At 70.2% G+C, this 52,215-nt stretch overlaps 1 protein-coding gene across 1 annotated transcript; it reads left to right on the forward strand.

The window, feature by feature from the left end:
* The first annotated feature begins 11,192 nt into the window (after positions 1-11,192).
* PLEC (plectin) lies at positions 11,193-48,285 on the forward strand. Its single transcript, XM_063327700.1, is given in 33 exon segments — positions 11,193-11,414; positions 13,875-13,936; positions 15,246-15,335; positions 17,006-17,083; positions 17,178-17,270; positions 17,498-17,664; positions 18,763-18,878; positions 18,974-19,080; positions 19,173-19,292; positions 20,306-20,401; positions 21,058-21,185; positions 22,567-22,660; positions 22,755-22,909; positions 23,695-24,016; positions 24,144-24,221; positions 25,109-25,270; positions 26,238-26,342; positions 27,329-27,424; positions 27,522-27,644; positions 28,709-28,735; positions 28,737-28,862; positions 29,676-29,830; positions 29,904-30,030; positions 30,134-30,317; positions 31,077-31,234; positions 31,439-31,617; positions 33,272-33,410; positions 33,498-33,854; positions 34,726-34,809; positions 34,931-35,035; positions 35,197-35,295; positions 36,731-40,111; positions 40,717-48,285. Coding segments are annotated over 33 exon segments (13,812 nt in total). The 5' UTR covers positions 11,193-11,245; the 3' UTR covers positions 47,047-48,285.
* The last annotated feature ends 3,930 nt before the right edge of the window (positions 48,286-52,215 follow it).

The following is a 52,215-nucleotide window of genomic DNA, read 5'->3' on the forward strand; positions in this document are numbered from 1 at the left end:
CCCGATCCTGCGCGGCGCCGCGGGAGGGGTTAAAGGCGGAGCGGGCGTTTGTTTGTTGTTGTTGTTGGGGGGGGGGGAATATTAAAGGGGGGGGGGGCGGGGGCTGCAGCGTGCCTGCCCCCGCCCTGCCGAGCCCTGCCCCCCCCCCCCCCCCCCCCCCCCCAAACATCGGTGTCCCCTGGCGTGTCCCCCATGGAGGACGCGGGGTCCCTCTTCCCCTCGCTGGTGGCCGCCGGGCACGCAGCCTCGCTCGCCCTCGTCTGGTACTGGAGGGGGCGGCGGGACGAGCCGGGGGGCGCAGGTGAGTTTGCCCCCCCCCCCCCTCCCCAAAATCCCACCCCCCCCCCCCAAAAAACCCCGCCCCATCCCTGGAGGTGGGGGGGGGGAGGGACCTGCTGCCGCCATGGGGGGGGCTCTAGGGGGGGACCCGTTGTTGGGGGGGGGGGGGGGTGCAGAGCATCCTGGTACCCGCCGTGACTCAGCGTCCCCCCCCCCCCCCCCCCCCCAAAAAAATTAAAAGGTGGGGGGTGTCGCAGGATGCTTTGCCCCCCCCCCCCAGCCCCCTCCCCGTCATTTTTTGGGTACCCGGCGGGTGTCTGTCCCCAGGCGTGAAAGTGACACCTTATTTTTGGGGACGGGCGTCTGGTGACAGGGGGAGGGGGCGGGCGGGGGGGGGACACCGGGGGGGGGTGGGGGTGGGTTTGAAACGCGTCCCTCTTGGCGTGGTGGCCTCGATGATGTGGTTGTCGCCGGGGGCTCGTCACCGTCCCCGCGGGCAGAAATGGGTCTGGGGGGGTCCCGGGAGACCCCTCGCGCCGGGAACGGGTGCTGCCGCCGCCGCCGTGTGTGTGTCCCCCCCCCGTCGTGCCCTGGTGACAGCCGTGTCCACCGTGGTCGTCACCGGGGGGCTTCTGATGGGGGTGTCACCGTCCCCATGGGAAAAACCGGGTCTGGGGGGGTCCCAGGAGACCCCTCGCACCCGCAGCCGGTGCCGCCGCTGCCAGGTGCGTCCCCCCCCAACTCCCCCCCCCGTCTTGCCACGGCCACATCCGTGTCTGTCGTGCCACGGCAGCCGGTGCCGGCACTTTCCAGGGCGTTGGCTGCGGTTTCCGTCGATCCCTGCGCGGCACTGGCACGCGGCACGCTGCCTGCACCCCTGCCTGCACCCCTGCCTGCCCCCCCCCGCCTGCCCCCCCCCGGCCTGCACCCTCTGCCCGCACCGGCCACGGCCACCACCGTCCCGGCCATGGCCACCGCCGCTCGGCCGCGTCCCCCGCTGACGGCAGCCGGGGGTGCCGGGGGGCTGCGCCGCTGCCTGCAGGCAGATAAGGCGGGCAGGGCACCCCGGGGGGGCCGGGGGGGCCCCCACCGTCGCTGGCGCCTGCCCAGGGCCCTGCGAAGGGCACCCCCAAGGTCACACCTGACGGGCCCCGTCAGCCGCGCCATCCTGTGCCGCGCTGTCCTGTGCCGCGCCGTTGTGTGCCGCGCCATCCTGTGCCGCACTGTCCTGTGCCACACTGTCCTGTGCCGCGCCATCCTGTGCTGTGCCATCCTGTGCCATGCCATCCTGTGCCATGCCATCCTGTGCCGTGCCATCCTGTGCCGCGCCATTGTGTGCCACACTGTCCTGTGCCATGCCATCCTGTGCCGCGCCGTCCTGTGCCGCACTGTCCTGTGCCGCGCCATTGTGTGCCACACCATCCTGCGCCGTGCCATCCTGTGCCGCGCTATCCTGTGCTGTGCCATCATGCTCCGTGCCATCATGCACCACACCATCCTGTGCCGCGCCATCCTGTGCTGTGCCATCCTGTGCCGCACCATCATGCGCCATGCCATCATATGCCTTGCCATCCTGTGCCGCGCCATCCTGTGCCATGCCATTGTGCGCCGTGCCATCATCCTGTGCCGCGCCATCCTGTGCCGCTGTGCCGGGCTGGGGGTCCCGGGGGGGCCATGGCGGTGCTGGCCCGGTTCTGCACCCCCTGGGCTCGGGGGGGGGTTCTGCCCATGGCCCCTGTGTCCTGGTGGCACGGCGGCATTGTGGCTTGGTGGCTCAGTGGCATGGTGGCCCGGGGGCATGGCTCATGGTGGCGCGGTGGCTCGGTGTCCGGGTGTGCCGGTGGATGGCGGTGACGCGGGGCGGCGAGAGGGGTTAATTTTTGAGCGTTTTCCCAGAAATCCGCCCTGGGGGGGTCGGTGCCCCCGGGGGCTGCTGGGCCCCCTGTGGCGGTGCCGGTGCCGGGGGTGCTCACCATGGGCACCGCCGCCAGTGTCCCCGTCCCCGTCCCAGGCCGTGCCAGGGGGGACACGGGACACGACGCACCGTCCCTGTCCCGCAGCCACCGCCGCCCCGGGGGGGGGGTCGAGGGTCCCGGGGGGCTCCCGGTGGTCGGGGGGTGTCACCACCGCGGTGCCGCCGGCTCCCCAGGCCACGGGCAGGGACGGTGTGAGGGGGGGGACCCCGGTCTGTCCCGCGGCAGGGCCAGACCCCCCCGTTGGGGACGGGGACGGGCGACGGAGGGGTTGGGGACACTGGGGGAGGGGCGGTGGTGGCAGCGGTGGTGGCAGCGGTGGTGGCGGTGGCCGGGTTTGGCAGCGGGCCGGTGCCGCGCTGTTTGTTTGGTTTCCAGGGCTGCCAGAAGCGGGGCCGGAGACGTGGCGCAGGGCGGGGGGGGGCCCCTGAGGGTTGGGAACCCCCCCCCGACCCCCCCTTTTGGGGAAAAACTCAGATTTTCCGCCGCGCCGGCGGTGCCAGGCCGGGGGGGCCGGGGGTGCGGATGCCGCAGTTTGGCCGGTGACTCACCGGGAAGTGGCCAAGGCCGGGGCTTGGCAGCAGCTGGGCCCCCCCCGGCACGGCACGGCCCCCCCGGCCTGGCACGGCACGGCACGGCATGGGGGGAACCCCGAACCGCTGCCGCCCCACGGCCCCCACATTCCTGCCCGTGGGGCGGGGGGTTCCCTGGGCCGGCCAGCGAGCGTGGCGGGGCGGTGGCGGGGCCGTGGCGGGGCGGTGGCAAACATGGCGGGGCGGTGGCACGCGTGGCAGGAGCGGCACACGCATCCCGCCGGAGCCGCGTCCCGGTTCCCCGCGGTTAATCGCCCCGTCCCAGCCCCCCCCACGGCCCCCCCCCGGGCCCCTTATCTCTGCGGCGCAGACGGTGCCGTGGGGCAGCGCCGTGGGGCAGCGCCGTGGGGCAGAGCCGTGGGGTGGCGTCACGCTGTGCCGGAACCAGCTCCACGGCCCCGGCGCTGGCTGTGCCCCAGGGGGGGTTGGCACCGGACCCCCCCACGCCACGGCGGGCGCGGGCAGAGCGGGGGGTGCCAGGCCCCGGGCGGTGGCACTCAGCGAGTCCCCCGGCTTCTCCCGGCCCGCGGGCCCTGCCGTCGCCGCGCCCGTGCCATCACCATGCCTGTGCCATCGCCGTGCCCATCCCATGCCATTGCCCTGCCTGGGCCATTGCCACGCTATCGCCGCGCCTGTGCCATCACCATGCCTGTGCCCATGCCCGTGCCATTGCCATGCCCATGGTGTGCCATCGCCGTGCCCGTGCCATCGCCATGCCCATGCCATCACCATGCCTGCACCCATGCCCGTGCCATTGCCATGCCCATGGCATGCCATCACCCTGCCCGTGCCATCGCCATGCCCATGCCATCACCATGCCCATGCCATCACCATGCCTGCACCCATGCCCGTGCCATTGCCATGCCCATGGTGTGCCATCGCCGTGCCCGTGCCATCGCCATGCCCATGCCATCACCATGCCTGTGCCCATGCCCGTGCCATCACCGAGCCCATGCCCGTGTTGTGCCCATGCCATCGCTGTGCCATCACCCTGCCGGTGCCATCACCGTGGCCATGCCATTGCTGTCCCTATGCCATTGCTGTGCCTGTGCCATCGCCATGCCATCGCCACGCTTGTGCCATTGCTGTGCCCATGCCTGTGCCATCGCCATGCCTGTGCCATCTCCATGCCGATGCCATTGTCATGCCTGTGCCATCTCCGTGTCCATGGGTATGCCATCTCCGTGCCATCTCCGTGCCCATGTGTATGCCGTCGCCATGCCATCTCCGTGCCCATGCCCGTGCCATTGCCATGCCCGTGCCATCTCCATGCCCGTGCCCGTGCCATCGCCATGCGATCTCTGTGCCTGTGCCTGTGCCATCGCCATGCCCACGCCATCTCCGTGCCATCTCCGTGCCCGTGCCCGTGCCATCGCCATGCGATCTCCGTGCCCGCGCCATCGCCGTGCCCCTGCCTCGCGCTGGCCGTGCCCGTGCCTGTGCCCATTCCGTGCCCATTCCGTGCCCATTCCGTGCCTGTGCCCATTCCGTGCCCATTCTGTGTCCATTCCGTGCCCGTGTCCATTCCGTGCCCGTGTCCATTCCGTGTCCATTCCGTGGCCGTGCCCATTCCGTGCCCATTCCGTGCCCATTCCGTGTCCATTCCGTGTCCATTCCGTGCCCGTGTCCATTCCGTGCCCATTCCGTGCCCATTCTGTGTCCATTCCGTGCCCATTCCATGGCCGTGCCCATTCCGTGTCCATTCCGTGTCCATTCTGTGTCCATTCCATGCCCATTCCATGCCCATTCCGTGCCCATTCCGTGCCCATTCCGTGGCCGTGCCCATTCCGTGCCCGCTGGCCCTGGCCGGGCCCCACTCTCAGCCCGCTGCGTCCCGGGGCGAGGGCGGGGGGTCCCGGCGTTTGCCCCCGGGTGGGCGGGCGGGGGCGGGCGGGCGCCGGGACGGCGGGGCCTGGCGGCGGCGGCGGCCGCTCTGAGTCACCGGCCGCGGCACGTGTCCCCGCCGGGGGCGGCCCGGGCCCCGCCGTCGGGTGGGCGCCGCGGCCGGGGCGATGCCGCTGCGGTGGGAGCTGCGGTGCTGCTGCTGCTGCGGGCGAGCAGGCAGGTCCCCCCCCCCGACACCCCCCCCCCCACCGCGGCACCCCCGGGACCACCGGCCCCGCCGGACTCTGCGGGGCCGGGGGGGGGGGGGGCTGTCGGCGGTGGGGGGGGGTCGGGAGGCGGGTGCGGGAGGTGTCGGGGTGCCCGGGGGGCTGCTGGCGGGGCGCGGGGGGTGCGGGGGTCCCGGGGACCCTCCCGGGGGGGGGTGTGAGGGGGGTCCCCGGGAGCCCCCGGGGGTGGGGGGGGGTGTTTGGGGTCGGGGGGGGTCGGGGGTCCCTGAGACCCCGGGGCGCAGCGGGTAGGGGGGGTGCGGGGTTCCTCTGTGTCCCCCCCCGGGGGTTACGGGGGTCTCTGGGACCCCCCCGGGGGCGGGGATGGGGTTTGGGGTCGGGCGGGTCCCGTCGGGGCGGCGCCGCTCGGGGGGGGCGGGGGTCCCTGTGTTCCCCAGGGGGGGTGCGGGGGTCTCCGGGACCCGCCCGGGGGGTGTGGGGATGCCCGGAGCCCAGGGTGCGGGGGGTGCGGGGGTCCCTCTGTCCCCCCCGGGGGTGCGGGGGGGTTTGGGGTCGGGCGGGTCCCGTCGGGGCGGCGCCGCGCGGGGGGGGGCGGGGGTCCCTGTGTCCCCCGGGGGGGGGGGGGTGCGGGGGGAGTCCTTGCGTCCCCCCCCCGGCGGGTACGGAGGTCCCTGGGACCCCCCCGGGGGTGCGGGAGGGTTTGGGATCGGGCGGGTCCCGTCGGGGCGGCGCCTCTCGGGGGGGGGCGGGGGTCCCTGTGTCCCCCCCTCCGTGGGGTGCGGGTGTCTCCGGGACCCCGGGGTGGTGGTGGGGGGGTGGGGGGGGGTGCGGGGGTGTCTGTGTCTGCCCCGGGGGGCGCGGGGGTCTCCGGGACCCGCCTGGGTGGGGGGGGGGGGTGTTGAGGGGGGTCCCCGTGTCCCCCCCGGGGGTGGGGGGGGTGTTTGGGGGCGGGCGGGTCCCGTCGGGGCGGTGCCTCCCGGGGGCGGGGCGGTGTCGCGGGGCGGGTCCCGTCCCCGTCCCCGTCCCCGTCCCCGTCCCGTCCGATCCCGTCCCGTCCGATCCCGTCCCGTCCGTCCGCGCGGCGCCGCCGGTCTCCCCCCCCCCCCCCCCGGCCCCCCCAGCGACCCCGGGCGGTGATGGCGGGCAGCCCCGCCGCCCCCCCCGCCGCGCCCCCCCCCGCCGGGGCCTGGCTCAGCGGCGGCTCCGAGCCCGAGCGGCGGCGGATCCTCAGCGCCCGCCTCTGCTGCGCCGGTGCGTGGGGACCGGGGGGGGGGCACACCGAGGGGGGGGACACCGAGGTGGGGGGGAACACGGCAGCGGGGGGCCCGGGGGGTCCGGTTGGCGGGGGGGGGGGGGGGCACCGCGGGGCGGGAGTCGCCGCCGGGGGGGGCCCCGGGGCCGGGGGGGGGGGGGGGGGGGGCGGGGGGGCGGGGTCAGCCCTGAGAGCCCCGCCCCCGGCGCGGGGAGGGGCGGGGGGGGTGAAATGGGGCTGAATTTGGGCTGAAATGGGCTGAACTGGGGCTAAACTGGGTCGAGCCGGGCGGAACTGGGTGAATTGGGCTGGACTGAGCCTATACTGGGCTGAACTGGGCCGAGTTGGGCTGAATTAACCTGGGGTGGGCTGGACTGGGACTGAACTGGGCTGAGTTGGGCCTAAACTGGGGCTAAACTGGGCTGAACTGGGGCTAAACTGGGATGAATTGGGCCCAGCTGGGCCTGAGCTGGGGCAGAACTGGGCCGAGCTGAGCTGAACTGGGGCTAAACTGGTCCTGAACTGGGCAGAACTGGGGCTGAGCTGGGGCAGAACTGAGCCGAGCTGAGCTGAACTGGGCCGAGTTGGGCTGAACTGGGACTAAACTGGTCCTGAACTGGGCAGAACTGCGGCTGAACTGGGCAGAACTGGGGCTGGACTGGAGCTAAACTGGGACGAATTGGGCTGAGCTGGGGCAGAACTGGGACTGAGCTGAGCTGAACTGGGGCTGAACTGGTCTGAGCTGCGACTTAACTGGGCTGAATTGGGCACAACTGGGCTGAACTGGGGTGAACTAGGCTGGACTGGGGCTGAGCTGGGTCTGAACTGGTCCAAACTGAGGCTAAACTGGGATGAGCTGGGCTGAATTGGGACTGAACTGGGCTGAGTTGGGGCTAAACTGGGCCAAGCTGGGCTGGACTGGGGCTAAACTGGGCTGAATTGGGCTGAGCTGAACTGGGGCTAAACTGGGCCGAGCTGTCCTGAGCTGGGCAGAACTGGGGCTGGACTGGAGCTAAACTGGGATGAATTGGGCTGAACTGGTCCTGAGCTGGGCTGAACCGTGACTGAACTGGGCTGAGTTGGGGCTAAACTGGGCCAAGCTGTGCTGGACTGGGCCTATACTGGGCTGAACTGGTCTGAGCTGCGACTTAACTGGGGTGAACTGGGCTGAACTAGGCTGGACTGGGGCTGAGCTCAGTCTGAACTGGTCTGGACTGAGGCTAAACTGAGCTGAACTGGTCCTGAGCTGGGCTGAACTGGGACTGAACTGGTCTGAGTTAGGGCTAAACTGGGCCAAGCTGGGCTGGACTGGGGCTAAACTGGGATGAATTGGGCTGAGCTGGGGCAGAACTGGGACTGAGCTGGGCTGAACTGGAGCTAAACTGGGCTGAGCTGGGGCAGAACTGGGACTGAGCTGAGCCGAACTGGGCTGAGCTGGGGCTAAACTGGTCCTGAGCTGTGCTGAACTGGGACTGAACTGGGCAGAACTGGGGCAGGACTGGGGCTAAACTGGGACGAATTGAGTTGAGCTGGGGCAGAACTGGGGCTAAACTGGGGCTGAACTGGTCTGAGCTGGGCTGAACTGGGGCTGAACTGGTCCTAAGATGCGACTTAACTGGGCTGAATTGGGCCCAGCTGGGCCTGAGCTGGGCTGGACTGGGACTGAGCTGGGGCTGAACTGGTCTTAGTTGGGGCTGAACTGGGACTGAACTGGGCTGAGTTGCGGCTAAACTGGGCTGAACTGGGCGAATTGGGCTGAACTGGGGCTAAACTGGTCTGAGTTGGGGCTGAACTGGGACTGAACTGGGCTGAGTTGCGGCTAAACTGGGCTGAACTGGGCGAATTGGGCTGAACTGGGGCTAAACTGGTCTGAGCTGTGACTTAACTGGTCTGAACTGGGGCTGAGCTGGGGCTAAACTGGTCTGAGTTGGGGCTGAACTGGGACTGAACTGGGCTGAGTTGCGGCTAAACTGGGCCAAGCTGGGCCGGACTGGGGCTAAACTGGGATGAATTGGGCTGAGCTGGGCCTGAGCTGGGCTGAACTGGGGTTGAACTGGGACTGAACTGGGCTGAGTTTGGGCTAAACTGGGCTGAACTGGGTGAATTGGGCTGGACTGAGCCTATACTGGGCTGAACTGGGGCTAAACTGGTCTGAGCTGTGACTTAACTGGTCTGAACTGGGACTGAGCTAGGTCTAAACTGAGGCTAAACTGGGCCGAGCTGGGCCGGACTGGGACCAAACTGGGTGGAGTTGGGGCTGAACTGGGCCAAGCTGGGCTGGACTGGGACTAAACTGGGATGAATTGGGGCCGAACTGTGTCTGAACTGGGCTGAGTTGGGCTGAACTGGGCTGAATTGGCCTGAGGTGGGGCTGAACTGGGACTGAACTGGGCTGAGCTGAGCTGAAGTGGGGCTAAACTGGGCCAAGCTGGGCTGGATTGGGGTTAACTGGTCTGAACTGGGCTGAATTAGACTGGACTGGGACTGAGCTGGGTCTGAACTGGGGCTAAACTGGTCCTGAACTGGGATGGAACTGGGGCTGGACTGGGCTGAATTGGCCTGAGCTGGGCTGGACTGGGACTAAACTGGTCCTGAGCTGCGCTGAACTGGGACTGAATTGGGTAGAACTGGGGCTGGACTGGAGCTAAACTGGGGCAGAACTGGGGCAGAACTGGGACTGAACTGGGGCAGAACTGGGACTGAACTGGGCTGAACTGGGCCAAGCTGGGCTGGACTGGGGCTAAACTGGTCCTGAGCTGCGCTGAACTGGAGCTAAACTGGGGCAGAACTGGGGCAGGACTGGGGCAGAACTGGGGCAGAACTGGGGCAGAACTGGGGCAGAACTGGGACTGAACTGGGGCAGAACTGGGACTGAACTGGGCTGAACTGGGACTGAACTGGGCCAAGCTGGGCTGGACTGGGGCTAAACTGGGCTGAACGGGGCCAAGCTGGGCTGAACTGGGGGCAGAACTGGGACTGAGTTGGGGCTGAACTGGGACTGAACTGGGCTGAGTTGGGGCTAAACTGGGCCAAGCTGGGCCAGACTGGGGCTAAACTGGGATGAATTGGGCTGAGCTGGGCTGGACTGGGTCTAAACTGGTCCTGAGCTGCGCTGAACTGGGACTGAACTGGGCTGAACTGGGCCAAGCTGGGCTGGACTGGGGCAGAACTGGGCCGAGTTGGAGCTGAACTGGGCCAAGCTGGGCCGGACTGGGGCTAAACTGGGCTGAACTGGGCCAAGCTGGGCTGAGTTGGGGCTGAACTGGGCCAAGCTGGGCTGGACTGGGGCAGAACTGGGCTGAGTTGGGGCCGAACTGGGCCAAGCTGGGCCGGACTGGGGCAGAACTGGGCTGGACTGGGCTGGGGGGGACGGTGCCGTGTGCGTGCCCTGGCGTCCTGGCGGCGTTGGGCGGCCTCGGGCGGGGGCGCGGTGCCGGGTGCCGGGGGCTGTTGGGTGCCGGCGGCGGCAGGGCCCGTTCCCGGCGTCGGGGCGCAGCGGTGGCGGTGCCGGCGTGTCCGTGGTGCTGCCGGTGGGACGGGTGCCGCCGGCGGGGTGACGGCGTGGGAGGGTGCCGGGCCGGCCCGGTGGGTGCCGGGGCCGAGGGCTGAGGCGGCTCCGGTTGGGCCGGCCCGGCCGGGAGCCGGGTGCCGACGCCGGCACCCCAAAACCCCCCAAAACTCCCCAAAACCCCCCGCCGGGGGGTTTTGGGGGGTTTTGGGGGGTTTTGGGGGGTTTTGGGGTGCCGACCGCGGTGAGTCGTGGCGCACTCCAGGCCCCCGACGTGGGGACGGGGGGGCCTGAGTCTGCGGCATCGGGATTGGGGGGCCCAGCCCCCCCCAGACTTGCCGACTTGGGGGTCCCAAGACCCCGAGGGGTGACGACTGTGGGTCCGGCACCGCCGGGGTGTGGGGCTGGGGGTCCCAAACCGCCCCCCAGACTTGCCGACTTGGGGGTCTCAAGGCCCCAATGTGTGGGGACTATGGGTCTGGCAGCTCCGGGGTGTGGGGCTGGGGGTCCCAAACCGCCCCCCAGACTTGCCAACTTGGGGGTCTCAAGGCCCCAATGTGTGGGGACTATGGGTCTGGCAGCTCCGGGGTGTGGGGCTGGGGGTCCCGAGGTGTGGGGACTATGGGTCTGGCACCGCCAGGGTGTGGGGCTGGGGGTCCCAAAGCCCCCCGGACTTGCCAACTTGGGGGTCCCGAGACCCTGAAGTGTGGGGACTATGGGTCTGGCAGCTCTGGGGTGTGGGGTTGGGGGTCCCAAACCCCCCCAGACTTGCCAACTTGGGGGTCCCGAGACCCCGAGGTGTGGGGACTATGTGTCCGGTAGCTCTGTGGTGTGGGGCTGGGGGTCCCAACCCCCCCGGGCTTGCAGATCTGGGGGTCCTGAGGTGTAGGGACTGTGGGTCTGGCACCACCAGGGTGTGGGGCTGGGGGTCCCAACCCCCCAAAGCTTGCCGACTTGGGGGTCCCGAGACCCCAGTGTGTGGGGACCGGGGGTCCTGCAGCTCCGGGGTGTGGGGCTGGGGCTCCCAAAGCCCCCCGGACTTGCCGACTTGGGGGTCCCGAGACCCCGAGGTGTGGGGACTATGGGTCCGGTAGCTCTGTGGTGTGGGGCTGGGGCTCCCAAAGCCCCCCGGACTTGCCGACTTGGGGGTCCTGAGACCTCAGTGCCTGGGGACTTGTGGGTCCTGCAGCTCCAGGGTGTGGGGCTGGGGGTCCCGAGGTGCGGGGACTATGGGCCTGGCACCGCCAGGGTGTGGGGCTGGGGGTCCCAAACCCTTCCCCCCAAAGACTCAACGACCTGGGGGTCCCGAGTCCCCGCCGTGTGGGTCCCGGAGCCCGTGGGTCCCCGCCCCACGCGGCGGCCGTGGGGCCGGGGAGGAGGGGGTTAACGGCAGCGAGGGCTCGAGGTTTCCTGTGGGCAGGATCGTGCCCGGGGTGGGGCGAGGGACGGGCCGGGGTGGGGGGGGGGAACCCCAGTCTCCTCCCTGGGGCCGCCCCACACCTCGGGGCGCAGAGCCCGAGTGCGGCGAGTTGCGTCGGGGCTCAGCGCGGGCGGCGGCGGCCACCACCATGTCCCGGCAGCGGCAGCGGGGGCAGGACGGGGTGTCCGTGGGGCAGAGGACGGAGGACGGGGTGGCCGTGGGGCAGAGGATGGAGGACGGGGTGTCCGTGGGGCAGAGGACGGGCTCGGAGGACAACCTCTACCTGGCCGTGCTGCGGGCCTCCGAGGGCAAGAAAGGTATGGGCCGCCCCATGGCGGGGACGGTGTGGGGCAGGGGGACGGGGTGGGGCACGGGGGCTGCGGTCCCTGGGACCGCCCCCACGGCGTGGGGGGGGCTGAGCCCTGTGCCCCACAGCAGGGCGGACCCCCAGGCTGCGGCGGTGTCCCCCCCCGGGCAGGTTGTGGGGCAGACCCCCAGAATGGGGTGGTGTCCCCCCCGGGCAGGTTATGGGGCAGACCCCCAGGCTGGGGTGGTGTCCCCCTGGGCAGGTTGTGGGGCAGACCCCCAGGCTGGGGCGGTGTCCCCCCCGGGCAGGTTATGGGGCAGACCCCCAGAATGGGGTGGTGTCCCCTGGGGCAGGCTGTGGGGCGGACCCCCAGGCTGGGGGCAGGCAGGCTATGGGGCAGACCCCTGGAATGTGGGTGTTGTCCCTGGGCAGGCTGTGGGGCAGACCCCCAGGCTGGGGCGGTGTCCCTGGGGCAGGTTATGGGGCAGACCCCCAGGCTGGGGCGGTGTCCCCTGGGGCAGGCTGTGGGGCAGACCCCCAGGCTGGGGGCAGGCAGGCTGTGGGGCAGACCCCCAGAATGGGGCGGTGTCCCCCCCGGGCAGGTTATGGGGCAGACCCCCAGAATGGGGTGGTGTCCCCTGGGGCAGGCTGTGGGGCAGACCCCCAGGCTGGGGCGGTGTCCCCCCCAGGCAGGTTATGGGGCAGACCCCTGGAATGTGGGTGTTGTCCCTGGGCAGGCTGTGGGGCAGACCCCCAGGCTGGGGCGGTGTCCCTGGGGCAGGTTATGGGGCAGACCCCCAGGCTGGGGTTGCTGGTCCCCCGCGTGGGCTATGGGGCGGCGCCGTGGGGCCGGAGCTGGCCGCCGTGGCCGGCATCCCCCCGTGTGGGGGCACTGGGGGCGCGGGGTCCCCGTCCACGCCGGGCGCCGCCATCGCCCCGCGGCGGGCGTGGTCACTTCCTCCCACGCCCGGCCACCGCCACCGCGGCCACCGCCCCGCGCTCGGTGGCCACCGCCGGCCACCGCCCACCTCACCTGGCTGTCGGGGCCTTTCGGGGTCCTGTGGGGCGCGACCCCCCCTCCCTGCGCACGTCCCCGCGCCCCACACTCCCCTCCTTCCTCCCGCGCCGCCGCGGCACCGCCGCCGACTGAGCCCCCCCCCGGGTGCCCGGCATCGCCCACGGCTGCCCGGTGTCCCCGGTGGGTCCCGGTGTCCCCGCGGGTGCCCAGTGTCTCCCGTGGGTGCCCGGCGTCGCCCGCGGGTGCCGGAGTGGGTGCGGGACGGCCGCCAGCCGCGGGCAGATCCCGGCACGCCGCGGTGGGGCGAGACGCGGCACGCGCCAGCCGGGCCTCGCCGGATCACCGCGGCGTGGGCAGGGGGACGGGGCGGGGTGGGGGGGGGGCAACGCCGTGGAATGGGGGGCCGGTGGCGTCGCCCCGCGCGCCCCACGGTGTCCCCGCTGCCGTCACCGCGCCCGGGGCCGGGGGGGATGGGGGGAGCTGCCCCCCACGGGGCGGGGGCTCGGCGGCGCCCGGCGGGTGCTGCGTCAGCCGGGGGAGAGGGCAGGGAGCGGCCGTGAGTCACCGCCCTGCCCCGGGGACACCCTGGGGACAGACACCCCTGGGCTCGTCCCCTGCCCGGGCGCGTCCCGCTCGGGGCCACCGCGCCGTGCCAGGGTGGCTCGTCCCCATCCCAACGTGTCCCACCTGGGGCCACCACACCGTGCCAGGGTGGCTCGTTGCCATCCCAACTTGTCCATCTTGGGGCCACCGCACCAGGCCGGGGGCCATGACGGGGACGACGACACCCCCTGGGCTCGTCCCCATCCCAACGTGTCCCACCTGGGGCCACCGCGCTGTGCCGGGGTGGCTTGTCCCCATCCCAACGTGTCCCTCTTGGGGCCACCGCGCCGTGCCGGGGTGGCTCGTCCCCATCCCAACGCGTCCCACCCGCAGCCACCGTGCCAGGCTGGGGGCCATGACGGGGACGACGACACCCCCTGGGCTCGTCCCCATCCCAACGTGTCCCACCTGGGGCCACCACGCCGTGCCAGGGTGGCTCGTTGCCATCCCAACGTGTCCCTCTTGGAGCCACCGCGCCATGCCAGGGCTGTGCCGAGGACAATGACACCCCCCGGGCTCGTCCCCACCCCAACGTGTCCCACCTGGGGCCACCATGCCGTCCCGGGGTGGCTCGTCCCCATCCCAGCCACGTCCCACCCGGGGCCACCGCGACGCCCTGGGCTCGTCCTGGCCCCGTGGGCCCTGGCACCCATCTTAGGGGGGGGTGTCCCCAAGGGCTGTGTCCCCCCCCGGCGCTGCTGGCTGCGGTGGCACGGCGGCACGGCCCTGCCGCGTGTTTCCTTCCCCTCGCCGCCCCGTGACGCAGCGCCGCGGTTGGCGTTGGCTCACGGCTTCCTCCGCCGGCCGTGCCGGGACCCCCCCTCACCCCCCGCCCCCCCTCTCTTGCAGATGAGCGAGACCGGGTCCAGAAGAAAACCTTCACCAAATGGGTCAACAAGCACCTCATCAAGGTACGGCACGCGCCGGCGCACGCCGAGCCCCGGCCCCGCGTCCCGGCGTGGGGAGCTGCCGGAGCCCCCCCCCCCGCGGGGGACGTCCCCCCACACGGGGACGGTGCCCTGGCTCCGGCACAAAGGGACCTTTGGGTGTTTTGACGGCGCCGAGCCCGGCAGCGCCCACGGGCACCCTGCCCGACCGCCCCCGCACCGCCGCCGCCTCCCTTGGGGCGCCTGCGGCCGGGGGGGGCCGTGGCTGCCTGTGCCCCCCTCCTGCCCCCCCCTGCTCCCCCGTCCCCATCCTGGTGCCGCCTGGCTGAGCCCTGCTGCGGGGCCGGTGCCGGGCGCCGGTGCCGGGTGCTGGTGCTGGTGCCGGTGCCAATGCTGATGCTGGTGGCGGTGCCGGTGCCGGGTGCTGGTGCCGGAGCCAATGCTGGTGCTGGTGCTGGTGGCGGTGCTGGGTGCTGATGCTGGTGCCGGTGCTGGGTGCCGGGTGCCGGGTGCCGGTGCCGGTGCCCGCCGCGGTCTGTCTCCTCTCGCTGCCTCTCCTGACCTCTCTCTTCTCTCGCCCCCCCACAGCACTGGCGAGCAGAGGTAGGTGCCCCCCCCCCGGCTGCCGCTGCCCCCCCCCCAAACGCTTTCTCTTCTCGCTCCTTCCACCCCCCCCAACCCCGCACCGGGGACGCACCGCGGCTGCTGCACCGCGGGCACCGGCTCCGACCCCCCCGTGGCTACTGGCATGGTGGGAAGCGGGTCCGACCCCCCCAGGAGCGCCAGCATGGTGGCACTGGGTCTGACTCCCCCCTCCATGGCTACTGGCGTGGTGGGCACGGGGTCCGACCCCCCCGTGGCTACTGGCATGGTGGGCACCAAATCCAGCCCCCCCATGAGTGCCAGCGTGGTGGGCACTGAGTCCGACCCCCCCACGGCTACTGGCATGGTGGCCAGCGGGTCCAGCCCTGGTGGCTGCCAGCACAGTGGGCACAGGGTTTGGCCCCCCCCCCGGCTACCGGCGTGGTGGGCACGGGGTCCGACCCCCCGCGGCGGCAGCGTGTCCCCGCGTGTGGCGGAGCGGTGCCGGCTCTGGCATCCCGGGGCTGGGGGCGGGAGCCGCCGGCGTGTGCCGGTGCGTGGAGGGGGGGGGACACGCGGGGTTGGGGACACCGGGCTGCGCCTGGGGACGTGTGTGAGCACCCGCTGCGTGGGGTGGGGGGTCACCGGGGCGACGGGTGGTCACGGGCCACCCCGCGGGGCGGGACGGGGCGGGGGGGGTGGTCTGCGGGGCTCAGTGACCCCCCCGGTAACGCCGTCGCCGTCCCCGCAGGCGCAGCGTCATGTCAACGACCTGTACGAGGACCTGCGGGACGGGCACAACCTCATCTCGCTGCTGGAGGTGCTCTCGGGGGACACCCTGGTAAGTGCCGCGCCGCCGCCGCCGCCGCCACCACCTCCGGGCTGCCGGCGTCCCCCCCTCCGCTTGCCGCCTCTCCCACCCCTCTCGTGCTTGGCCGTCTGTCCCTCCTCTCCGTCCCCTCTGTCCCCCCCCCGGCGCCGTGCCGCGGCCCCCCATCCTCCATCCCGCATCCCCGCGCCCGGCGCCACCGCGGCCTCTAACGCCCGGACGTCTCTTTGCTTTGGTGAACTCTCTGCTTCTCCGCGCTGGGCTCCGCCGGCGGCTCTGCCCCGACCGTCCCCCGCCGCCTCCTTCCTCCCCCCCCGGCTCAGCCGCGGGAGCGCGACGTCGTCCGGCACTTGCGGTTGGTGAGTGAGTGGTTCTGCCCGTTGCTCGCCGCATGGCGCCGCATGGCACGCGGGAGGCGACGGCGACGCCGAGGAGGAGCGGCGGCACCGCGGGCCGTGCCGGGGCGCGGTGGTGGCAGCGGCGCCCCCTGCGCTGTGGGTTTCCCTGGGCCCGGCGGTGCCCAGACGGGGAGCACGGCATCACCGCGAGCCGCACCGAGGGGCTGGGACTCCCCGGCTACTGGCACCGCGGCAGGACAAGCTGCTCGGTCCGGGGGTGGCCCCGTGGCCACCGACCCCCCCCCGGTTTCCCTCCGGCAGAAGAGACGCTGGTCCGGTGCCAAGCGGCACTTGGGGGGCACGACCGCTGCCGGCGGGGCATCGGCGTCGCCGTGGGGCTGGCGGGTGCGGGGGGGGTCTGTCCAGGCAGCAGCTGCCCAGGGGACCCGCGGCGGGCGGAGGGTCCTGCCGGGGGTCTCCAGCGTGGTGACGCCTGGTCCCTGCCGCGGGGTGACACCGGAATGTGCCGGGAGCCGGCTGCGGCGCGGCCCTGCTGTGTCAGCACTGGCTGCAGGAACCGGCGAGGGCAGGGCCAGCGGCGCGGCCGGGGGCAATGGGCAGGGGCAGAGCGGGGCCGGCTGTGCCAGAGCCGTGGGGCCGGCTGTGCCCGTGCCATGGGGCTGTGCCCGTGCCATGGGGCCGGCTGTGCCCACACCGTGGTGCCGACGCTGCCACGTGGCCGAGGCACCGGTGCAGGATCCGGCGCTCGCCGTTGTTTGTTCCGGCAGCGCATCTTGCCCGCAGCCCCGCGCCGCGGCAGAGCATTTCCCGGCGGGGTCGCGCTGCCCGGGCTGGGACGCGGTGACACGGGACGTGGTGACAAGGGACATGGGTGGCACGGCACCGGGGCCGGCACCGGCACAGCATCCACGATGCCCACGCGTGGGGTGGGGGTCCCCGGCCGCGGTGCCGTCCCCGTCTCCCCACGGCGATGCGGTGCCAGCTGCCCGCGCAGGCAGCTGCCGGCTCTCGGTGCGCAGTGGGGTGACCGGGGGGGGGGACATGGGTGCCGTGGGGAGCAGCCGGCTCCGCTCCGGCACCGTGCCTGGCGCTTGGCTTCCCGTCGGCAGCCCCGGCGTGGCGGGGGGGGGCAGCAGGGAGCGTCCCCTCCCCGGTGGGGACAAAGTGCGTCGGGCGTGTGGCATCGGCATGCGTGGCGCCGGGAGCGGCCGGGGCGGGGGACGCGGTGACGAGCATCCCGGGGGGATGGGCGGGGGGGGCCATGCCGTGCCCGGCGTGCCGGGGGGTGACGGTCGCGGCTGATGGCCCCCCCTCTCCCCGCAGCCCCGGGAGAAGGGCAGGATGCGCTTCCACAAGCTGCAGAACGTCCAGATCGCCCTCAACTACCTGAAGCATCGCCAGGTAACGGGGGTGGGGGGCCCCGGGGACCCCCTGGGGCACGTGCCCCCCCCCGCAGTCCCTGACCCCCCCCTCCCCGTCCCCTCCGGCCTCGCAGGTGAAGCTGGTGAACATCCGCAACGATGACATCGCCGACGGCAACCCCAAGCTGACGCTGGGGCTCATCTGGACCATCATCCTCCACTTCCAGGTGAGCCCGGAGACGCCGCACCCGGCACCAGCGCCGGCACGTGCCGTGTCGCCGCCTCGGGGGGAATGTGGTGGTGCCGGTGGTGGTGGGAGGCGGGGGGGGGGGGCGAGTCCGCGGCGCCGGTGCCACCGATTCGGTCCCCGCGTGGGGCCGGGGCGTTGGGGGCAGCGGCTGCGGTGCAGGCGGCGGAGGTTTCGGCGTAACGCGCGCCGTGCCTGTGCCGGCAGATCTCGGACATCCAGGTGACGGGGCAGTCGGAGGACATGACGGCCAAGGAGAAGCTGCTGCTGTGGTCGCAGCGCATGGTGGAGGACTACCAGGGCCTGCGCTGCGACAACTTCACCACCAGCTGGCGGGACGGGCGCCTCTTCAACGCCATCATCCACCGCCACAAGTAGGTGGAGGGACCCCGCTCTGCCGCCGCCGGCACCGCCGCCCCCGGGCTCCCCTCTCCCGCCGCCCCCAGCCCCTCACCGCGCCGCCGAGCCTCCCGCGGCACAACCCTGCACTGCCCCAGGCCCCCACGGCGGCGCCGGCAGGGTTTGGCATCGCCGGCACCAGCCGCCGGCGCGGCCGGCTGCACCGATCCCGCTCCAGGGTGACGTTGGCGCGTGCTCCCTGACAAGCGTCGGCCCGTCGGCCCGTGCCGGCAGCGCCGGGAGCCGCCGTCCCACGCTCCCCGCTTTGCCGAGCCCCCCAGCCTCGGGGCAGTGGGCGCCGTGCCCGCCGCGGCGTGCCGGGGCGCGGGCGGGCAGGATCCCTCCCCTGGGGGCAGCGGGAGTACGTGCCGGCGCGGCACACCCGCGCAGGGTGGGGAGCGGCAGCCGTGCCACGCCGCGCCGCACTCGGCACCCAGCACCCGCGCAGCAGCAGCGCGCCCACCGCCCCGCGCCCGGCCGGGTGCCGCCATGCAGCGCAGCGGGCAGCACCGTGCCGGGAAGCCGCCGCGGCGTCGCGGCACAGGGAGCTCCGCGCTGCCGGGGCCGGAGGTGGTGATGGTCTGCCAGGACTTTGCCGAGCGTCAGGACTTTGCCGCCGGTGTCAGCGGCTCCGTCTTCTCCGTCCGGCGCAGCCTCCGGCTCCGGGAACTGTAGGGAGCCCCGGGGCTGGGGGGGGCTGGGGCTGCTGCCGGGGACACGGGGACACGGGGACACTGCCAGAGCCGTGGGGACACCGCCTGCTCCGGGGGTCTGCATGGGGACACGGGGACAGTGCCTGAGCCGTGGGGACACAGGGACGCCGCCTGCTCCATGCTCAGGGCCACCGGCGTGTCCCCGGCTCCCGGTGCCCGCGGGGCTCGGTGGGTCCCTGCGCCGGGGGGTGACAGAGGCGCCGGGGGTCCCACCGTCCCCGGAGTCTCTCCAGGGTGTCGGTGCCGGGTGGGCGGTGGGTGCTGCTGTCACCCCTGTCTCTGCTGTCCCCGTTGTCCCCTCACCCACCCCTGTTGTCCCCTGATGTCCCCGCTGTCCCCTGACGTCCCCGCTGCCCGCAGGCCGGCGCTGATCGACATGAACCGCGTCTATCGCCAGAGCAACCTGGAGAACCTGGACCAGGCCTTCACCGTGGCCGAGCGGGACCTGGGGGTGACGCGGCTGCTGGACCCCGAAGGTGGGGTTTGGGGGATGGCACGGGGGGTGGGGGGGTGTCCGGGACCCCCGCGTCCCCCCGCGTCCCCCTGACTGCCCTCCCGCCCCCGTGCGCAGACGTGGACGTGCCGCAGCCGGACGAGAAATCCATCATCACCTACGTCTCCTCGCTCTACGACGCCATGCCCCGCGTCCCCGAGGTGCAGGACGGCGTCAAGGCCAACGTGAGTCTGGGGGGGCCGGGGGGTGCCGGCGGCGTTGGTGCGCGCGTCCCCCCGCCCCTGGCGCCGTGTCACGCGCTGTCCCCGTCCCCCAGGAGCTGCAGCTGCGCTGGCAGGAGTACTACGAGGTGGTGACGCTGCTGCTGCAGTGGCTGCGCCAGCACACGCTGCTCTTCGAGGAGCGGCGCTTCCCCGCCAGCTACGAGGAGATCGAGGTGACGCGCGGGGACGGGGACACGGGGATGCACCGGGGCCCGGGGAGGCGCCTGGCGGTGGCCCAGTTGGCCACTGGCCCGGCCGTGGGCCGGCTCGTGCCGCGGCAAATCCTCACGGTGCCGGTGCCGGCTCGCACCGGGCGCGGGGCTCGGCGGGGAATGGGGACAGCCGGCACCGGCCGTGGCACTGCCGTGGGGACAGCACCGGCTGCGTCCCCACAGCCCGGCCGTGGGGCAGGGGGCTGGGTGCTGGTGCCGGGGGGCCATGACACAGCAGAGCCAGGGGGGCTCGGTGCTCGTGCCGCGGCAGAGCCAGGGGGGCTCGGTGCTGGTGCCGGGGGCCATGCCACAGTAGAGCCAGGGGAGCTTGGTGCCGTCACCGGTGCTGGTGCCGGTGCCGGGGGGCTGTCCCCTGGGAGAACCGGGGGGGCTCCGTGCCGGTGCTGGTGCCGGGGGGCTGTGCCATGGCAGACCCGGGGGGGCTCAGTGCCGGTGCCGGTGCTGGAGGGCCGTGCCACGGCAGAGCCTGGGGGAGCTTGGTGCCGGCACTGGTGCCAGTGCTGGTGCCGGGGGGGGCTGTGCTGCAGCAGAGTCGGGGGGGCTCGGTGCCGGTGATGGTGCCGGTGCCAGGGGGCTGCGTTGTGGCAGAGCCTGGGGGTGTCAGTGCTGGTGCCGGTGCCGGGGGGGCCATGCCATGGTAGGGCTGGGGGAGTTCGGTGCCGGTGGCGGTGCCATGGGAGAGCCGGGGGGGGCTCGGTGCCAGTGCCGGTGCTGGTGCCGCGGTGGAGCCGGGGTGCCCGGGCAGGGGGGGGCCCCTGTGACTCAGCCATTCCGGGCTCGCCGTGAGTCACCGGTGGCAAACCCCAGCTGCCGCCCGGCCCCTTCCTTCCCGCGGCTTCTCACGCATGGAAAATGCGGGGGGGGGGTTATTCCCCAAGGGGGGGCTGGCGGGGCCGTGGCGGGGGGGTAGGGGGGGTCCGCGCCGCCCGGCTTAACCCCCCCCTGCCCGGCAGATCCTCTGGCGCCAGTTCCTCAAGTTCAAGGAGACGGAGCTGCCGGCCAAGGAGGCCGACAAGAACCGCTCCAAGGCCATCTTCCAGGCCCTGGAGGTCAGCGGCACCCCCCGACGGGGGGCCCCGGGGGGGTCCCAAATGGCTGGGGGTCCCGAGGGACTGGGGGGGGGGTCCCGGGACGCCAGGGGGTCCCGAGGGGCCGGGGGACTGGTGGGTCCTGAGGGTCTGGGGTGCCCAAAGGGTGGGGGTCCTGGGATCCCGCGGGTCCCAAAGGTCTGGGGGTCCTGGGGGGCTGGGGGGGTCCGAGTAATTGGGGGTCCTGGGGCCACTGGGGGGTCCCAAGGAGGTGGGGTGTCCAAAGGGTGGGGGTCCTGGGGGTCCCGGGGCACTGGGGGTCCTGAGGGGCTGGGGGTGCTGAGGGGCTGGGGGTCCCAAGGTGCTGGGGGGGGTTCCAGGGGTCTGGGACCCTGGGGCACTGGGGGGGTCCTGGGGGTCCTGCAGGGCGGGGGCTCCCGGGGCAATGGGGGGTCTCGAGGAGCTGGGGGGGTCCTGGGGCGCTGGGGGGTGCTGGGGGGGGTCCCGGGGCGCTGGGGGTCCTGGGTGACTGGGGGGTCCCGGGGCAGCCCCACGCTGTCCCTGCGGGGGGAGGCCACCCCGTCTCTCCCGCCCTGGCCCCATCGCCGGGGCCGTCGTCTCCCCCCCCCACGCCGGGGGTGCCGGTGCCGGGCTCTGACGGCGCGGGGGGGGCGCAGGGCGCGGTGCAGGCCGGGCAGCTGAAGGTGCCCCCCGGGTACCACCCGCTGGACGTGGAGAAGGAATGGGGGAAGCTGCACGTGGCGGTGCTGGAGCGGGAGAAGCTGCTGCGCGCCGAGTTCGAGAGGCGAGTGCCGGGGGGGGCTCTGGCACCCGCTGCCACCGCGCTGCCAAAACCGCCGGGATGGGCCGGGGTGGGGCGTCCCGGCTCCCCCCCATCCCGCGGCGGGGGAACCGCAGGCAGCATGAGTCACTGCCTGACGCCGGGAAGCCAGCGCGGCGCGGCACGGCACGGCACGGCTCGGCTCGGCACGGGGCGCTCGGGGCTCTGCCGCGGGCTGTGGGCTGCTGTGCCGCCGGGAATGGGATGGGGTGGGATGGGGTGGGGATGGGGATGGGGATGGGGATGGGATGGGGATGGGATGGGATGGGATGGGATGAGGTGGGGTGGGGTGGGATGGGAACAGGATGGGGATGGGGACGGGATGGGGACGGGATGGGATGGGAATGGGATGGAGATGGGGACGGGATGGAGATGGGATGGGATGGGACGGGGTGGGATGGGAACAGGATGGAGATGGGGATGGGATGGGGACGGGATGGGGACGGGATGGGGACGGGATGGGGACGGGATGGGGACGGGATGGGAATGGGAGGGGATGGGATGGGGATGGGGATGGGGATGGGATGGGGACGGGATGGGGATGGGGACGGGATGGGATGGGGATGGGGTGGGATGGGATGGGGATGGGGATGGGATGGGAATGGGAGGGGGTGGGATGGGGTGGGATGGGGACGGGATGGGGATGGGGATGGGGATGGGATGGGGATGGGATGGGGAGGGGATGGGGAGGGGATGGGATGGGGATGGGAGGGGATGGGATGGGGTGGAATGGGGACAGGATGGAGATGGGGACGGGATGGAGATGGGAATGGGAGGGGACGGGATGGGATGGGAATGGGAGGGGACGGGATGTGATGGGATGGGGATGGGATGGGAATGGGAGGGGGTGGGATGGGGTGGGATGGGGACGGGATGGGGATGGGGATGGGATGGGGAGGGGATGGGGAGGGGATGGGGATGGGATGGGGATGGGAGGGGATGGGATGGGGTGGAATGGGGACGGGATGGAGATGGGGACGGGATGGAGATGGGGACGGGATGGAGATGGGAATGGGAGGGGACGGGATGGGATGGGAATGGGAGGGGACGGGATGTGATGGGATGGGGATGGGGATGGGATGGGGAGGGGATGGGATGGGGTGGGATGGGGATGGGGATGGGGTGGGATGGGGATGGGGTGGGATGGGATGGGATGGGATGGGGATGGGATGGGATAGGATGGGGTGGGGATGGGGTGGGATGGTTTGGGATCTCTGCCCCATGGGTCAGGGTCGGTGCCAGGCCGTGACGGGCTCCATCCCGTGGCTGGGCGGGTGCCCCGGGGCTGTCAGCGCTGCGGTGCCGGTGCCGCCTGCCGACGCCGTGGCCTCCGCGTCCCCCGCAGGCTGGAGCGGCTGCAGCGCGTGGTCACCAAGCTGCAGATGGAGTCGGGGCTCTGCGAGGAGCAGCTCAACCAGGCTGACGCCCTGCTCCAGTCGGTGAGCGCCCGCTCCGGCCGCGGCGGCGGCGGGGGGGGGGGCGGCGGGGACCACCCGCGCCGTGTCCCTCACCGCGTGCCTGCCCCGTCCCCAGGACGTGCGGCTGCTGAACGCGGGGAAGCCGCCGCAGAAGGCGGCCGAGGTGGAGCGGGACCTGGACAAGGCGGACGCCATGATCCGGCTGCTCTTCAACGACGTCCAGGCCCTGAAGGACGGGCGGCACCCGCAGGGGGAGCAGATGTACCGACGGTACCGTGTCACCCGCGCGCTGTCCCCCATGCTGTGCCCCACACGGCGTGTCCCGTGCAGGGCGCCCCGGCGCTCGCCTGGTTGCAGGAGCAGCCCACAACCTGCAGCCCCCCGTGTCCCCCGTGTCCCCCATGTCCCCCGTGTCCCCCGTGCCCACTGTGTCACCCGTGTCTTCCATGTCCCCCCTTACCCACCACATCCCCCATGTCCCCCATGTCCCCTGTGCCCCCCGTGTCTCCCCGTGCCCTCCATGTCCCCTGTGCCCCCCATGTCCCCCCTGCCCTCCACATCCCATTTGCCCCCATGCTCCCCATGTCCCCATTGCCCTCCATGTCCCCTTTGCCCCCCACGTCCCCCTTGGCCTCCACATCCCCCGTGCCCCCCATGTCTCCTGTGCCCCTCACATCCCCCACATCCTCCACGCCCCCCACGTCCCCCACATTCCCCTTGTCCCCCACATCTTCCACGTCCCCCACATCTTCCACATCCCCCACGTCCCCCGTGCCCCCCACGTCCCCCGTGCTCCCCACGTCCCCCACATCCTCCACGTCCCCCACATCCCCCATGTCCCGCGTGCCCCCTACGTCCCCCACATCCTCCTTGTCCCCCACGTCCTCCACATCCTCCATGTCCCCCACGACTCCGCATCCCCCATGTCCCCTGTGCCCTCCATGTCCCCTTTGCCCCCCACGTCCCCCTTGTCTCCCGCATCCCCCGTGCCCCCCATGTCCCCTGTGCCCCCCGCGTCCCCCCTGCCCCCCACGCTGACAGGCGGCTGCCCGCAGGGTGTACCGCCTGCACGAGCGGCTGGTGGCCATCCGCACCGAGTACAACCTGCGCCTGAAGTCGGGGGTGACGGTGACGACGGTGCCGGCGGCGGCGGCGGTCGGGGGGCAGCAGCAGCGTCCGCGCGCGGAGGCGGAGGAGGCGCCGCTGCGGTACCTGCAGGACCTGCTGGCCTGGGTGGAGGAGAACCAGCGGCGGCTGGCGGCGGCCGAGTGGGGCATGGACCTGCCCACCGTGGAGGCCCAGCTGGGCGGCCACCGCGGCCTCCACCACTCCATCGAGGAGTTCCGCGCCAAGATCGAGCGGGCGCGCGCCGACGAGGTGAGGTGTCCCCCCCGCCGCCGCCGGGGGGGTCCGTCCCCCCAGCCCCCGGGGACCCGGCCTCGGGGTCACCCCCCGGGGTGGGACGGGGGTCCCTGCGCTCACGGCGTGTGTCCCCCCTACCCAGGCACAGCTGGCCCCCGGCCCCCGCGGCGCCTACCGGGAGTGCCTGGGCAAGCTGGACCTGCAGTACGGCAAGCTGCTGGTGAGGGGGCGCGGGGGGAACGGCGGGGGGGGTGCGTGGGGAGGAGCTGCGGGATGTGGGGAGATGTGTGGGGCCGAGGATGCAGGACATGGGGAGATGTGGGGGGGGGGAATGTGTGGGGAGATGTGTGGGGTGGAGGATGTTGGGGGAGATGTCGGGGGAGGAGGGTGCAGGACATGGGGGGATGTGTGAGGAGAAGGATTTTGGGGGGGACATGTGTGGGGAGGAGGATGTGGGGAGGGAGACGTGTGGGGCAGGGGACGCAGGACAAGGGGGGATGTGTGGGGAGGAGGATGCGGGATGGGAGACGTGTGGGGCAGGGGACGCAGGACGAGGGGGGCTGTGTGGGGTGTGGGATGAGGGGGCTGTTGGGGGAGATGTGTGGGGCGGAGGATGCAGGGTGGGAGACGTGTGGGGCAGGGGACGCAGGACGAGGGGGGCTGTGTGGGGCGGAGGATGCGGGGTGGGAGACGTGTGGGGCAGGGGACGCAGGACAAGGGGGGATGTGTGGGGAGGAGGATGTGGGGTGGGAGACGTGTGGGGCAGGGGACGCAGGACAAGGGGGGATGTGTGGGGAGGAGGATGTGGGGTGGGAGACGTGTGGGGCAGGGGACGCAGGACGAGGGGGGCTGTGTGGGGTGTGGGATGAGGGGGCTGTTGGGGGAGATGTGTGGGGCGGAGGATGCAGGGTGGGAGACGTGTGGGGCAGGGGACGCAGGACGAGGGGGGATGTGTGGGGAGGAGGATGCGGGATGGGAGACGTGTGGGGCAGGGGACGCAGGACGAGGGGGGATGCGTGGGGCGGGGGGTGCGTGACGCGGGGAGGCGTGTGGGGCGGGCGCCGTGGGGCGGGAGACGCGGGGTGCCAGCCCTGGCCCTGTCCCCAGACCTCCTCCAAGTGGCGGCTGCGGCACCTGGAGAGCCTGCAGGCCTTCGTCAGCGCCGCCACGCGGGAGCTGCTGTGGCTGAGCCAGAGGGAGGAGGAGGAGGTGGCCTTCGACTGGAGCCACCGCAACCCCAACATGGCGGCCAAGAAGGACAACTACTCGGTACGGACAGACGGGCCTGCGCCGCCGCCGTCCCCGTCCCCCTGTCCCCGCCTGTGGCTGTCCCGCACCGTCCTGTCCCTGTCCCTGTCCCTGCCTGTGGCTGTCCTTCCCTCCTGTCCCTGTCCCTGTCCCTCCGTGTGACTGTCCTGCACCATCCCCATCCCTCCTGTCCCTGCCCGTGACACCATCCCTGTCCCCGCATGTGGCTGTCCTGCACCGTCCTGTCCCCGCCTGTGGCTGTCCTTCCCTCCTGTCCCTGTCCCTGTCCCTCCGTGTGACTGTCCTGCCCCATCCTCATCCCTCCTGTCCCTGCCTGTGACTGTCCTGTCCCCCCTGTCCCCACGTGTGGCTGCCCTACACCATCCTGTCCCCACGTGTGGCTGTCCTGTCCCTCCTGTCCCTGCGTGTGACACCATCCCTGTCCCTGCGTGTGGCTGTCCTGTCCCTGCCTGTGACACCATCCCTGTCCCCACGTGTGGCTGTCCTTCCCTCCTGTCCCTGTCCCTGTCCCCGTCCCTCCCTGCGGCTGTCCTGCACCATCCCCGTGCCTCCTGTCCCCACGTGTGGCTGCCCTGCACCATCCTGTCCCCACGTGTGACACCGTCCCCGTCCCTGCCTGTGGCTGTCCTGTCCCCCCTGTCCCCACGTGTGACTGTCCTGCACGGTCACATCCCCCGTACCCCCCCGCCCCGAGTCCCCCCAGCCCCATCCCTCAGCCCCCCCTGCCCCCCCCTCCCCGTTCCCCCCCAGTTCCCACCCCAGCGGTTCCTCTGGTGGGTGCTGGGTCCAACATCCCCCCCCGGGCACGGACACATGGACACACGGCCATTGGCACGGCCGCGCGCAGACACGCAGACGTGCACCGTCACACGCGTGGCCGCGCACACACCCGGGGCACACACCCGGGGCACACAGGGGCGCGCGGCGGTGCCGGGTGCCGGCGTCTCACGCCCTGGCGCGGCGGCAGGCGCTGATGCGGGAGCTGGAGCAGCGGGAGCGCAGGATCAAGGAGCTGCAGGGCTCGGGGGAGCGGCTGCTGCGGGAGGAGCACCCGGGGCGCCAGACGCTGGAGGTGAGGGGCCGGGGGGGCTCCGGGAGAGCCCGGGGGGCTCCGGGGGGGCTGGAGCACTGCGGGGCGCTGCCGGGGGGCGGGGGGCGGCGCACGGGGGGCTGCGGCGCTGCGGGCACCTGCCTGGGCGGGGGGCGGCTGCAGCGCGACCGGGGCTGGGGCTGGTGCTTGGTACCGGTGCTGGTGCTGATGGCAGTGCCAGGGCTGCTGCCGGTGCCGGTACCGGTAATGATGCTGGTGCCGGTGCTGGTGCCAGTGCCGGTGCTGGTACCGGTAATGATGCTGGTGCCGGTTCTGGTGCTGATGGCAGTGCCAGGACTGGTGCTGGTGCTGGTGCCGGTAATGATGCTGGTGCCGGTGCTGGTGCCGGTGCTGGTACCAGTAATGATGCTGGTGCCGGTTCTGGTGCTGATGGCAGTGCGAGGACTGGTGCTGGTGCCGGTGCTGGTGCCGGTACCGGTAATGATGCTGGTACTGGTAATGATGCTGGTGCCGGTGCTGGTGCTGATGGCAGTGCCAGGGCTGGTGCTGGTGCTGGTGCCGGTGCCGGTACCAGTAATGATGCTGGTGCCAGTGCTGGTGCTGGTAATGATGCTGGTGCCGGTGGCAGTGCCAGGGCTGGTGTTGGTGCTGGTGCCAGGCCTGCTGGCAGTGCCAGTATTGGTGCTGGTGCCAGTGGTAGTACCGGTGCTGGTGGTGGTGCCGGTACTGGTGCTGGTACTGGTGCCGGTACCAGTGCTGGTGGTGGTGTTGGTGCTGGTGCTGCTGCTGGTGCCGGTACTGGTGCTGGTACCAGTGCTGATGCCGGGCCTGGTGTCGGTGCTGCTAGCGGTGTTGGTGGTGCCGGTGCTTGTGCCAGCGCTGGTGCTGGCGGTGGGACTGGTGCGGGTGGTGGCGGTGCCGTGCTGGTGCTGGTGCCGGTGCTGGTGCCGGTGCCGGTGGCGGTGGCGTTGCCGGCGGTGCCTGGTGACGCGTGTCCCCCCGCTCAGTCCTTCCAGGCGGCGCTGCAGACGCAGTGGAGCTGGATGCTGCAGCTCTGCTGCTGCGTGGAGACCCACCTGAAGGAGAACGGCGCCTACTTCCAGGTACTGGGGGGGGTCCGGGGAGCCCCCGCCGGCCCCCCACGGCCCCCGGCGCCCGCCTGACACGCCCCCCCCCCCGGCTTTTGCGCCCCCTCCCCAGTTCTTTGCGGAGGTGCAGGAGGCGGAGGAGTTCCTGCGGACGGAGGAGAACATGAGGAAGAAATACTGCTGCGACCGCGGCGCCACCGTCACGCGCCTGGAGGACCTGCTGCAGGACTGCCTGGTGAGGGCCCCCCCCGCAGACCCCCCCCCCTCCCGGGATGACCCCCCAGCACACAAGCCCCGCTGCAGCCCTTGGGGTGACCCCCCCCAGGGTGACACCCCCATCCCAGCGAGACCCCCCCGACACACGAGCCCCGACACATGACCCCCCCCCCACCACCCCGCCAACACTGCAGCCCCACGGTGACCCCCCCCCCACCCTGCGGCAACCCCCACTGTGGGGGGGGACACCCTCCCCCAGGGTGACCCCCCAACGCAGGAGCCCCACTGCTGCCCCCAGGGTGACGCCCCCCACGTCTGCCCACCCACAGGGTGCTGGGGTGACACCCCCAGAAGTGTCCCGTCCCCCCCCCCCCAGACCCTCGGGGTGACCCCCACCACATCCAGCCCCCCCGGGGCGACACCCCCCCCTCCCCGCAGTGACAGCCCCCCCCCCCCCCCGACCTCCATGCAGACCCCGCTGCAGGAGGGACCCCCTCCGGTGAACCACACCCCCCCCCCCCCCAGATTCCCCCTTCCCCCATCCAGTGACCCCCCCATAATCCCCCTCCCCCACTGCAGTAACCCCCCCCCCCCCATGCAGCCCCCGCTGCGGGAGTGACCCCCTCCAGTGACACCCCCCCCCAAAAAATCCTCCCTCTCCTCTCCAGTGACCCCCCCATAATCCCCCCCCGCAGTGACCCCGCCATAATCCCCCCAGTGACCCCCCCCATAATCTCTCTCCCCCCTCCAGTGACCCCCCCAACCCCTCCCCCACTGCAGTGAGCCCCCCCCAATTCCCCTCCAGTGACCCCCCCATAATCCCCCCCAGTGACCCCCCCATAATCTCTCTCCCCCCTCCAGTGACCCCCCCAACCCCTCCCCCACTGCAGTGACCCCCCCCCAATTCCCCTCCAGTGACCCCCCCATAATCCCCTCCCCACCGCAATGACACCCCCCCCCCCCATCCCAGCTCCCCGTGGGAGTGGGGGTCCCCCCACAGAGCCCCCACCCCACAGCGGGGCTCCCCCCGCCCCATTGGGAGCCCCCCCCGCTGACACCCCCCCCCCCCCGGCCCCCCCGCAGGAGCAGAAGGAGCAGCTGGCCGAGTACGAGGGGACGGCTGGCCGCGCTGGCCCGCCGGGCCACCACCATCGTCCAGCTGAAGCCCCGCAGCCCCGGCACCCCCCTGCAGGGACGGCCCCCCCTCCAGGCCGTCTGCGACTACAAGCAAATAGAGGTGAGGGGGGTCGGGGGGTCTGGGGGGGTCTGGGGGGTGGGGGGGGCAGGAGGGGTCTGGGGGGGATGGGGGGGGATGGGGGTTAGGGGGTGGGGGGGGACAGGAGGGGTCTGGGGGGGTCTGGGAGGGATGGGGGGTCCGGGGGGACAGGGGGTATGGGGTAGGGGGGGGTCTAGGAGGACAGGAGGAGTCTGGGGGGGGTGGGGGTGATGGGGGGACAGGGGGGATGGGGGGGTCGGGGGGGGACAGGGGGTACAGGGTAGGGGGGGTCTAGGGGGACAGGAGGGGTCTGGGGAGGGCAGCGGGGTCCGGGGGGTCTGGGGGGAGTCCGGGGGGGACAGGAGGGGTCTGGAGGGGACGGGGGGCATGGGGGGGACAGGGGGTATGGGGTGGGGGGGTCTGGGGGGGACAGGAGGAGTCTGGAGGGGACGGGGGAGATGGGGGGGACAGGGGGTATGGGGTGGGGGGGGGTCTGGGGGGGACAGGAGGGGTCTGGGGGGAATGAGAGGGCCCTGGGGGTCCGAGGAGGGATGGAAGGGGGGGTCTGGGGGGACAGGAGGGGGATGGGGCAGGACAGGGGGTCAGGGGGGGATCCAGGGGGGGACAGGAGGGGTCTGGGGGGGATGGGGGGGGACAGGGGGTACTGGGGGGGGGGGGGGTCCGGGGGGGACAGGGTGGAACAGGGGGTCTGAGGGGAATGAGAGGGGCCTGGGGGCTCCCGGGAGGGACAGGGGGGGTCTGGGGGGCCTGGGGGTGGTGCTGGGACCCCCGTCCCTGCTGTGACGCCGTCCCGTCCGTGTGTCCCCCCCCCAGATCACGGTGCACAAGGGGGACGCCTGCGCCCTGCTCAGCAACGCCCAGCCCCACAAGTGGAAGGTGCTGAGCGCCGGCGGCGCCGAGGCCATCGTCCCCTCCGTCTGCTTCCTCCTGCCGCCCCCCAACGCCGAGGCCCTGGACGCCGTGCACCGGTGAGCGCCGCCGGCGCCGGGGCGGGGGTCTCAGCCCCTTCTCCCTGCCCCCGCTGACGCCCCCTCTCCCCAGGCTGGAGACCACCCACCAGCAGCTCCTGCTCCTCTGGCACCAGCTGCACCAGGAGATGAGGACCCTGCTCTCCTGGCAGCACCTCACCCGCCACATCCAGCAGATCCAGTCCTGGTCCCACCTCACGGTGCGTCTGCGTGTCCCCCCTCCCCGTCACGGTGCCGGCGCGGGGGTCCCCGCCGCGGCGGTGGGGGCTGACGGCAGCCTTTCCTTCCCCTCCCCGCCCCCAGTTCCGCACGCTGCCGGCGGAGGAGTGCCGGCAGGTCCTGCGCGGGCTGGAGACCCACTACCAGGAGTTCCTGCGGCACAGCCAGGACTCGCAGGGCTTCCAGCACGACGACCGCCTGCGCCTGGAGCGGGACTACCAGGCCTGCACCCACAAGTACGAGCTGCTGCTGCGCAGCCAGGAGAAAGGTGAGACCCCCGTCGCGGCGGGGGGAGCCACGGATGTGTCCCAGAGCCGGACACGGAGATGCCGGGAGGGCTGGAGCCCCTCTGCTGGGAGGACAGGCTGGGAGAGCTGGGGGGGTTCAGCCTGGAGAAGAGAAGGCTCCGGGGAGACCTTCCAGCCCCTTCCAGCCCCTCAAGGGGCTCCGGGAAAGCTGGGGAGGGACTCTGGAGCAGGGAGGGGAGCCACGGGACGAGGGGGAAGGGTTTTAAACCCAAAGAGGGGAGATTGAGATTAAAAATAAGGCAGAAATTCTCCACGATGAAGCTGGTGAGCCCCTGGCCCAGGGTGCCCCGAGAAGCTGTGGCTGCCCCATCCCTGGAGGGGTTCAAGGCCAGGTTGGACGGGGCTTGGAGCCACCTGGGGTAGTTGAAGATGTCCCTGCCCAGGGCAGGGGGTGGGAAAAGAGGATCTTGCGGGTCCCTTCCCACCCAAGCCTTCGGGCGATGCTGTGGTTGCCCAGGTGGCCCCGTGGCTGTTGCGTCGTTGTCTGTCTCCCCAAAACCCCTTTGGGGCGGTCGCGGCCGTCACGAGCAGACGCACCCAGGGTGACCAGCCGGGGGTCATCGCTTGGGCAGGGTTACGGGAGATAAAGCTCAGGTTGGGGGGTGCACGCCATCGCCCCCCTCCTCCCTGCCGCCCCCTGCTCCCTGCGGCGTCCCCGGGGACGCGGACGGGGCGAAGGGAGCGGGAGGGCGCTCACCCCGTCCCCGCCGTCCCCCCAGGAGAGCAGGAGGAGTCCCTCTGCAAGAGCTACATCTCCCAGCTGAAGGACATCCGCCTGCAGCTGGAGGGCTGCGAGACCCGCACCATCCACAAGATCCGCCTGCCCCTCGACAAGGACCCGGCCAAGGAGTGCGCCCAGCGCATCACCGAGCAGCAGGTACCTGCACACGGGCACCTCGGCGCCCGCCACGGGGCTGGAGACCGGCCGCCCGCACGCTGGTGGGCTGTGGACCTGCTCCGGGGTCGGGGGGGGCCGCGTCCCGGCCGGCAGGAGCCAGCGTTCGGCACAGTGTTACGTGGGGGACCGGCCACGGGTTGGTCTTGGCCGCCAACGGCAGCGAGGACCCTCCTCTCCCTGCAGCAAATCCACCTGGAGCTGGAGGGCATCAAGAAGAACCTGGACAAGGTGAGCGAGAAGACGGAGAAGGTGCTGGCGCAGGCAGAGCCGGCCGACTCGGCCCCCGTCCTGCGCTCCGAGCTGGAGATCACCCTGCAGAAGATGAACCAGGTGTACAGCCTCTCCACCATCTACCTGGAGAAGTGAGTGTGTGTGTCCCCTGCGCCGCGCCGGGGTCATCCCCCCTCCGGGGACAACCGCTGGAGCCGCCGGGACGGGGTGGGCTGGGGAGGTCGGGAGGAAGGGGCCAAGGGAAGAGCTACGGATGGCCAGCAGGAGCAGGGAAGTGACGGTGCCTCTGTACTGGGCACTGGTGAGGCCTCACCTCGAGTGCAGTGTTCAGTTCTGGGCCCCTCTGTACAAGAGGGACATTGAGGTGCTGGAGCGTGTCCAGAGGAGAGCTGCCAGGCTGGTCAAGGGTCTGGAGACCAGGGCATATGAGGGAGCTGGGCATGTTCAGCTTGGAGAAGAGGAGGCTGAGGGGAGACCTCATTGCCCTCTACAACTCCCTGAAAGGAGGGTGCAGAGAGGTGGGTGGTGGCCTCTTCTCCCAGGTGAATGATGACAGGCCCAGAGGAAATGGTCTGAAGCTGCGGCAGGGGAGGTTTAGATTAGAGATTAGGAGGAATGACTTTACTGCAAGAGTGGTCAGGCACTGGCACAGCCTGCCCAGGGAAGTGGTTGAGTCACCATCCCTAGAGGTGTTTAAGAAACGTCTAGATGTGGCACTTCAGGGCATGCTCTAGTGACAGGGATCGTAGGTCGTTTGGTTGGACTCGATGATCTCGAAGGTCTTTCCCAACCATGAAGGTTCTGCGATTCCGTGATTCTATTCTGTGGCATCTGCCGGTGCTTCTCTAAGGCCTTTGCCAGGGTCCCCCCCACCATCCTTCTCTCTAAATTGGAGAGAGATGGATTTGACGGGTGGGCTCTTCGGTGGATGAGGAATCGGTCGAATGGTTGGTCGGATGGTCACATCCAGAGGGTGGTGGCCAACGGCTCAGTGTCCAGCTGGAGATCGGTGACAAGTGGTGTCCCTCGGGGGTCAGTGCTGGGACCAGCACTGCTTAATATCGCCATCAGCGCACGGAGAGTGGGATGGAGCAAACCCTCAGCACGTTTGTGGGTGACGCCAGGCTGTGCGGGGCGGGGACACGGCTGAGGGACGGGACACCACCCAGAGGGACCTGGACAGGCTGGAGAGGTGGCCCCACGGGAACCTCCTGGGGTCCAACCGGGCCCAGTGCAGGGTGGGGGCAGCCCCCGGTGCCAGCCCCGGCTGGGGGTGGGGGGATGGAGAGCAGCCCTGAGAGAAGGGCTTGGGGGGGCTGGGGGGGGGGGAAACGCTGCCCATGAGCCGGCACCGTGCGCTGGCAGCACAGAAAATCTCCTGGGAGACCATGGAGCCCCTTCCAGGCCCTCAAGGGGCTCCGGGAAAGCTGGGGAGGGACTCTGGAGCAGGGAGGGGAGCCACGGGACGAGGGGGAAGGGTTTTAAACCAAAAGAGGGAAGATTGAGATTAAAAATAAGGCAGAAATTCTCCATGACGGAGCTGGTGAGCCCCTGGCCCAGGTTGCCCAGAGAAGCTGTGGCTGCCCCATCCCTGGAGGGGTTCAAGGCCAGGTTGGACGGGGCTTTGGGCAACCTGGGCTGGTGGGAGGTGGCCCTGCCCAGGGCAGGGGGTGGCACTGGGTGGCCTTTAAGGTCCCTTCCCGCCCAAACCCTTCGGTGACTCTATGACGCGGGCTGTGCCGGCATGTCCTGCCCTTCCCGTCCGACCGTCCCCTCTCTCCGCAGGCTGAAGACCATCAACCTGGTGATCCGCAGCACTCAGGGGGCGGAGGAGCTGGTCAAGAAGTACGAGGACCAGCTGAAGGACGTGCAGACCGTGCCGGCTGACCTCAAGGAGCTGGAGGCCAGCAAGGCCGAGCTGAAGGTAAGGGCTGGGGCGTCACCGTGCCGGGGGGACGGCCAGGGGAGCCGGCGGTGCCGGGGCTGATCCCCGCTTCTCCGTCTGCCGCAGCGGCTGCGCGCCCAGGCCGAGGGGCACCAGCCCTTCTTCAACACGCTGGAGACCGACCTGAGCAAGGCCAAGGAGGTCAACGAGCGGATGGTCCGTGGCCACAGCGAGCGTGACGTGGACCTGGACCGGTACCGGGAGCGGGTCCAGCAGCTGCTGGAGCGCTGGCAGGCCGTGCTGGCCCAGACCGACCTGCGGCAGCGCGAGCTGGACCAGCTGGGCCGCCAGCTGCGGTACTACCGGGAGAGCTGCGACGGGCTGCTCCGCTGGATCCAGGACGCCAAGCAGCGGCAGGAGAAGATCCAGGCGGTGCCCATCACCGACAGCCAGACCGTGCGGGAGCAGCTGCTGCAGGAGAAGGTGAGGAAGAGGCGGTGAGGGACCTCAGGAGGTGCAACAAGGGCCAGGGCAGGGTCCTGCCGGGGGGGGAACAGCCCCAGGGACCGGGCCGGGCCGGGGGGACCCGCTGGGAACCAGCTCTGCGGGGAGACCTGGGAATCCTGGGGGACACCAAGTTGCCCGGGGGCCGGCGACGTGCCCTCGTGGCCGACGCGGCCAACGGTCTCCTGGGGGGCACGGAGCAGAGCGTGGCCGGCAGGCGGGGGGAGGTTCATCCTCCCGCTCTGCTCTGCCCTGCCCTGGGGGGGCCACAGCTGGAGCACTGGGGCCGGTGCCGGGCCCCCCAGTTGCGGCGGGACGGGGAACTGCTGGGGAGAGTCCGGCGGGGGCCGCGAGGATGACGAGGGCCGGGAGCGTCTCTGTGCTGAGGAAGGGCCGAGGGATTTGGGTCTCTTCAGCCTGGAAAAAAGACGAGCGAGGGGGGGTCTCGTCAGCGCCGATAAACACTGCAAGGTGGGGCGGCAGCGGGACGGGGCCGGGCTCTTCCCGGTGGTGCCCGGGGCCGGGACGAGGGGCAACGGGCACAAACTGGGACACGGGAAACGCCAAAAAAAGGAGGACAAAGGTCTTTGGGGCGAGGGCAGCAGAGAGGTGTGGGGTCTCCGTCTCTGGAGATCTTCCAAACCCGCCTGGACGCACCCAACCTGCTCCGGGTGACCCCGCTGCCGCCGGGGCTGGGACGGGGGGGTCTCTGAAGGTCCCTCCGACCCCTAAAATCCTGGGATTCAGTAAGTGCCGGCACCGGGGCGAGCGGGGCCGGTGCACTCGTCTGTCCCTGGCCGTGGCGGGGCGGCCATGGGGCGGCTGAGCTCACCCCGGCGTGTTTCCCCAGAAACTGCTGGAGGAGTGCGACCGCAACAAGGAGAAGGTGGAGGAGTGCCAGCGCTACGCCAAGCAGTACATCGACGCCATCAAGGTGTGCGCGGGGCTGTCCCCCCCTGGGGTGCCGGGGCAAATGGCGGGGGGAGGGCTCGGGAGGGGCCGGGGGGGCTCGCTGGGGACGTGGCTGGCGAGCTGAGGACCCCTCTCGCCCGCAGGACTACGAGCTGCAGCTGGTGACCTTCAAGGCGCAGGTGGAGCCGATGGCCTCTCCGGCCAAGAAGCCCAAAGTGCAGTCGGCGTCCGACAGCATCATCCAGGAGGTGAGGGGGGGGTCCCGGAGGCCGCAGCTCCTTCCCCGGGAGCCGGGGGGCTGCAGCCCCTTGCCGAAGGGGTGGGCACGTCGAGGCTGGCCCGCGGGCTCGCCTCCCTCCGGCCCCGCCGCCGCCGGGGTGCCGGGGTTGACCATTGCCGTCCTCCGCAGTACGTGGAGCTGCGGACGCGGTACAGCGAGCTGACCACGCTCACCAGCCAGTACATCAAGTTCATCACCGAGACGCTGCGGCGGCTGGAGGAGGAGGAGGTAGGGACGCGGCGGGCGCGCGGGGTGGCATGCCTCCGGCTGCGTCACGGCGGGGAACGCGGTTCATGGTGACTGCCGGCCCCCCCTCCATCACTAACGCTGGCCCACGGCCGCTAACCCCGCTCCCGGCCGGGCTCCCCGGGACCGAAGCCGCTGGCTCTGGGCGCAGCGGGTCTCCGAGCCCAGGGGGCCGGTGTGTAGAGCCGGCTCCGGGCACCGCCGGGCTCTGGCGTGACTGGTGGTAGGAGGCACTTCCCAGATACACGTAGCGCGGTCGGCATCTGCCTTGGCATGACGGCTGTGCTGGGGCGCGGCGGGGCCGGGCCCTCGCCTGTCCTCCGCCTGTCCTCTCTCTCCGTAACCTCTCTAACTCTTGGTTTCTGCCCTTGGAAGTCGAGCCGCTTTGCCAGTGCTTTGTCTTGGGGGATGTTTGTGTTGGTGGGGAATCTAATGGAGGGTAAAAAACCAGGATGACTCTGGCCTCCCTGCACCAGGTACTCACTCTGCGCATGTGCCCCCCCCCTCCCCACGCCGCCCCTCCGCCTCACCCCATGGCCGCCAGCAGCCTGCGCTTCCCCCCGCTCTCCGGAGAGCCCCCGCGCTCCTCGCCCTGCGCTGCCCTCGCTGCGCCTTTGGGGACCCGTCCCCGTGGCACGGGCGTCCTGCTCACCCGCACGCGCTGCCCGAGCCCGGGCGCTGCCTCGCTCACGGTGCATGCGGCACGAGCGCTCTGCGGCACGGCCGCAAGCCACGCACGAGCCACGCGGCCCTTCGGCAGCTGGAACGGGCAGTGAGGGCGGGATTTGGGCCACCTGGGCCAGCATGGGCCGGAGCTTGGGTTGCTCTCCACGTCGTCGCGGCTTTCCCGGCAGGGAAAGCTCCGCTGGCACCTCCCTCCCTCGGCACCCGCTCCCCTCTGTCCCGCTCTCCCCGGTGCTCCGGCTGCCTCTGTCGTTCCCCCACGGTGATGGCTCTCCGCGCCGGCCCCTCTCGCCCGGGGAGCCCCGGCGAGCGCGGGAGGAGGCTCGGCAGCGGGCACGGTGCTGGTGTGCAAGCTGCTCGCGTCTGTCTCCATCGGCTGGGGCTTTGCTCGCGCTCCATCCCTTTCTCTGTGGTACGCGGGCCATCTTCGCTTCCGCACCGCTGTCTGGGTCCTGTCGCCTGTCCGCCCCGCGCTGCGCTGCGTGCGACACGGTAGTCGCGTGTCCCCTTGTCTGCCACGCGTCTTCTGGAAGCTGGCGTCACCGCCTCCAGCTCGTGGGGAGGCCCAGGGAGCCGAAGCCATTCCATGCGCATCCTCCGCCCTGCACCGTGCCGTCTCTCGGTGGTGCGTGGTTGTGGCCGGCGTTGACGCCGGGGGCTCGGTCGCATCCCTTGTGATTTCTCTCTTCTCTCCCCTCTCTCTTGTTTTCCCTGCACCCTCTTTCCCCTCCAGAAAGCCGCCGAGAAGCTGAAGGAGGAGGAGAGGCAGCGGCTGGCGGAGGTGGAGGCCCAGCTGGAGAAGCAGCGGCAGTTGGCCGAGGCCCACGCCAAAGCCAAGGCGCAGGCGGAGGCGGAGGCGCGGGAGCTGCAGCTCCGCATGCAGGAGGAGGTCACCCGGCGGGAGGTGGTGGCCGTGGACGCCGAGCAGCAGAAGCAGAACATCCAGCAGGAGCTGCTGCAGCTGCGGCAGAACTCCGACCACCAGATCCAGTCCAAGGTCAAGCTGATCGAGGAGGCCGAGTACAACCGCAAGAAGGTGGAGGAGGAGATCCGCCTCATCCGCCTGCAGCTGGAGAGCACCGAGAAGCAGCGGGCGGGCGCCGAGACGGAGCTGCGGGAGCTGCGGGCCCGCGCCGAGGAGGCCGAGCGGCAGAAGAGGCAGGCGCAGGAGGAGGCCGAGCGCCTGCGCCGGCAGGTGAAGGAGGAGAGCCAGAAGAAGCGGGAGGCGGAGGAGGAGCTGAAGCGCAAGGTGCAGGCGGAGCGGGAGGCGGCGCGGGAGAAGCAGAAGGCGGTGGCCGACCTGGAGGAGCTGCGGCTGCAGGCGGAGGAGGCCGAGCGGCGGATGCGGCAGGCGGAGGCCGAGAAGGAGCGGCAGATCCAGGTGGCCCAGGAGGTGGCCCAGCGGAGCGCCGAGGCCGAGCTGCAGAGCAAGCGGCTCTCCTTCGCCGAGAAGACGGCGCAGCTGGAGCTGTCGCTGCAGCAGGAGCACATGGCGGTGGCCCAGCTGCAGGAGGAGGCCGGGCGGCTGAAGAGGCAGCAGGAGGAGGCCGAGCAGTCGCGGGAGGAGGCTGAGAAGGAGCTGGAGCGCTGGCGGCAGAAGGCCAACGAGGCGCTGCGGCTGCGGCTGCAGGCGGAGGAGGTGGCCCACAAGAAGGCGCTGGCGCAGGAGGAGGCAGAGAAGCAGAAGGAGGACGCGGAGCGGGAGGCCCGCAAGCGGGCCAAGGCGGAGGAGGCCGCCCTGCGGCAGAAGGAGCTGGCAGAGGAGGAGCTGGAGAAGCAGCGGGAGCTGGCGGAGGGCACGGCCCAGCAGAAGCTGGCGGCGGAGCAGGAGCTGATCCGGCTGAAGGCGGAGATGGAGAACGGGGAGCAGCAGCGCCTGCTCCTGGAGGAGGAGCAGTCCCGGCTGAAGGAGGAGGTGAGCCAGGCCATCCAGAAGAGGAAGGAGCTGGAGGAAGAGCTGGCCAAGCTGCGGGCCGAGATGGAGGTGCTGCTGGAGAGCAAGGCCAGGACGGAGGAGGAGTCGCGCTCCACCAGCGAGAAGTCCAAGCAGCGGCTGGAGGCCGAGGCCAGCAAGCTGCGGGAGCTGGCCGAGGAGGCCGCCCGGCTGCGGGCCCTCTCCGAGGAGGCCAAGAGGCAGCGGCAGCTGGCGGAGGAGGAGGCCGGCCGGCAGCGGGCCGAGGCCGAGCGCATCCTGAAGGAGAAGCTGGCGGCCATCAACGAGGCCTCGCGGCTGAAGGCGGAGGCGGAGATCGCCCTGAAGGAGAAGGAGGCGGAGAACGAGCGGCTGCGGCGGCTGGCGGAGGACGAGGCCTACCAGCGCAAGCTGCTGGAGGAGCAGGCGGCCCAGCACAAGCAGGACATCGAGGAGAAGATCGCCCTGCTGAAGCGCTCCTCGGAGAGCGAGCTGGAGCGGCAGAAGGGGCTGGTGGAGGACACCCTGCGGCAGCGGCGGCAGGTGGAGGAGGAGATCCGCGCCCTGAAGGCCAGCTTCGAGAAGGCCTCGGCCGGCAAGAGCGAGCTGGAGCGGGAGCTGAGCCGCATCCGCGGGGAGGCGGAGGAGGTGCAGCGCAGCCGGGAGCAGGCGGAGCGGGAGGCCGGCCGGCAGCGGGCGCTGGCGCTGGAGGAGGAGGCCCGGCGGCGGGAGGCCGAGGAGAAGGTGCAGGCCATCCTGGCGGCCGAGGAGGAGGCCGGGCGGCAGCGGCGGCTGGCCCTGGAGGAGGTGGAGCGGCTGAAGGCCATGGTGGAGGAGGCCCGGCGGCAGAAGGAGCTGGCGGAGCGGGAGTCGGAGCGGCAGATCCAGCTGGCGCGGGAGGCGGCGCAGAAGCGGCTGGCGGCGGAGGAGAAGGCCCACCTGGCCGCCGTGCAGCAGAAGGAGCAGGAGCTGCTGCAGACGCGGCAGCAGGAGCAGAGCCTGGTGGAGCGGCTGCGGGAGGAGGCCGAGCGGGCACGGCGGGCGGCCGAGGAGGCCGAGTTCGCCCGCAGCAAGGCGGAGCAGGAGGCCGGCCTCTCCCGGCAGCGGGTGGAGGAGGCCGAGCGGCTGAAGCAGCGGGCGGAGGAGGAGGCGCAGGCCCAGGCGCAGGCCCAGGCGGACGCGGAGAAGCTGCGGAAGGAGGCCGAGCTGGAGGCGGCCAAGCGGGCGCAGGCGGAGCAGGCGGCCCTGCGGCAGAAGCAGCTGGCGGACGCCGAGATGGAGAAGCACAAGAAGTTCGCCGAGCAGACCCTGCGGCAGAAGGCGCAGGTGGAGCAGGAGCTCACCAAGGTGAAGCTGCAGCTGGATGAGACGGACCACCAGAAGGGCATCCTGGACGAGGAGCTGCAGCGGCTGAAGGAGGAGGTGACGGACGCCGTCCGGCAGAAGGCCCAGGTGGAGGAGGAGCTCTTCAAGGTCCGGGTGCAGATGGAGGAGCTGGCCAAGCTGAAGAGCCGCATCGAGGAGGAGAACAAGGCGCTCATCCTCAAGGACAAGGACAACACGCAGAAGTTCCTGGCGGAGGAGGCCGAGAAGATGAAGCAGGTGGCGGAGGAGGTCGCCCGGCTCAGCGTGGAGGCCCAGGAGGCCGCCCGCATGCGCCAGCTGGCCGAGGACGACCTGGCGCAGCAGCGGGCGCTGGCGGAGAAGATGCTGAAGGAGAAGATGCAGGCGGTGCAGGAGGCCACGCGGCTGAAGGCCGAGGCCGAGATGCTGCAGAAGCAGAAGGACCTGGCGCAGGAGCACGCCAAGCGGCTGCAGGAGGACAAGGAGCAGATGCAGCAGCGCCTGGCCGAGGAGACCGAGGGCTTCCAGAAAACCCTGGAGGCCGAGCGCCGGCGGCAGCTGGAGATCACGGCCGAGGCTGAGCGCCTCAAGCTGCACGTGGCGGAGATGAGCATGGCCCAGGCCAAGGCCGAGGAGGAAGCCAAGCGGTTCAAGAAGCAGGCGGAGGAGATCAGCGGCAGGCTGCACGAGACCGAGCTGGCCACGCAGGAGAAGATGACGCTGGTGCACACGCTGGAGATCCAGCGGCAACAGAGCGACCAGGACGCCGAGAAGCTGCGGAAGGCCATCGCCGACCTGGAGCAGGAGAAGGAGAAGCTGAAGCAGGAGGCGGCGCTGCTGCAGCAGAAGGCGGAGGAGGTACTGGGCTACGGGTCCCCCTTAGCGCTGGTGGTGGTGGCCTTCCCTCTCCCCAGCTGCCCCACGCCACGTCCCGGCACAGCGGGGCTCTGGGAGGACCCGGTGTCTGTCCCCCCCCTGCCAGGGGTCACGGCGAGCGGCTGCTTGTGGGGCTGGATCCCGTTGCGTGGGTCAAGGGCACGCACAGGGCCAGCGTCGCGTTCATCCCGGCAAACCCAGCGGGGAGGAGTCGGGGCGGGACTGTCCCACCCCCTGCCCTCTCCTGCTGCCGGCAGCTCCTGCTGCGGAGGGATGATCCCCGCCACCCGTATTCCGCTCCGTTAGACGGGAGCCGTCCCCAGCTCCCTGCCCCCCCCCGCAGCAGAGCTCGTGTCTTGTCCCTGCTCGTTGCACCCGCGTGTTGTTTGCTGTGGCTCCCTAACCCTGGCTCTGCTCCCCTGACTCCTAACCTGCGTTAGCAGAGCGGTCGGGTGACTGCACCCCGACCGGCCCGTTGCCTCCCCTGCTGCCCGTCCCCCCAGCCCAGCCCGCCCCGCTGCCCCCCTGGCGCTGCCCTCCTGGGCGGGCAGTGCCACCTCACCCTGCTCTCCTCTCTCCCACCCCAGATGCAGGTGGCCCAGGAGGCGCAGCTCCGCCAGGAGACCCAGCTCCTCCAGCAGACCTTCCTGACGGAGAAGGACGCCCTGCTGCAGAAGGAGAAGTTCATCGAGGAGGAGAAGGCGAAGCTGGAGAAGCTCTTTAAAGACGAGGTGGACAAAGCCCAGAACCTGAAGGCGGAGCAGGAGCGGCAGCAGAAGGAGATGGAGCAGGAGAAGCAGCAGCTGAAAGCCATGCTGGACGAAGCCAAGAAGCATCAACAAGAAGCAGAGGAAAACGTCCGGCACAAGCAGGAGGAGCTGCAGCAGCTGGAAAGGCAGCGGCAGCAGCAGGAGAAACTCCTGGAAGAGGAGAACAAGAAGCTCAGGGAGAGGCTCGAGCAGATGCAGGAAGAGTACAAGGCCGCCCTGGCCCAGACACGGGAGATCATGATCCAGACGGACGACCTGCCCGAGGAGGCAACGGTTACCACGACGCAGCTGCCGGATATCAAAGCTGTGCCCAACGGCAGAGACGCGGTGGATGGCTTAGCGCAGAACGGGGAGCCGGAGTTTGCGTTTGAGGGCATCCGCCAGAAGGTGTCTGCAGAGAAGCTGGCTGATGCCGGCATTTTGAGCAAGGAGAACTTGGACAAGTTGACGAAGGGCGTTGTAAGTGTCGGCGAGCTCTCGCAGAGGGAAGATATCAAGAAGTACCTGCAGGGCAACAGCAGCATCGCCGGTTTGTTAATCAAACCCACCAATCAAAAGATGAGCATCTATGAAGCCATGAAGAAGAAGCTGCTCAGCCCAGGCACCGCACTGGTCCTCCTGGAGGCCCAGGCCGCCTCCGGCTTCATAATTGACCCTGTGCGAAACGCGAGGCTCTCGGTGAACGAGGCGGTGAGAGAGGGAGTGATTGGGCCAGAACTGCACAATAAGATGCTGTCTGCTGAACGGGCGGTGACCGGCTACAAGGATCCTTACACGGGCGACAAGATCTCCCTCTTCCAGGCCATGACGAAGGATCTCATCGTCAAGGAGCACGGCATCCGCCTGCTGGAGGCCCAGATCGCCACCGGCGGCATCATTGACCCCGTCAACAGCCATCGCCTGCCTGTCGAAGCCGCCTACAAGCGGGGCTACTTCGATGAGGAGATGAACCAGGTCCTCTCCGACCCCACCGACGACACCAAGGGCTTCTTCGACCCCAACACCCAGGAGAACCTCACCTACCTGCAGCTCATGGAGCGGTGCGTGACTGACCCGGACACGGGGCTGTGCCTCCTGCCCCTCACTGACCAGGCGGCCAAAGCAAGAGAGCTGGTCTACACCGACAAAGAAGCTAAGGACGTCTTTAAGAAGGCCACGGTGACGGCACCCTTTGGCAAGTTCCAAGGGAAGACGATGACCATCTGGGAGCTCATCAACTCTGAATACTTCACTGAGGACCAAAGGCGAGACCTGATCCAGCAGTACAGGACTGGCAAGATCACGGTGGAGAAGATCATTAAGATCATCATCACGGTTGTGGAGGAAAGCGAGAAGAAGAGCCAGATGTGCTTCGAGGGCCTCCGGGCGCCGGTGCCCGCCGCGGAGCTGCTGGAGAGCAAAATCATCAACAAGGACCTCTACAACCAGCTGCACCAGGGCAAGAAGTCTGTGAAGGACGTGGCGGAGATGGAGTCTGTGCGGCAGTACCTGAAGGGCACGGATGCCATTGCCGGTGTCCTTGTGGAGTCGAGCGGCCAGAAGTTCACCTTTTACGAGGCCCTGAAGAGAAACCTGCTGAAGCCAGAGATCGCCCTGTCCCTGCTGGAAGCGCAGGCTGCCACCGGCTACATCATCGACCCCGTGAGGAACAAGCTCTTCTCCGTTGACGAGGCAGTGAAGGCCGAGGTGGTGGGGCCGGAGTTTCACGAGAAGCTGCTGTCTGCAGAGAAGGCAGTGACTGGCTACAAGGACCCCTATACGGGCCAGACGGTTTCCCTCTATCAGGCGCTCAAGAAGGGCCTCATCCCCAGTGACACCGGGGTCCGTCTGCTGGACGTCCAGCTCGCCACCGGAGGCATCGTCGATCCCGTGAACAGCCACCGGCTCCCGCTCGAGGTCGCCTACAAGCGGGGCTACCTGGACCCTGAGATACGTGAGGCTCTGTCCGAGCTCCGAGATGACGTCAAGGCTTTCTATTGTCCCAACACCCAGGAGCACCTCACCTACACCCAGCTGCAGAAGAACTGCCACCGTGACAAGCAGACCGGCTTCTGCCTGCTGCCCCTGTCGGACAAAGCCATCCAGTCGCAGCAGGAGGAGGTCTACACGGACAGCCAGGCGAAGGAGTGCTTTGACAAGGCGACCATAGAGGTCCCAGTGGGCAGCATGAAGGGGCAGACAATGACCATCTGGGAGCTGATCCACTCCGAGTACTTCACGGAGGAGCACCGGCGGGAGCTGCTCCGACAGTACAAGACTGGCAAGGTGACCATCGAGAAGATCATCAAGATCGTGATCACCATCATCGAGGAGGCAGAGACCAAAAAGCAGGAGAAGCTGACGTTCAGCGGTCTCCGGGCACCGGTACCTGCCAGCGAGCTGGTGGAGTCCCGCATCATTAGCAAAGCCCAGTACGAGCAGCTGAAGGAAGGCAAGAAATCGGTGAAGGACCTCTCTGAGACAGATGCGGTGAGGAGATTCCTGCATGGCAGCGACTGCATTGCCGGCGTCTACGTGGAGGCGACCAAGGAGAAGCTGAACATCTACGAGGCCATGAAGAGGAACCTGCTGAGGCCCAGCACCGCCGTGGTCCTCCTGGAGGCCCAGGCAGCGACCGGGTTCTTGATCGATCCCGTGAAGAACCGGAAACTGTATGTCAACGAGGCCGTGAAGGCTGGTGTCGTTGGGCCTGAACTGCACGAGAAGCTGCTGTCGGCTGAGAAGGCCGTCACTGGGTACAAGGACCCCTACTCGGGCAACACCATCTCCCTCTTCCAAGCCATGAAGAAAGGACTCATCGTCAAGGAGCACGGCATCCGCCTGCTCGAGGCCCAGATCGCCACCGGCGGCATCATCGACCCCGTGCACAGCCACCGCCTCCCCGTGGAGGTGGCCTACCGCCGCGGCTACTTGGATGAGGAAATGAACCGGACCCTCTCCGACCCCACCGACGACACCAAGGGCTTCTTCGACCCCAACACCCAGGAGAACCTCACCTACATGCAGCTGAAGGAGAAGTGCATCGAGGATCCTGAGACAGGCCTGTATCTGCTGCCGCTGCGGGAGCCTGAGAAGCCTACAGTGGTGGAGACCACCCAGGTGTACACAGAAGCAGAGACGCGGAAGGTGTTTGAAGAGACGCAGGTGGACATCCCTGTGGGCAGCAGGGCGGGCTCCTCCATGTCGCTGTGGGAGATCATGCACTCGGACCTGCTGCCTGAGGAGCAGCGGAAGCAGCTCATGGCGGAGTTCCAGTCGGGCCGTGTGTCCAAGGAGCGCATGATCATCATCATCATTGAGATCATCGAGAAGACTGAGATCATCAGGCAGCAGAATCTCACCTCCTACGACTACGTCCGGCGCCGCATCACGGCCGAGGACCTCTACGAGGCCAAGATCATCTCTCAAGACATCTACAACCTGCTGAAGCAAGGCTCCAAAACCTTCCGGGAGCTCCTGGATGTGGAGACTGTCTGGAAGTACCTCTACGGGTCGGGCTGTGTGGCTGGCATCTACATCCCCTCTTCCAAACAGAAGCTCAGTATCTACCAGGCGCTGAAGAAGGGGCTGATCAACTCCGAAGTGGCCCGCTCCCTCCTGGAGGCCCAGGCTGCCACTGGTTTCATGATCGACCCCACGAAGAATGAGATGCTGACTGTCGATGAAGCGGTCAGGAAAGGCGTGGTGGGGCCCGAAATCCATGACCGCCTCCTGTCTGCGGAGAGGGCCGTGACCGGTTACAGAGACCCCTACAGCGAACAGAAGATTTCCATCTTCCAGGCCATGAAGAAAGACCTCATTCCCAGCGAAGAGGCCCTCAAGCTCCTGGACGCCCAGATAGCCACCGGTGGCATCATCGACCCTCACCTTGGCTTCCATCTGCCCCTGGAGGTGGCCTACCAGCGGGGCTTCATCAACAAGGACACCTACGACATGCTGTCCGAGCCCAGCGAGGTGCGAAGCTACGTGGACCCATCCACGGAGGAGAAGCTCAGCTACACGCAGCTCCTGAAGCGGTGCCGGAAGGACGAGAACACGGGGCTCCTCCTGCTGCCGCTCTGTGACACGAGGAAGCTCACCTTCCGCGGGCTGCGGAAGCAGATCACCGTGGAGGAGCTGGTCCTTTCACAGGTGATGGACGAAGCCACCGCCCAGCGCCTCCAGGAGGGCCTCACCTCCATCGAGGAGGTCTCTAAGAACCTGAAGAAGTTCCTGGAGGGCACCAGCTGCATTGCCGGTGTCTATGTGGACTCCACGAAGGAGCGGCTGTCCGTCTACCAGGCCATGAAGAAGGGTATCATCAGGCCAGGCACCGCATTTGAGCTCCTGGAGGCGCAGGCAGCCACCGGGTACGTGATTGACCCCATCAAGGGCCTCAAGCTGACGGTGGAGGAAGCCGTGCGGATGGGCATCGTGGGCCCCGAGTTCAAGGACAAGCTGCTCTCTGCTGAGAGGGCGGTCACCGGCTACCGGGATCCCTACTCCGGAAAGCTCATCTCCCTCTTCCAGGCCATGAAGAAGGGTCTGATCCTGAAGGACCACGGGATCCGCTTGCTCGAGGCCCAGATTGCAACGGGAGGCATAATCGATCCCGAGGAGAGCCACCGCCTCCCTGTGGAGATTGCCTACAAGAGGGGCCTCTTTGATGAGGAGATGAACGAGATCCTGCTGGATCCCAGCGACGACACCAAGGGCTTCTTCGACCCCAACACCGAGGAGAACCTCACCTACCTGCAGCTGATGGAGCGGTGCATCACTGACCCGGAGACCGGCCTCTGCCTCCTGCCCCTGAAGGAGAAGAAGCGGGAGAGGAAGACCTCCTCCAAGTCCTCCGTCCGCAAGCGCAGGGTGGTGATCGTCGACCCGGAGACGGGCAAGGAGATGTCCGTGTACGAAGCCTACCGCAAGGGCCTCATCGACCACCAGACCTACCTGGAGCTGTCGGAGCAGGAGTGCGAGTGGGAGGAGATCACCACCTCCTCCTCCGACGGCGTGGTGAAGTCAATGATCATCGACAGGCGCTCGGGGCGCCAGTACGACATCGACGATGCCATCGGCAAGGGCCTGATCGACCAGTCGGCCCTGGACCAGTACCGCTCGGGCACCCTCTCCATCACCGAGTTTGCTGACATGCTCTCCGGCAACATGAGCGGCTTCCGATCGCGGTCGTCCTCCGTGGGATCGTCCTCCTCCTACACCACCAGCCCGGCCCCCATGCGAACGCAGATATCCATGTGGAGCGACCCGACCGAGGAGACCGGGCCGGTGGCGGGCATCCTGGACACCGACACCCTGGAGAAGGTGTCCATCACGGAGGCGATGCGCCGCAACCTCGTGGACAACATCACGGGGCAGAGGCTGCTGGAAGCCCAGGCCTGCACCGGCGGCATCATCGACCCCAACACCGGGGACAAGTGCTCCGTCGCCGACGCGGTGAACAAGGGCCTGGTCGACAAAATCATGGTGGATCGCATCAACCTGGCGCAGAAGGCCTTCTACGGCTTCGAGGACCCGCGGACCAAGACGAAGATGTCGGCGGCCCAGGCCCTGAAGAAGGGCTGGCTCTACTACGAGGCCGGGCAGCGCTTCCTGGAGGTGCAGTACCTGACGGGGGGCCTGATTGAGCCCGACGTCGAGGGCCGCGTCTCCTTGGACGAGGCGCTGCAGAAGGGCACCATCGACGCGCGCACGGCCCAGAAGCTGCGGGATGTCAACACCTACTCCAAGTATCTCACCTGCCCCAAAACCAAGCTCAAGATCTCCTACAAGGACGCCATGGACCGAAGCATGATCGAGGACGGGACCGGCTTGCGGCTGCTGGAGGCCTCCTCCCAGTCCAGCAAGGGCTACTACAGCCCCTACAACGTCAGCAGCGCCGGGTCCACCTCCGGCTCCCGCTCGGGCTCCCGGACCGGCTCTCGCTCGGGCTCCAGGAGAGGGAGCTTCGACGCCACCGGCTCCGGTTTCTCCATGACCTTCTCGTCCTCCTCCTACTCTTCCTCCAGCTTCGGGCGCAGATACGCCGCGGGTCCGCCCGGCGCCGTGGAGGCGGCCGCCCTCGCCCCGTCCCTGCCGAGCGGGAGCTGCGGGCGGGAGGTGACCGGGGAGCGCCCCGGGACCCCCGGGACCCCGCTTTGCCTGGCCTGAAACCCGGGGGAACCCGCCGCCTCGCCCGCTCCGCATGTGGCAACGCTGCTGGCTAATCACTAGTATTTTTTTTTTTTAACTTTTAAACTCCATTCTTCTTCCAAAGCAGTGCCTAAAGTTTAACCAAAAAGACTAGACTAATATATTAATATATATGATTGTTCTGACAGTATTTGTATATTAAGAGATGAGAGAGAAAACACACTACCCTCCCCGACCTGCCGCCCCGGGAGCCCGCTGCCGTTCCTGCCCTCGGCAGCGCCGATGCCGCCCGGCCGCTCGGACACCGCGGGGCAGAGCCGGACACCAGTTCCGTCATCTTCATCTAACCACTGAGCGACTCGTTTGTAATTAACCCCGACGGCGTCACCCCCCCGCACCCCGAAGGAGGAGACCACCCTGTCCCCGCGGCGCGCCGCAGCCAGCGGGATGGAGGAGGACATCACCGGCTCCGCACCGGACATCCAGACCCTCCGCACCGGCGCCGGAGCTGTCGCCCAGACCCCTTCCAGCCGCCCTCGGCATGGCACGGCACAGTGCGGCGAGGAGGGGTCTCTGCACCCCGGCCCCGCAGCTGCCCCGGCTCCCCGCCTTGGCCTCCCGGCACATCACCGCACCGCAGAGCCGGTGCCATGACCGTAAGTGCGCGCTGGCGCTGCCGGTTGCTTCTGCGCCGCGCGGAGGGACCTGCCGCCGCTTCGCCCGCTGAGGGGCTTCGCCGCGCGCCCGCCGCCGCCTCCGCCAGCCCGCCGGGATGCTGCCGCCACGCTTGGCTCTCCCCGCCGGCGTGGCTGGTGCCGCCGCGTGCCGGTGTGGCCGCGCCTGCCGCTGCCCGCCCGCCCGTCCGTCCGTCTGTCTGTCTGTCTGTCTCTCCGTGTATCTGGGAAGTGCTCCGCACAAGGTTCATTTCTTACCGCTGACCTGGCTTCCTGAGTTGACAGGCGGCCGCCAGAGCCCGCGCTCGGCGGAGCCGGCGCTGCCAAAGCTTCCTGCGCCCAGACCCAGCCGCTGCCCGGCCATGCCCCCCCTCGCCGCGGGGGCTCTCTGGACCCCCCTGAGGGGCGCGGAGGCTGCGGGACCCCCGGTGCCCGGGGCGGGTCGTGGGACGCTGCGGCAGCCCGGCGTGCTCTCTTGTCATTAAAAAGGCGGATCCGCGTCAATCCGGACTCCTCTTTTCCTCCTCGGGGCAGTTCCTTCCCTCTCGGTCTTCCCTTCGCCCGCGATAACGCGCTCTCTCTCTGGCAGACCTCTTTTTCCAGTCCCACCGGAGAAGTCCCCGTGCCGATGGGCGAGTTCCTTAGCTGGGTCTCCGGCGTCAGCAAGTCGTGGATGGGCTCGAGGGGAGCGTGGGACGCGGCGGCTCCTCGGCCGCGCTCGCCGGCGCAGGTAACGCCAACCTTTCCAGTCTCTCTCTTCGGAGCCGGGGTTGCCGCTGGCGCACGGGGCTGGGGCCGGGGCTTTCGCTGGGCGCTGCGTTCTCCCGGCGGTGACACCGAGGTGTCCCGCGGGCGTCGTTCTCCCTCCAAGTAGTTTGGGATACGGCGGCCCACGGTGAAGGCTTGCTGGCCGTGGTTGTGCCGGGCCGGCGCTGCGCCCCGCGGTGTCGGTGGCGGAGGCGGCGCGGGGGCGAGCAGGCTGGCGCGGGGCGGGCACGCGGCTCTGCTGGCTGGGCTCGATGGCTTCATCTCGTGGACCAGTCTTCTCCGTGTCTCATCCCATCTTTTCTGTTCGCTTTGTTTTAGTGTTGCTGGATGTCCATCCCAACTCCCCTCACCGCTGCCACGGAGCCCGTACCCCCCTCCCGGGGCAAGTGGGACCGCGCTTGAGGACGCGGGGACGCGCTCCCTCTCCCTTGGCACTTGCCGAGTCCCCGGGCAGAGACCCGGCACCGCGCTGCCAGGGCGCGGGGGCTGCCCGGCCGCACCGGAGCCCCCCGGCCGGCAGCGAGGTGCCCCGGCCCCCCCGGCAGACCCCGGCCCCCGCCAGGCTCCACCGGGCCCTGGGCAGGGGCTGAAGCAATAAGTGACGCAGCGGTGGCCAGGCCGGGCTAGCTCGGGCTGTGGGGGCCGTAGCCCCTGCTCTCGGCCCCCCACGGTGGCCGTAGCCCCTCCCCCTCGCCCCGGTGCATCCCCTCCTCCCGGCGCGGTGCCGCGGATCGCCGCAGCACCTCTCCTCCTTCCTGCCCGCTCTCATCTGCCACCTGTGAATCGAGTCGTGTTACTCCTCAGCGTTCGTTGTTATTACTCTCATTATCCACTTTTGCTTTTGCATGACATGCTGATGTGGGCGACTGGTCCACGGGCCAGCCCGAGCCGGGGTCCCGCTCCCTCGGGGCCCTGCGCTCCCCTCATTCCCCAGGCGCTTCCCGTCGGGGCGGCTGGGGCTGATCAATAATCCAAAAGCATCTCTTTTTTTTTTGGGGGGCAAAACACTAAAACCTGACTTGTACATACCGTGGAGTGTTTGTAAAACATGCAGTATGGACCCATGGCTCTCCCCAGCGAGGTCAGTAAAAGAGATCCTATGAAACCAGCCGCCCGCTCCGCGTGGTCTGTTCGCCCTCGCTCCCCGCCGCTGCCCGTGGCCCGGCCTCGCCGCGGCCGGTGCCAGTGCGAGCTGGGGGCTCCCGGTCATGCCGTGTGCCGCGCCATCCGGGCATCTCATGCCGTGTGCCGCGTTGTCCGGGGTGCATGCTGCCGTGGGTCATGGTGGAGCCAGGGGCACCAGGAGCTCTGACCGGCATGGTGGAGCCAGGGGCACCAGAGCTCTGACCGGCGTGGTGGAGCCATGGCTGGGCACTGGAGCTCTGACCGGCGTGGTGGAGCCATACTGGGGTACCAGAGCTCTGACCGACATGGTGGCACCATGGCTGGGCACCGGAGCTCTGACCGGCGTGGTGGAGCCAAGCCCGGTCACCGGAGGTCTGACTGTCATGGTGGAGCTGTGCCAGGGCACCAGAGCTCTGACTGGTGCAGTGCAGCCGTGCCAGGGCACCGGAGCATCTGGTGTGGCGCAGCCGTGCCCCGGCATCCCCCAGCACCGCGCTGCTGGCACAGAGCAGGGTTGTCCCCAGCGCTGCTCCCGGTGCCAGGGTTTGCTCCGCGTGGCGGTGCCGGGGTCTCTCCCGCCCCGTGCCGGCGGGTCCCTGGTTTTGGGGCCGGGGTGTGCGGGCACGGCCGGTGCTGCAGAGGCTCCCGAGGCTTCGACACGGGGACAGATCCGTCCCTCCGGCGGTGGGGCTCCGGCCCCCCAGGCACTCCCACCCCTTGCCGCTGTCTGCCGGGGCCGTGCCTGCGGCTCTGTGCCGTGGGTGCTCCCTCAGCCCGGCAGCGCGGGAGCCGGCGTGGCTGGGCCGGCCGCGGTCGGGGAGCCCTGGTGGGCTGCGAGGACAAGGGGACAAGGGCGAGCTGGCCGGGCCGCCGGCGGGGGGACAGCGGGGTTTGTGAGGGACAACCCGGGCAAAGCTGGGTGACGCGGGCACAGGCGCCGCTCGGGAGGTTGGCGGGCGCTGGCACGGACGGCTCGAGGAGTCTCTCCAGCCCCGCGAGCCACGTACCAGCGCTCGGCCCAGGCTGGGCGTCACCGCGATGGGGGCACTGGAGCGCGGCACCGGCTCCCTGCGTCGCCCGGTGTCGGCGGGGTCTGGCTGGCAGCAGCGGGACGGGGCCGGGACAGATGGCAGCAGCTTGGGAGGACGTTAATTGCATCGGGCGTCTGCCACCGGCAGCCGCGTCCCTCCCTGCCGGCTGCAGCAGGGGGTGGCCGTTGGATGCAGCCGGGGGGGACGCGGGGAGCATCCCCTGTGCTGGGGGCCGGGGGGGCTCACGATGGGGCCGGGGAGGGCAGCGGGACGGGTCCCCGGGGGTGGCACTGCCTGCCCGGGGCCGTGCTCCACCTCAGGTATTCCCTGACCCCCCCCGGCACTTTCCCCATCCCCTTCCCACCTTCCTGCCCCCCCTCAAGGCCGGACACGTCTCCAAACCCCATGAGACCCCCCGAGACCCCTCCACGTCCCCGGCTCAGCCCCTCACCTCCCCACGGCATCTCTGGGGTCCGGCTCCCCTTCCCGGGGGGAGAACCCCCCCCCAGCCCCACAGCGGCTCCCCTGGACCCAGCCTTTGGAACCCCCTGCCCCATTTGCCGGAGGGGACGCCCTTCCCCACCGAGGGGGCCGTGAGCAGCTGCCGCGGCACCGCACCCCGCGCCGGGAGCGTCTGAGCGAGCGTGAAATTGGGCCGAGCTAATTATGATGGATAACTCTATTCTCCTCCCGGTTTTGATGCGCCGCCAGCTCGGCTCGCCCCCGCCGGGGCCGGAGTTCGCCCCTTTCGGCCCCTCCGCGCATGGAAGCGTTGGGGCGGTGGCACGCGAAGCGCCGGGCGCCGCGCCGGCCGTGGCCGTGGGTCAGCCCTGGAGGGGTCCCGCGCCCCCCGCGCGTGCGGCCGGTCGCCGGCTCACACCGATGCTGGTGTGCCGCGTCCCCCCGCCGCGGGGAGGGTTTTTCATGGCGGCAGCGGGCACCGCGTGCCGTCGCATCCACCCTCCCACCGAGCGCGGGGGACCGTGGCTGCCGTCCCAGGCGTGGCCGCGGCGACCCGCTGGCACGCACCGCGCGCTGCCCCGGGCGCTGCTGGCTCCGGCCCCTGCTCTGGGAACTGGCTGTGCCGCTCACCCGGCTGCCACAAAGCCGCCACGGCCTCTCCCACGCCCCCCCCTCGCCGGGGCGCCGGACCTCGCTGTAGGGCAATAAGATGCCCAGCACGTGCTGGGACGCTGGGACCCCCCCGGGCCACCCCGCTCCAGGGCACGGAGCCCGGTCCCCCCACCTCTGCAGGCTGGGGACGCGGTGGGGACGGCGGCAGTGCCAACGGTGAATGCTCCAACCCGTGCAGCCGCCGGTGGTGCCGGGACCTGTGCCCCCCCGCCAAGGCAGCACGATGCTGCTGCCGGGCAGCTCCGAATCACAGAATCCCAGGATTTTAGGGGTCGGAGGGACCTTCAGAGACCCCCCCGTCCCAGCTCCGGCGGCAGCGGGGTCACCCGGAGCAGGTTGGGTGCGTCCAGGCGGGTTTGGGAGATCTCCAGAGACGGAGACCCCACACCTCTCTGCTGCCCTCGCCCCAAAGACCTTTGTCCTCCTTTTTTTGGCGTTTCCCGTGTCCCAGGTTG

Source organism: Chroicocephalus ridibundus, chromosome 2, assembly GCF_963924245.1.
Source record: "Chroicocephalus ridibundus chromosome 2, bChrRid1.1, whole genome shotgun sequence".
NCBI lineage: Eukaryota > Metazoa > Chordata > Aves > Charadriiformes > Laridae > Chroicocephalus > Chroicocephalus ridibundus.